This window comes from Triturus cristatus, unplaced genomic scaffold, assembly GCF_964204655.1.
Source record: "Triturus cristatus unplaced genomic scaffold, aTriCri1.1 SCAFFOLD_639, whole genome shotgun sequence".
In the NCBI taxonomy this organism is placed as follows: Eukaryota; Metazoa; Chordata; class Amphibia; order Caudata; family Salamandridae; genus Triturus; species Triturus cristatus.
Genome location: NW_028188035.1, coordinates 20,054 through 92,142, shown reverse-complemented (window position 1 = coordinate 92,142; position 72,089 = coordinate 20,054). Strand labels below are relative to the sequence as shown.

The window sequence follows — 72,089 nt, the reverse complement described above, 5'->3', positions numbered from 1 at the left end:
CTCTGCTTCTTCTTCTTCTCCTTCAGACAGTGCCACATAAGACCATTCCGGTGATCTGTACTTTTGGTTGGGTTGTCTAATTCTCTTTATTCTTCCTTGTTCTTTCGATCCTTCTTGTTTCTCTACTTTTGTTCTGTTTTGACTCAACACTTCGTTTACCTGTTCAGCTTTTGACGAATCCACTTGTGTCAGTCTGTACCTCAGCCTCTTTATCTTGTTAGGCCAAATATCTCCTCGTACAACCTTTTTCGGTCTCACTTCTTTATTGTTTCTTTCTCCAATCCAAGTCCTTTTCCTCAGAACTCGACCCTCAGGTTTCTCATTCTCACTTTCATCCGATTCTGTTTCATCTGCCTTTTGTCCCTCAGCAATTCTTTTTTGCTCCACAGACTTCTTTTCCACCACTCGAGATTTCCCTATTCCTGTCCCTCCTCGGGTCTCCAACACGCAATCTTCTTGCTGTCTACTTGTCCCTTCACCTAGCTCATCAGAAATGTTCCCTACACCTCCTCGGGGGTCTTCCGCATTCTGTCCCTCTCTTTCTTCTTCTGACCCTGCTTCTTCAGGTGTAATCTCAAGTGGAATTTCAACCTCCTCATCTGATTCAGGAGTATTCCCTGTGGAATTGCTCTTTTCTCTCCTTTCTTCTCCACTGCTCGTTGGAACTTCAGGCTCTCTTACAGAATCTGATCTCTCCTCTGAAACTCTCAATGTTTGCCTTAAAGCTTCTTCTGGAAGGAAAGAATCACCTGATTCTCTTTCTCCTTCAGCTCTTTCAGGATTCTTTTCCCTTCTCACTGGCTCAGTTTGTTCATCATCACTCGAGTCTGACTCTTCAAAATACTCTTTACCAGTCCCTTCTCTTGGATTTGGAACTCTCAGAGTATGACTTGCATACATCCAGTTCTTCACACCGGCACACTTTACAGCAGTTGTCGTAGTCAGAATAACTTGCCTTGGTCTTCCCCACCTTGGAACCAAGCAATTTCTTCTCCTGTGCACCTTTATCCTCACCCAATCCCCTGGACTCAGATCATGGGCTTGCTTCCTTTCAAGTGTAGTGGCGTCTCCTCCAACCTGGTGAAACACAGAATGAACTGCGTCAGCCAGGCCTTTACAGTAATCCAAAATCATGTCATCAGTTATTGTCATCAACTTGTTGACAGGCACAAATGCATGTCTCATCGCACGTCCCATCAGGATTTCATGCGGACTCAAACCAGTAGTTCTATCTGGAGTAGACCTAATAGTCATCAACACTAGAGGCAAGTCATCAGGCCATTTCATTCCAGTAGCTAAACACATCTTACCAATTCTGTTCTTGATTGTGCCATTTATCTGTTCAACAACTCCAGAAGCCTCTGGTCTATATGCACAATGTAATTTCTGCTGTATGCTTAGTGCTTCACAAATTAAACTCATGAGCTCATTATAGAAGTGTCCACCTCTATCAGACTCAATCGTTACTGGAAACCCATATCTAGGAATCAGTTCTCTTAACAGTAACTTTGCCACTGTTATTCCATCATTTCTCCTAGTTGGATAAGCCTCCACCCATCTCGAAAACAAACAGACTACCACTAGAACATACCTCAATCTGTTCACTTGGGGCATTTCAATGAAATCTATTTGCATTCTTGTAAAAGGACCTCCTTCTCTGCCTATTGTTCCTAGGCTCACCACTGTCTTTTTCCCAGTGTTGAATTGCTGACAAATCAAACATCTTTGACAGATACTTTCTGCAATCAACCTGAACTTTGCATTATACCAGGTCTGTTTAAAAGACCTAATCATGGCATCCCTCCCCAGGTGTCCCTGGCCATGATACATTCTTGCCATTGTCGACAGCATGCTATTTGGCATGACTGGTCTTCCATCCTTACAGACCCAAACATGATCTGATTCTCTCGGAGCACAACCTGCCTTAATCCAATCTTTCTTCTCTTCCTTTCCTGCCTCATCCTGCAACAGTTTCACTTCATCCCACGTTTCTAGGACATTAGTAAACATCACAGAACAAAAAGACATTTCCTTTTCTCGTTCCCGATTAATTGATTGGTTATTCTTTGCACAATACTGTGCTATGTCATTGGCAAATCTATTACCAAGGGTAACAAAATCATCTCCTTGTCCATGAGCAGCACATTTCACAACTGCTAGTTCTTTAGGCAGCTGTATCGCCTCAAGCAACTTCCCAATCACTTCAGCATTCTTTATTGGAGTTCCACTCGACGTCAAGAAACCTCTCTGTAGCCACAATTGGCCAAAATCATGCACAACTCCAAAGCCATACTGACTATCAGTCATCACAGTCACTCTTAGATTCTTTCCAATCTTGCAAGCTTTCGTCAACGCCACCAATTCAGCAACTTTAGCAGATCTTACTCCTTTCAAAGAAGATGCCTCCATCACTTCTGAAACTTTACACACTGCATATGCTGCACTCAGCACACCATCGTCAGTCCTCAGACAAGATCCATCCACAAACAACACATGATCACTCACATGTAGAAGAAGATCTCTAATATCTGGTCTTGGTTTCGTACAATAGTCAAGTACATCCAAACAATCATGATCAACTTTATCCTTCACACCCACATTTTCAGCATCAGGCAACAATGTCGCTGGATTCACATTCACACATCTTTCAAGAGTCACATTTGATGCTCCCAGAATGATTTTCTCATATTTAGTCAGCTGACTATGTGACATATATTGAGTTCTGCTTCTTGTCAAAAGAATCTCCACATTATGAAGTACGAATACCCTTACAGGATATCCCATGATAATACCCTCACTCTGTTCCAAACTTCTGCACGTAGCAGCTACTGATTTCAAGCAACCTGGTACACCCACAGCCACTGGGTCAAGTGTCGATGAGAAGTACGCAATAGGCCTTCTCAGTTGTCCATGCTTTTGTATTAACACTGAAAGTGCACATCCATTTCTCTCACTGCAGTACAACTCAAACTCTTTCTCATAGTCAGGCATTCCCAAAGCAGGTGCTTCACACATTCTGCTCTTTAACTCTTCAAATGCTGCCATTTGTTCTCCATCCAGCTCCAATGGGTCTCTCACCTCACTTTTGGTCAATTTAATCAATGGCCTTGCTATCAGGGAAAAATTACTTATCCACTGACGACAATAACCCACCATCCCCAGAAACATCCTCACTTCTCTTTGGGTCCTCGGGGCTCTCATTCCTCTGATGATTCTGATTCTGTCATTAGTCACTTTTCTCAGACCTTTTTCAATATTGTGTCCAAGATAATGCACCTCTTTCTTGCAAAATTGCAATTTGGCTGGAGATACCTTTAACCCTCCATCTGCCAGATGATTCAGTAAAGCTATGGTATCTACTTTACAAGCTTCACGTGTCTTCGATGCCACAAGTAAGTCATCGATGTACTGCACTAGCACTGAGCTTTCAGGCATGATTAAACTCTCCAATTATTTTTTCAGCAACTGATTAAATATCGAAGGACTCTCTGTATACCCCTGTGGGATACGACACCATGCTAAAATACGCTGTCCAAACCTAAATGCAAAAATAGGCTGACTGTCATGATGCAATGGAATTGAAAAGAAAGCATGACATAAATCAATCACTGTGTACCACTCAGCATCATGAGGAATCTGATACAAAATCACTGACGGATTTGGTACAATGGGACAACATGCCACCACAATTTTGTTAACCTTTCTCAAATCCTGTACAATCCTGAACTTCCCATTAGGCTTTTTTAGCCCCATTATTGGTGAGTTACACGGACTACTCAGTAATTCTCTCAAAACTCCTTGCTGGATCATTTTCTCAATTATAGGCGTTATTCCCTCAATTATTTCTGGTGTCATTTTATACTGAGGAATATTAGGATAAGTAATTCCCTCTTTCACTGAAATTTTCACTGGATCTACATTATTCATCAATCCCACATCTTCTCCAGTAAAATCCCAAACTGCTGTTTTTACTGTGTCTCTTAATTCCTTAGGCAAGTCATCTGGATTAAAGACGGCATATGTACCCACAATTTCACTCTCTCTATTATCTAGAGTCATTCTGTACAAGAGATCCTCATCCGGTGTCTCAAATGCTATTCCATCCGGAGTACAGAAAATTGTACAATTCATCTTGCACAATAAATCCCTACCTAACAAGTTCACTGGACTGGTGTCACAGACCACAAATCTGTGCATGTCTGAAAATTTCCCTATTTTTACCCTTACTGGTTCAGTAAAACGAGTCTTAATCTGTGTGTTGGCTACACCCACTACTTGGATTGCTTCGTCCGAGAGAGGAAGATTTCTCACATCTGCTGACCTGACAGTTGATCTCGTTGCACCTGTGTCTACTAAAAAAGTAACACTTTCTTCATTTATTTTCCCATCCACAAATGGTCCTGCCTGGTCTATTTCTAGAGTTGCACCAAGTATGCACTCTTCCTCCTCTCCTCGGCACCGTCAATAATCACCCTCAGACTCACTCCCTTCATTCTTTAACCAGTACTGCTGTACCGAGTTCGAACGTCTCTGTTTGTTTACCTGCTCATCATTGTAGAATCCCGAATCCTGGCTGTACTTTTGGGACCCTCTATTCTGCGGCAAGGGCGGTTTTGGCTCTTGACTCTGCTGCTTAACACCCTTCTGCTGTTGCTGCTGATGATTACACCCCTCGTTCTGCACCTGTTGATTTAAAGATTTATTCTCATTACTTACTACTAATGGTGGATTTGTACATTCGGATCTCCAATGTCCCAGTTGACCACAATTGTGGCAAGGGAACTTTTTCTTGGCCTCCTCCAAGCTTCCCTTTCCTTTTCCTGCATATCTGGGCCTATTTCCTGGATTATTTGCCTGTTCCACCAACTGTGCTTCTTGTCTCTCTGCAACTTTCACCTGTGCCCACATTGCCTTCTCTTTCAGCTTCCTTTGTTTTGCTTCAATTTCATCACTGAAATACTTAGCATGTCTCAGGATTTCATCAATTTTCTTACTCTGCCAATCAACTGTATGCTCACGAATTCTTTCACTAATCTCAGGACTCAGGCCATATACAAATCTGTATACAAAATGACTCAAATCTTTGTCTCCCAGGTGTTCATCTCCACTGAACTGTTTAAAAGCTAGTATCAGCCTTTCATAGAAAGCATGAACTGATTATTTTGCTTCCTGATGTGTTCGATCTATTTTAACCCAGTCTGTCTCTTTTGGAGGTACCTTGCTTTTCAGAAACACATTAACCTGATCGTATTTCCTCATAACTTCTGGATCTGGAGCTCCTGTCTTTGGTTCTCTTGGGTATTCCTTAGCAGGCCAATCTATGACTATCTTACACTCACTTGCATTAGAACCGGACTGTTTATAAAGCAAGTTGACGTATAATGTACATTTTTAAGGGAGGGCGGGGCATATGTGTTAAAGCTCAAACTGATTTAAAATGATTGATACACTAGATGATCGCAGACGTATACTTGGCATTATGGAAGTTGCAGTTTAGGCGAATAACTATGTATAACCGTTGGATAACGTCATTGGCTAATTGAAGGGGAGGGGTTAGTAGAGTGCTGTTTAAATATGAGGACGTTAGAAGTTAAACATAACGCTGCACAGCACAAAGGGAAGCCTGCAATGACAAATATCAAGAGGAAGGAAGGATGAGAGTTGGGTACATTTTGTGATACAGGGGTGAATAATGAAGAAATTGGTTATCGAAATGTGATAGAATGTGTTTGTACGACATAGTGGCATAACAACGGTTGGGAACTTAGAGGGGAGCTTAGTTTAAGCACGTATAGCGGGAAAACGTCAATTAAAAGGTCCGAGTCACGAAACATGAGTAATTTGTTGAAATATGTAATACAGTTGGGATGTATAATCTAATAGTAATGTCTTTTTAAACTTTTAGTGAATCCCTGAAGAAGAGCTATAAATTAAGCTCGAAATGCATTGGAGAACAATCACTAAGGATATGAATATTGTATGACAGAAAGAAGCCTGTGGCACATCTGCCGTTTTAGAAGCTAACTATACGATTGATTACCGTGTAACTTGATGAATGAAGATTAACAGTTTGGAATACTTGGAATAAATGGATTTACCATTTGAACAATTTGGTGTATCTATGATATATTTGTCGGCCTTTAGCAGTGCGTCCGAAGTAGGAGTGCGCAATCGCTTCACTTTTCTCTTCATTAGGCCATGGTCGGGCTGCACGCTACCACCTTTGAATGAGGGTTACATTGTTGAAATTTCATCACCACGGAGTGCACTTGTTCAAACCTTTTTTCGCATGATATCTTACACTCAGCCCACAAGTCTGCCAGAACAATTATATCAAACAGACTATTCAGGTCAATCCACAGCACTTTTGACAATTTCACAAACCTGTCTACCTGCCTATACCACTCGACTGGCTTTTCTCTCAGTCGAGGGAAATCATTTGTAAATGACAGAATATCCTGTCTAGTCCATGGAACATGTACATATCCTCCTCCAGGTATTTCTCTCATAGGATAAGCATCCACTGTTTTCTCCTTTTCCCTCACTGGAAATGCTGAATAAGTCCTGTCCTCTGATTCTTGCCTTTCTTTGTACCACCTGTCCTTCCATCTTTCTACATCACCCCATTTCCGCAACAAGGAAATCATTTCCTTAATTTGCCCTGTTCTGCCAACATTATTCAAATTTTCTATATCCTTTTCAGAAAAATCCACTCGATAAGGCTTCTGCAAAGCCTTCACTTTATCCATGTCAACTCCCAATTCACTCGCTATTCCTCTTAACCTATCATGTGTACTTTTAGCCCTCCAGGTGATACTCTTGCACATATATAACAATTCACCATCATGATGATCTCTCAGTATTGCCATAGAAACTGTTCCTGCAATAAGCTCCTCCAATTCTATGCGCAACCTGGCTACATCAATTGCTTGAGATTTTTTCTCCTTCTTTTGAAGAACTTTCAACCAATCATTCAAATCCTCAGCTGTTATTTCCGTAGATCTTTTTACTGTGCTCACTGGTTCTGCCATCTTCTGTGGTTCCAATATTGGCATTCCTACACAACTGGTATTCATTCCTGAATTAGACTGTACATTTAACTCATCATCACCTAGGGTATGCCTCAACTGATTTTCTCTCGTCCTCATTCCTGACTCTCCCGAAGAACCAGCCAATCCATTCCCTATATATGGAACCGTTAAACCACTTTCACCCGTCCTCTGCTTATCAAAAACAGGCATAACCGGACCTATGGTTACAGGTACCGTAACAGCTTCTAGATTCTTCGTCAGCTCTCTGATCTTTTCAGTCAGCTCAGATGTTGGTCTAGCTAATTCTCTTGTTTTCTCATCACTAATTCGATCCTTTCTCTCTCGCTCTTTCTCTCTTTCCCTTTCCATGAAAGAGCTACCACCTTTCAAATCAGGAGACACAACTTCTGTCTCAATGATATGCAAAGTATCTCTTATTGGAGTAGCCACTGGCGTGTTTTCTTCTGATTCTGGTCTATATGGAGGTGGTCTCTTGTAAATCATGTCATCCAGGACCTCATCCTCATATTCATTAGCTCCAAACCTTTTCACTTCTGCATCAGGTACCCTCCCTGCTTCCTTCCTGTCCTCCTTTCCATCAACTGTCCTCATAGGATATAATCCCTCTGTCATACTCGCATCTCGCCATCTCCTCATTCGATCATGATGAGTTTCACGATCATATCTTCTCCCAAACATATACCTATACTGGCTCCCACTTCTCTGTTTCTCTCGCTCATGCACCTCATCTTCCCATTCTACCAATGCCTCAAACTGCGTCGGCCTTGGTCTCGGCTCAAGACACAACATCTTTTCCCGTAAATTTCTCAACACAGCCAAATTAAATGAACCATGTTCCGGGAAAGCTAAAACACCATCTTCTTTAGTTTACCTAACCCAATTGTCCAACCATATACAAGTATGATACCCATATTTCGCAACCATGAAGGATGCAGGTGTTTTCGTCGGAGGTAGCAATTCACCCTCTCTTGTTTTAATGTCCTTATCCTTGTCAAACCATTTCTTTATTTTACTGAACAAAGATTTCTTCTTTTTTCCCTCTTGGTAATACATTTCAGCGTCTACCAAAACTCTCTAGTCCCTTCCATACAGTCGCGGATCTTTTGTCCAATTACAGCGCGACTCACACCAATGCACCAATCCTGGAGCGTCTACGTCACTCTGTACTTCTTCCAATCCCTGCGCGGCTCACACTAACGCACCAATCCCAGCGCGAGCACTGTTCTGATTCACTATCCAATCAGAGCGCGGTCTTTCTGACGTCAGTAGTCGCTGCAGCCGCTTTGACTCCTGTCTCTTGTCACTCTACTACCCCTCCTTTACAAAGCCGTCTCTGTTGGCCTTGTCTCACAATTCTATAAAAATTCATTAGGTACAACATATATACATCTCCATTGTCTGCTTCGCTAACCACAGAATAGTAAAGAAAATCTTTCTCACAAGAATCCCGCTTCTCTCTAAAACAGCGCTTACCTCTGCTCCACCACGGAATTAATACTCTCGTTGACACAGTAGCACATCCCTCTACTCTGCCCTTCTAACACACATCCAGTAACTGCTTCCTCCCGGACTGTTCCTAGGAGCTTTCACAATTAACTAAATGCTCATACATTCACGCACTTTCACACAAGAAAATATAGCACATGCATACAGAATCCTGCCTTTCCCCAGAACAGCGAACAATCTGTCCCGCTAGAGAATTATAACACACGTTGACCAAGCAGCATTTACCTCTGCCCAGTCCTTCAAGCAAGCTCAGAGTATACCTATTACTTCTCCAGTGGTAAGCTTTAACGGCAAACCTTACGGATCCCTGGGACTTAAGACCAAAGTTTTACAGATAACCTTTGCTACCATACACACTCCTCTTATACACAGAAATATCTCTAGTAGTAACACACGACGATGTCACTAATTCCGAACCCAGACAATGTGACGCGCAACTTCATTTGTCACACGTTCTTCCTGCATACGTACAGGTAATTCCAACAATCCCGTCTTTCCCGAGAGCAGCACACACTTCCCTCTGCCCTACTACGGAACCGTCACCAGCTCCCAAGTTCCAGAAGCACTACATAAAACTCAACATGACGACTTCAACATATAGTATTAGTACATATATCAACATCAATAATCAATGAAACCGAAAGCCTATGTACAAGCAACTTATCAAATTAAGACATTAATCAAAACCATTTCTCTGCTACCAGGAAATTGCTGCAGATCAGAGCATATAAATTCTCCCTACTTCCACAGATAGAGTAATTTCACAGATACACGCACATACACTCTTCATTCACTAGGGCCCATCACACCAACATACGCTCTATTACTCTATCCGCACTGAACCTGAGAGGAAACTCCTTGAACACTCTGTATCTACACTAAGGCCGATGCGACCAAATTGATATTGCCTTGAGTCATGATTTAAACAATAATAGTCACAATAAGGAATTCAATAACTGACAAAGAAATAACCACCCGACACTGTAATTCAAACATAAGGTAATTCTATCTAAAATTAGTTCAAGTGAAAGTCAATCAATAGCAATGAAGCACTGTTGTCACATGTCCTCAGGTGATAAGCATGTGCTGCTCTACCTCCAGCAGGTATATCTCTAGATGGATATGAAGCACTGTCATCACATGTCCTCCGGTGAGAAGCATGTGCTGCTCTACCTCCAGCAGGTATATCTCCAGATGGATATGAAGCACTGTTGTCACATGTGCTCCAGTGATGAGAACCATGTGCTGCTCTACCTCCAGCAGGTATATCTCTAGATGAATATGAAGTACTTTTGTCACATGTCCTCCAGTGATAAGCATGTGCTGCTCTACCTCCAGCAGGTATATCTCCAGATGGATATGAAGCACTGTTGTCACATGTCCTCCAGTGATAAGCATGTGCTGCTCTACCTACAGCAGGTATATCCCCAGATGGATATGAAGCACTGTTGTCACATGTCCTCCGGTGATGAGCATGTGCTTCTCTACCTCCAGCAGGTACATCTCTAGATGGATATGAAGCACTGTTGTCACATGTCCTCAGGTGAGGATAAGCCTGTGCTGCTCTACCTCCAGCGGGTATATCTCTAGATGGATATGAAGCAGTGTTGTCACATGTGCTCCAGTGATGAGCATGTGCTGCTCGACCTCCAGCAGGTATGTCTCTAGATGGATATGAAGCACTGTTGTCACTTGTCCTCCAGTGATAAGCATGTGCTGCTCTAGCTCCAGCAGGTATATCTCCAGATGGATATGAAGCACTGTTGTCACATGTGCTCCAGTGATAACCATGTGCTGCTCTACCCCCAGCAGGTATATCTCTAGATGGGTATGAAGCACTGTTGTCACATGTTCTCCAGTGATGAGCATGTGCTGCTCTACCTCCAGCAGGTATATCTCTAGATGGATATGAAGCAGTGTTATCACATGTCCTCCAGTGATAAGCATGTGCTGCTCTACCTCCAGCGGGTATATCACTTGATGGATATGAAGCACTGTTGTCACATGTCCTCCAGTGATAAGCATGTGCTGCTCTACCTCCAGCAGGTATATCTCTAGATGGATATGAAGCACTGTTGTCACATGTGCTCCAGTGATAAGCATGTGCTGCTCTACCCCCAGCAGGTATATCTCTAGATGGGTATGAAGCACTGTTGTCACATGTTCTCCAGTGATGAGCATGTGCTGCTCTACCTCCAGCAGGTATATCTCTAGATGGATATGAAGCACTGTTGTCACATGTCCTCTAGTGATGAGCATGTGCTGCTCTACCTCCAACAGGTATACCTCTAGATGGATATGAAGCACGGTTGTCACATGTCCTCCAGTGATGAGCATGTGCTGCTCTGCCTCCAGCAGGTATACCTCTAGATGGATATGAAGCACGGTTGTCACATGTCCTCCAGTGATAAGCATGTGCTGCTCTACCTCCAGCAGGTGTATCTCTAGATGGATATGAAGCACTGTTGTCACATGTGCTCCAGTGATGAGCATGTGCTGCTCTACCTCCAGCAGGTATATCACTAGATGGATATGAAGCACGGTTGTCACATGTCCTCCAGTGATGAGCATGTGCTGCTCTACCTCCAGCAGGTATATCTCTAGATGGATATGAAGCACGGTTGTCACATGTCCTCCAGTGATAAGCATGTGCTGCTCTACCTCCAGCAGGTATATCTCTATATGGACATGAAGCACTGTTGTCATATGTCCTCCGGTGATGAGCATGTGCTGCTCTACCTCCAGCAGGTACATCCCTAGATGGATATGAAGCACTGTTGTCACATGTCCTCCAGTGATAAGCATGTGCTGCTCTATCTCCAGCAGGTATATCTCTAGATGGATATGAAGCACTGTTGTCACATGTGCTCCAGTGATACGCATGTGCTGCTCTACCCCCAGCAGGTATATCTCTAGATGGGTATGAAGCACTGTTGTCACATGTTCTCCAGTGATGAGCATGTGCTGCTCTACCTCCAGCAGGTATATCTCTAGATGGATATGAAGCACTGTTGTCACATGTCCTCTAGTGATGAGCATGTGCTGCTCTACCTCCAACAGGTATACCTCTAGATGGATATGAAGCACTGTTATCACGTGTCCTCCAGTGATGAGCATGTGCTGCTCTGCCTCCAGCAGGTATACCTCTAGATGTATATGAAGCACGGTTGTCACATGTCCTCCAGTGATAAGCATGTGCTGCTCTACCTCCAGCAGGTATATCTCTAGATGGATATGAAGCACTGTTGTCACATGTTCTCTAGTGATGAGCATGTGCTGCTCTACCTCCAGCAGGTATATCACTAGATGGATATGAAGCACGGTTGTCACATGTCCTCCAGTGATGAGCATGTGCTGCTCTACCTCCAGCAGGTATATCACTAGATGGATATGAAGCACGGTTGTCACATGTCCTCCAGTGATAAGCATGTGCTGCTCTACCTCCAGCAGGTATATCACTAGATGGATATGAAGCACAGTTATCACATGTCCTCCAGTGATAAGCATGTGCTGCTCTACCTCCAGCAGGTATATCTCTATATGGACATGAAGCACTGTTGTCACATGTCCTCCGGTGATGAGCATGTGCTGATCTACCTCCAGCAGGTACATCCCTAGATGGATATGAAGCACTGTCGTCACATGTCCTCCAGTGATGAGCATGTGCTGCTCTACCTCCAGCAGGTATATCTCTAGATGGATATGAAGCACTGTTGTCACATGTCCTCTAATGAGGAGCATGTGCTGCTCTACCTCCAACAGGTATACCTCTAGATGGATATGAAGCACGGTTGTCACATTACCTCCAGCAGGTATATCTCTAGATGGATATGAAGCACTGTTGTCACATGTCCTCCAGTGATGATAAGCATGTGCTGCTCTACCCCCAGCAGGTATATCTCTAGATGAATATGAAGCACTGTTGTCACATGTGCACCAGTGATGAGCATGCGCTGCTTTACCTCCAGCAGGTATACCACTAGATGGATATGAAGCACGGTTGTCACATGTCCTCCAGTGATAAGCATGTGCTGCTCTACCTCCAGCAGGTATATCACTAAATGGATATGAAGCACGGTTATCACATGTCCTCCAGTGATAAGCATGTGCTGCTCTACCTCCAGCAGGTATATCTCTATATGGACATGAAGCACTGTTGTCACATGTCCTCCGGTGATGAGCATGTGCTGCTCTACCTCCAGCAGGTATATCACTAGATGGATATGAAGCACGGTTGTCACATGTCCTCCAGTGATGAGCATGTGCTGCTCTACCTCCAGCAGGTATATCACTAGATGGATATGAAGCACGGTTGTCACATGTCCTCCAGTGATAAGCATGTGCTGCTCTACCTCCAGCAGGTATATCACTAGATGGATATGAAGCACGGTTATCACATGTCCTCCAGTGATAAGCATGTGCTGCTCTACCTCCAGCAGGTATATCTCTATATGGACATGAAGCACTGTTGTCACATGTCCTCCGGTGATGAGCATGTGCTGCTCTACCTCCAGCAGGTACATCCCTAGATGGATATGAAGCACTGTCGTCACATGTCCTCCAGTGATGAGCATGTGCTGCTCTACCTCCAGCAGGTATATCTCTAGATGGATATGAAGCACTGTTGTCACATGTCCTCTAATGAGGAGCATGTGCTGCTCTACCTCCAACAGGTATACCTCTAGATGGATATGAAGCACGGTTGTCACATTACCTCCAGCAGGTATATCTCTAGATGGATATGAAGCACTGTTGTCACATGTCCTCCAGTGATGATAAGCATGTGCTGCTCTACCCCCAGCAGGTATATCTCTAGATGAATATGAAGCACTGTTGTCACATGTGCTCCAGTGATGAGCATGCGCTGCTTTACCTCCAGCAGGTATACCACTAGATGGATATGAGGCACGGTTGTCACATGTCCTCCAGTGATAAGCATGTGCTGCTCTACCTCCAGCAGGTATATCACTAAATGGATATGAAGCACGGTTATCACATGTCCTCCAGTGATAAGCATGTGCTGCTCTACCTCCAAATCTCTATATGGACATGAAGCACTGTTGTCACATGTCCTCCGGTGATGAGCATGTGCTGCTCTACCTCCAGCAGGTACATCCCTAGATGGATATGAAGCACTGTTGTCACATGTCCTCCAGTGATAAGCATGTGCTGCTCTACCTCCAGCAGGTATAGCTCTAGATGGATATGAAGCACTGTTGTCACATGTGCTCCAGTGATAAGCATGTGCTGCTCTGCCCCCAGCAGGTATATCTCTAGATGGGTATGAAGCACTGTTGTCACATGTTCTCCAGTGATGAGCATGTGCTGCTCTACCTCCAGCAGGTAGATCTCTAGATGGATATGAAGCACTGTTGTCACATGTCCTCTAGTGATGAGCATGTGCTGCTCTACCTCCAACAGGTATACCTCTAGATGGATATGAAGCACGGTTGTCACATGTCCTCCAGTGATGAGCATGTGCTGCTCTGCCTCCAGCAGGTATACCTCTAGATGGATTTGAAGCACGGTTGTCACATGTCCTTCAGTGATAAGCATGTGCTGCTCTACCTCCAGCAGGTATATCTCTAGATGGATATGAAGCACTGTTGTCACATGTGCTCCAGTGATGAGCATGTGCTGCTCTACCTCCAGCAGGTATATCACTAGATGGATATGAAGCACGGTTGTCACATGTCCTCCAGTGATGAGCATGTGCTGCTCTACCTCCAGCAGGTATATCACTAGATGGATATAAAGCACGGTTGTCACATGTCCTCCGGTGATAAGCATGTGCTGCTCTACCGCCAGCAGGTATATCTCTAGACGGACATGAAGCACTGTTGTCACATGTCCTCCGGTGATGAGCATGTGCTGCTCTACCTCCAGCAGGTATATCTCTAGATGGATATGAAGCACGGTTGTCACATGTCCTCCAGTAATAAGCATGTGCTGCTCTACCTCCAGCAGGTATCTCACTAGATGGATATGAAGCATGGTTATCACATGTCCTCCAGTGATAAGCATGTGCTGCTCTACCTCCAGCAGGTATATCTCTATATGGACATGAAGCACTGTTGTCACATGTCCTCCGGTGATGAGCATGTGCTGCTCTACCTCCAGCAGGTACATCCCTAGATGGATATGAAGCACTGTCGTCACATGTCCTCCAGTGATGAGCATGTGCTGCTCTACCTCCAGCAGGTATATCTCTAGATGGATATGAAGCACTGTTGTCACATGTCCTCTAATGAGGAGCATGTGCTGCTCTACCTCCAAGAGGTATACCTCTAGATGGATATGAAGCACTGTTGTCATATGTCCTCCATGGATGAGAACGTGCTGCTCTACCTCCAGCAGGTATACCACTAGATGGATATGGAGCACGGTTGTCACATGTCCTCCAGTGATAAGCATGTGCTGCTCTACCTCCAGCAGGTATATCACTAGATGGATATGAAGCACGGTTGTCACATGTCCTCCTGTGATAAGCATGTGCTGCTCTACCTCCAGCAGGTATATTTCTAGATGGATATGAAACACTGTTGTCACATGTCCCACGGTGATGAGCATGTGCTGCTCCACCTCCAGCAGGTATATCTCTAGATGGCTATGAAGCACTGTTGTCACATGTCCTCCGGTGATAAGCATGTGCTGCTCTACCTCCAGCAGGTATATCTCTAGATGGATATGAAGCACTGTTGTCACATGTGCTCCAGTGATGAGCATGTGCTGCTCTACCTCCAGCAGGTATATCACTAGATGGATATGAAGCACGGTTGTCACATGTCCTCCAGTGATGAGCATGTGCTGCTCTACCTCCAGCAGGTATATCACTAGATGGATATAAAGCACGGTTGTCACATGTCCTCCGGTGATAAGCATGTGCTGCTCTACCGCCAGCAGGTATATCTCTAGACGGACATGAAGCACTGTTGTCACATGTCCTCCGGTGATGAGCATGTGCTGCTCTACCTCCAGCAGGTATATCTCTAGATGGATATGAAGCACGGTTGTCACATGTCCTCCAGTAATAAGCATGTGCTGCTCTACCTCCAGCAGGTATCTCACTAGATGGATATGAAGCATGGTTATCACATGTCCTCCAGTGATAAGCATGTGCTGCTCTACCTCCAGCAGGTATATCTCTATATGGACATGAAGCACTGTTGTCACATGTCCTCCGGTGATGAGCATGTGCTGCTCTACCTCCAGCAGGTACATCCCTAGATGGATATGAAGCACTGTCGTCACATGTCCTCCAGTGATGAGCATGTGCTGCTCTACCTCCAGCAGGTATATCTCTAGATGGATATGAAGCACTGTTGTCACATGTCCTCTAATGAGGAGCATGTGCTGCTCTACCTCCAAGAGGTATACCTCTAGATGGATATGAAGCACTGTTGTCATATGTCCTCCATGGATGAGAACGTGCTGCTCTACCTCCAGCAGGTATACCACTAGATGGATATGGAGCACGGTTGTCACATGTCCTCCTGTGATAAGCATGTGCTGCTCTACCTCCAGCAGGTATATTTCTAGATGGATATGAAACACTGTTGTCACATGTCCCACGGTGATGAGCATGTGCTGCTCCACCTCCAGCAGGTATATCTCTAGATGGCTATGAAGCACTGTTGTCACATGTCCTCCGGTGATAAGCATGTGCTGCTCTACCTCCAGCAGGTATATCTCCAGATGGATATGAAGCACTCTTGTCACATGTGCTCCAGTGATGATAAGCATGTGCTGCTCTACCCCCAGCAGGTATATCTCTAGATGAATACGAAGCACTGTTGTCACATGTCCTCCATGAATGAGCATGTGCTGCTCTACCTCCAGCAGGTATATCACTAGATGGATATGAAGCACGGTTATCACATGTCCTCCAGTGATAAGCATGTGCTGCTCTACCTCCAGCAGGTATATCTCTATATGGACATGAAGCACTGTTGTCACATGTCCTCCGGTGATGAGCATGTGCTGCTCTACCTCCAGCAGGTACATCCCTAGATGGATATGAAGCACTGTTGTCACATGTCCTCCAGTGATAAGCATGTGCTGCTCTACCTCCAGCAGGTATATCTCCAGATGGATATGAAGCACTGTTGTCACATGTGCTCCAGTGATACGCATGTGCTGCTCTACCCCCAGCAGGTATATCTCTAGATGGGTATGAAGCACTGTTGTCACATGTTCTCCAGTGATGAGCATGTGCTGCTCTACCTCCAGCAGGTATATCTCTAGATGGATATGAAGCACTGTTGTCACATGTCCTCTAGTGATGAGTATGTGCTGCTCTACCTCCAACAGGTATACCTCTAGATGGATATGAAGCACTGTTATCACGTGTCCTCCAGTGATGAGCATGTGCTGCTCTGCCTCCAGCAGGTATACCTCTAGATGTATATGAAGCACGGTTGTCACATGTCCTCCAGTGATAAGCATGTGCTGCTCTACCTCCAGCAGGTATCTCACTAGATGGATATGAAGCACTGTTGTCACATGTTCTCTAGTGATGAGCATGTGCTGCTCTACCTCCAGCAGGTATATCACTAGATGGATATGAAGCACGGTTGTCACATGTCCTCCAGTGATGAGCATGTGCTGCTCTACCTCCAGCAGGTATATCACTAGATGGATATGAAGCACGGTTGTCACATGTCCTCCAGTGATAAGCATGTGCTGCTCTACCTCCAGCAGGTATATCACTAGATGGATATGAAGCACGGTTATCACATGTCGTCCAGTGATAAGCATGTGCTGCTCTACCTCCAGCAGGTATATCTCTATATGGACATGAAGCACTGTTGTCACATGTCCTCCGGTGATGAGCATGTGCTGCTCTACCTCCAGCAGGTACATCCCTAGATGGATATGAAGCACTGTCGTCACATGTCCTCCAGTGATGAGCATGTGCTGCTCTACCTCCAGCAGGTATATCTCTAGATGGATATGAAGCACTGTTGTCACATGTCCTCTAATGAGGAGCATGTGCTGCTCTACCTCCAACAGGTATACCTCTAGATGGATATGAAGCACGGTTGTCACATTACCTCCAGCAGGTATATCTCTAGATGGATATGAAGCACTGTTGTCACATGTCCTCCAGTGATGATAAGCATGTGCTGCTCTACCCCCAGCAGGTATATCTCTAGATGAATATGAAGCACTGTTGTCTCATGTGCTCCAGTGATGAGCATGTGCTGCTCTACCTCCAGCAGGTATATCACTAGATGGATATGAAGCACGGTTGTCACATGTCCTCCAGTGATGAGCATGTGCTGCTCTACCTCCAGCAGGTATATCACTAGATGGATATGAAGCACGGTTGTCACATGTCCTCCAGTGATAAGCATGTGCTGCTCTACCTCCAGCAGGTATATCACTAGATGGATATGAAGCACGGTTATCACATGTCCTCCAGTGATAAGCATGTGCTGCTCTACCTCCAGCAGGTATATCTCTATATGGACATGAAGCACTGTTGTCACATGTCCTCCGGTGATGAGCATGTGCTGCTCTACCTCCATCAGGTACATCCCTAGATGGATATGAAGCACTGTCGTCACATGTCCTCCAGTGATGAGCATGTGCTGCTCTACCTCCAGCAGGTATATCTCTAGATGGATATGAAGCACTGTTGTCACATGTCCTCTAATGAGGAGCATGTGCTGCTCTACCTCCAACAGGTATACCTCTAGATGGATATGAAGCACGGTTGTCACATTACCTCCAGCAGGTATATCTCTAGATGGATATGAAGCACTGTTGTCACATGTCCTCCAGTGATGATAAGCATGTGCTGCTCTACCCCCAGCAGGTATATCTCTAGATGAATATGAAGCACTGTTGTCACATGTGCTCCAGTGATGAGCATGCGCTGCTTTACCTCCAGCAGGTATACCACTAGATGGATATGAGGCACGGTTGTCACATGTCCTCCAGTGATAAGCATGTGCTGCTCTACCTCCAGCAGGTATATCACTAAATGGATATGAAGCACGGTTATCACATGTCCTCCAGTGATAAGCATGTGCTGCTCTACCTCCAGCAGGTATATCTCTATATGGACATGAAGCACTGTTGTCACATGTCCTCCGGTGATGAGCATGTGCTGCTCTACCTCCAGCAGGTACATCCCTAGATGGATATGAAGCACTGTTGTCACATGTCCTCCAGTGATAAGCATGTGCTGCTCTACCTCCAGCAGGTATATCTCTAGATGGATATGAAGCACTGTTGTCACATGTGCTGCAATGATAAGCATGTGCTGCTCTACCCCCAGCAGGTATATCTCTAGATGGGTATGAAGCACTGTTGTCACATGTTCTCCAGTGATGAGCATGTGCTGCTCTACCTCCAGCAGGTAGATCTCTAGATGGATATGAAGCACTGTTGTCACATGTCCTCTAGTGATGAGCATGTGCTGCTCTACCTCCAACAGGTATACCTCTAGATGGATATGAAGCACGGTTGTCACATGTCCTCCAGTGATGAGCATGTGCTCCTCTGCCTCCAGCAGGTATACCTCTAGATGGATTTGAAGCACGGTTGTCACATGTCCTTCAGTGATAAGCATGTGCTGCTCTACCTCCAGCAGGTATATCTCTAGATGGATATGAAGCACTGTTGTCACATGTGCTCCAGTGATGAGCATGTGCTGCTCTACCTCCAGCAGGTATATCACTAGATGGATATGAAGCACGGTTGTCACATGTCCTCCAGTGATGAGCATGTGCTGCTCTACCTCCAGCAGGTATATCACTAGATGGATATGAAGCACGGTTGTCACATGTCCTCCAGTGATAAGCATGTGCTGCTCTACCTCCAGCAGGTATATCACTAGATGGATATAAAGCACGGTTGTCACATGTCCTCCGGTGATAAGCATGTGCTGCTCTACCGCCAGCAGGTATATCTCTAGACGGACATGAAGCACTGTTGTCACATGTCCTCCGGTGATGAGCATGCGCTGCTCTACCTCCAGCAGGTATATCTCTAGATGGATATGAAGCACGGTTGTCACATGTCCTCCAGTAATAAGCATGTGCTGCTCTACCTCCAGCAGGTATATCACTAGATGGATATGAAGCACGGTTATCACATGTCCTCCAGTGATAAGCATGTGCTGCTCTACCTCCAGCAGGTATATCTCTATATGGACATGAAGCACTGTTGTCACATGTCCTCCGGTGATGAGCATGTGCTGCTCTACCTCCAGCAGGTACATCCCTAGATGGATATGAAGCACTGTCGTCACATGTCCTCCAGTGATGAGCATGTGCTGCTCTACCTCCAGCAGGTATATCTCTAGATGGATATGAAGCACTGTTGTCACATGTCCTCTTATGAGGAGCATGTGCTGCTCTACCTCCAACAGGTATACCTCTAGATGGATATGAAGCACGGTTGTCACATTACCTCCAGCAGGTATATCTCTAGATGGATATGAAGCACTGTTGTCACATGTCCTCCAGTGATGATAAGCATGTGCTGCTCTACCCCCAGCAGGTATATCTCTAGATGAATATGAAGCACTGTTGTCTCATGTGCTCCAGTGATGAGCATGCGCTGCTTTACCTCCAGCAGGTATACCACTAGATGGATATGAAGCACGGTTGTCACATGTCCTCCAGTGATAAGCATGTGCTGCTCTACCCCCAGCAGGTATATCTCTAGATGAATATGAAGCACTGTTGTCACATGTCCTCCATGGATGAGCATGTGCTGCTCTACCTCCAGCAGGTATACCACTAGATGGATATGGAGCACGGTTGTCACATGTCCTCCAGTGATAAGTATGTGCTGCTCTACCTCCAGCAGGTATATCACTAGATGGATATGAAGCACGGTTGTCACATGTCCTCCTGTGATAAGCATGTGCTGCTCTACCTCCAGCAGGTATATTTCTAGATGGATATGAAACACTGTTGTCACATGTCCCACGGTGCTGAGCATGTGCTGCTCTACCTCCAGCAGGTATATCTCTAGATGGATATGAAGCACGGTTGTCACATGTCCTCCAGTGATGAGCATGTGCTGCTCTACCTCCAGCAGGTATATCACTAGATGGATATGAAGCACGGTTGTCACATGTCCTCCAGTGATAAGCATGTGCTGCTCTACCTCCAGCAGGTACATCCCTAGATGGATATGAAGCACTGTCGTCACATGTCCTCCAGTGATAAGCATGTGCTGCTCTACCTCCAGCAGGTATATCTCTTTATGGACATGAAGCACTGTTGTCACATGTCCTCCGGTGATGAGCATGTGCTGCTCTACCTCCAGCAGGTACATCCCTAGATGGATATGAAGCACTGTCGTCACATGTCCTCCAGTGATGAGCATGTGCTGCTCTACCTCCAGCAGGTATATCTCTAGATGGATATGAAGAACTGTTGTCACATGTCCTCTAATGAGGAGCATGTGCTGCTCTACCTCCAACAGGTATACCTCTAGATGGATATGAAGCACGGTTGTCACATTACCTCCAGCAGGTATATCTCTAGATGGATATGAAGCACTGTTGTCACATGTCCTCCAGTGATGATAAGCATGTGCTGCTCTACCCCCAGCAGGTATATCTCTAGATGAATATGAAGCACTGTTGTCACATGTGCTCCTGTGATGAGCATGCGCTGCTTTACCTCCAGCAGGTATACCACTAGATGGATATGAGGCACGGTTGTCACATGTCCTCCAGTGATAAGCATGTGCTGCTCTACCTCCAGCAGGTAAATCACTAAATGGATATGAAGCACGGTTATCACATGTCCTCCAGTGATAAGCATGTGCTGCTCTACCTCCAGCAGGTATATCTCTATATGGACATGAAGCACTGTTGTCACATGTCCTCCGGTGATGAGCATGTGCTGCTCTACCTCCAGCAGGTACATCCCTAGATGGATATGAAGCACTGTTGTCACATGTCCTCCAGTGATAAGCATGTGCTGCTCTACCTCCAGCAGGTATATCTCTAGATGGATATGAAGCACTGTTGTCACATGTGCTCCAATGATAAGCATGTGCTGCTCTACCCCCAGCAGGTATATCTCTAGATGGGTATGAAGCACTGTTGTCACATGTTCTCCAGTGATGAGCATGTGCTGCTCTACCTCCAGCAGGTAGATCTCTAGATGGATATGAAGCACTGTTGTCACATGTCCTCTAGTGATGAGCATGTGCTGCTCTACCTCCAACAGGTATACCTCTAGATGGATATGAAGCACGGTTGTCACATGTCCTCCAGTGATGAGCATGTGCTGCTCTGCCTCCAGCAGGTATACCTCTAGATGGATTTGAAGCACGGTTGTCACATGTCCTTCAGTGATAAGCATGTGCTGCTCTACCTCCAGCAGGTATATCTCTAGATGGATATGAAGCACTGTTGTCACATGTGCTCCAGTGATGAGCATGTGCTGCTCTACCTCCAGCAGGTATATCACTAGATGGATATGAAGCACGGTTGTCACATGTCCTCCAGTGATGAGCATGTGCTGCTCTACCTCCAGCAGGTATATCACTAGATGGATATGAAGCACGGTTGTCACATGTCCTCCAGTGATAAGCATGTGCTGCTCTACCTCCAGCAGGTATATCACTAGATGGATATAAAGCACGGTTGTCACATGTCCTCCGGTGATAAGCATGTGCTGCTCTACCGCCAGCAGGTATATCTCTGGACGGACATGAAGCACTGTTGTCACATGTCCTCCGGTGATGAGCATGCGCTGCTCTACCTCCAGCAGGTATATCTCTAGATGGATATGAAGCACGGTTGTCACATGTCCTCCAGTAATAAGCATGTGCTGCTCTACCTCCAGCAGGTATATCACTAGATGGATATGAAGCACGGTTATCACATGTCCTCCAGTGATAAGCATGTGCTGCTCTACCTCCAGCAGGTATATCTCTATATGGACATGAAGCACTGTTGTCACATGTCCTCCGGTGATGAGCATGTGCTGCTCTACCTCCAGCAGGTACATCCCTAGATGGATATGAAGCACTGTCGTCACATGTCCTCCAGTGATGAGCATGTGCTGCTCTACCTCCAGCAGGTATATCTCTAGATGGATATGAAGCACTGCTGTCACATGTCCTCTAATGAGGAGCATGTGCTGCTCTACCTCCAAGAGGTATACCTCTAGATGGATATGAAGCACTGTTGTCATATGTCCTCCATGGATGAGCACGTGCTGCTCTACCTCCAGCAGGTATACCACTAGATGGATATGGAGCACGGTTGTCACATGTCCTCCAGTGATAAGCATGTGCTGCTCTACCTCCAGCAGGTATATCACTAGATGGATATGAAGCACGGTTGTCACATGTCCTCCTGTGATAAGCATGTGCTGCTCTACCTCCAGCAGGTATATTTCTAGATGGATATGAAACACTGTTGTCACATGTCCCACGGTGATGAGCATGTGCTGCTCTACCTCCAGCAGGTATATCTCTAGATGGCTATGAAGCACTGTTGTCACATGTCGTCCGGTGATAAGCATGTGCTGCTCTACCTCCAGCAGGTATATCTCCAGATGGATATGAAGCACTCTTGTCACATGTGCTCCAGTGATGATAAGCATGTGCTGCTCTACCCCCAGCAGGTATATCTCTAGATGAATATGAAGCACTGTTGTCACATGTCCTCCATGAATGAGCATGTGCTGCTCTACCTCCAGCAGGTATACCACTAGATGGATATGGAGCACGGTTGTCACATGTCCTCCAGTGATAAGTATGTGCTGCTCTACCTCCAGCAGGTATATCACTAGATGGATATGAAGCACGGTTGTCACATGTCCTCCTGTGATAAGCATGTGCTGCTCTACCTCCAGCAGGTATATTTCTAGATGGATATGAAACACTGTTGTCACATGTCCCACGGTGCTGAGCATGTGCTGCTCTACCTCCAGCAGGTATATCTCTAGATGGCTATGAAGCACTGTTGTCACATGTCCTCCGGTGATAAGCATGTGCTGCTCTACCTCCAGCAGGTATATCTCCAGATGGATATGAAGCACTCTTGTCACATGTGCTCCAGTGATGATAACCATGTGCTGCTCTACCTCCAGCAGGTATATCTCTAGATCAATATGAAGTACTTTTGTCACATGTCCTCCGGTGATGAGCATGTGCTTCTCTACCTCCAGTAGGTACATCTCTAGATGGATATGAAGCACTGTTGTCAAATGTCCTCAGGTGAGGATAAGCATGTGCTGCTCTACCTCCAGCAGGTATATCTCTAGATGGATATGAAGCAGTGTTGTCACATGTGCTCCAGTGATGAGCATGTGCTGCTCTACCTCCAGCAGGTATATTTCTAGATGGATATGAAGCACTGTTGTCACTTGTCCTCCAGTGATAAGCATGTGCTGCTCTAGCTCCAGCAGGTATATCTCCAGATGGATATGAAGCACTGTTGTCACATGTGCTCCAGTGATAACCATGTGCTGCTCTACCCCCAGCAGGTATATCTCTAGATGGGTATGAAGCACTGTTGTCACATGTTCTCCAGTGATGAGCATGTGCTGCTCTACCTCCAGCAGGTACATCTCTAGATGGATACGAAGCACTGTTGTCACATGTCCTCAGGTGAGGATAAGCATGTGCTGCTCTACCTCCAGCAGGTATATCTCTAGATGGATATGAAGCAGTGTTATCACATGTCCTCCAGTGATAAGCATGTGCTGCTCTACCTCCAGTGGGTATATCACTTGATGGATATGAAGCACTGTTGTCACATGTCCTCCAGTGATAAGCATGTGCTGCTCTACCTCCAGCAGGTATATCTCTAGATGGATATGAAGCACTGTTGTCACATGTGCTCCAGTGATAAGCATGTGCTGCTCTACCCCCAGCAGGTATATCTCTAGATGGGTATGAAGCACTGTTGTCACATGTTCTCCAGTGATGAGCATGTGCTGCTCTACCTCCAGCAGGTATATCTCTAGATGGATATGAAGCATTGTTGTCACATGTCCTCTAGTGATGAGCATGTGCTGCTCTACCTCCAACAGGTATACCTCTAGATGGATATGAAGCACGGTTCTCACATGTCCTCCAGTGATGAGCATGTGCTGCTCTGCCTCCAGCAGGTATACCTCTAGATGGATATGAAGCACGGTTGTCACATGTCCTCCAGTGATAAGCATGTGCTGCTCTACCTCCAGCAGGTGTATCTCTAGATGGATATGAAGCACTGTTGTCACATGTGCTCCAGTGATGAGCATGTGCTGCTCTACCTCCAGCAGGTATATCACTAGATGGATATGAAGCACGGTTGTCACATGTCCTCCAGTGATGAGCATGTGCTGCTCTACCTCCAGCAGGTATATCACTAGATGGATATGAAGCACGGTTGTCACATGTCCTCCAGTGATAAGCATGTGCTGCTCTACCTCCAGCAGGTATATCACTAGATGGATATGAAGCACGGTTGTCACATGTCCTCCGGTGATGAGCATGTGCTGCTCTTCCTCCAGCAGGTATATCTCTAGATGGACATGAAGCACTGTTGTCACATGTCCTCCGGTGATGAGCATGTGCTGCTCTACCTCCAGCAGGTATATCTCTAGATGGATATGAAGCACGGTTGTCACATGTCCTCCAGTGATAAGCATGTGCTGCTCTACCTCCAGCAGGTATATCACTAGATGGATATGAAGCACGGTTATCACATGTCCTCCGGTGATAAGCATGTGCTGCTCTACCTCCAGCAGGTATATCTCTATATTGACATGAAGCACTGGTGTCACATGTCCTCCGGTGATGAGCATGTGCTGCTCTACCTCCAGCAGGTACATCCCTAGATGGATATGAAGCACTGTTGTCACATGTCCTCCAGTGATAAGCATGTGCTGCTCTACCTCCAGCAGGTATATCTCTAGATGGATATGAAGCACTGTTGTCACATGTGCTCCAGTGATAAGCATGTGCTGCTCTACCCCCAGCAGGTATATCTCTAGATGGGTATGAAGCACTGTTGTCACATGTTCTCCAGTGATGAGCATGTGCTGCTCTACCTCCAGCAGGTATATCTCTAGATGGATATGAAGCACTGTTGTCACATGTCCTCTAGTGATGAGCATGTGCTGCTCTACCTCCAACAGGTATACCTCTAGATGGATATGAAGCACGGTTTTCACATGTCCTCCAGTGATGAGCATGTGCTGCTCTGCCTCCAGCAGGTATACCTCTAGATGGATATGAAGCACGGTTGTCACATGTCCTCCAGTGATAAGCATGTGCTGCTCTACCTCCAGCAGGTATATCTCTAGATGGATATGAAGCACTGTTGTCACATGTGCTCCAGTGATGAGCATGTGCTGCTCTACCTCCAGCAGTTATATCTCTAGATGGATATGAAGCAGTGTTGTCACATGTGCTCCAGTGATGAGCATGTGCTGCTCTACCTCCAGCAGGTATATCTCTAGATGGACATGAAGCACTGTTGTCACATGTCCTCCGCTGATGAGCATGTGCTGCTCTACCTCCAGCAGGTATATCTCTAGATGGATATGAAGCACGGTTGTCACATGTCCTCCGGTGATGAGCATGTGCTGCTCTACCTCCAGCAGGTACATCCCTAGATGGATATGAAGCACTGTCGTCACATGTCCTCCAGTGATGAGCATGTGCTGCTCTACCTCCAGCAGGTATATCTCTAGATGGATATGAAGCACTGTTCTCACATGTCCTCTAATGAGGAGCATGTGCTGCTCTACCTCCAACAGGTATACCTCTACATGGATATGAAGCACGGTTGTCACATTACCTCCAGCAGGTATATCTCTAGATGGATATGAAGCACTGTTGTCACATGTCCTCCAGTGATGATAAGCATGTGCTGCTCTACCCCCAGCAGGTATATCTCTAGATGAATATGAAGCACTGTTGTCACATGTGCTCCAGTGATGAGCATGCGCTGCTTTACCTCCAGCAGGGATATCACTAGATGGATATAAAGCACGGTTGTCACATGTCCTCCATGGATGAGCATGTGCTGCTCTACCTCCAGCAGGTATACCACTAGATGGATATGAAGCGCGGTTGTCACATGTCCTCCAGTGATAAGCATGTGCTGCTCTACCTCCAGCAGGTATATCACTAGATGGATATGAAGCACGATTGTCACATGTCCTCCTGTGATAAGCATGTGCTGCTCTACCTCCAGCAGGTATATTTCTAGATGGATATGAAGCACTGTGGTCACATGTCCCACGGTGATGAGCATGTGCTGCTCTACCTCCAGCAGGTATATCTCTAGATGGCTATGAAGCACTGTTGTCACATGTCCTCAGTTGATAAGCATGTGCTGCTCTACCTCCAGCAGGTATATCTCCAGATGGATATGAAGCACTGTTGTCACATGTGCTCCAGTGATGAGAACCATGTGCTGCTCTACCTCCAGCAGGTATATCTCTAGATGAATATGAAGTACTTTTGTCACATGTCCTCCAGTGATAAGCATGTGCTGCTCTACCTCCAGCAGGTATATCTCCAGATGGATATGAAGCACTGTTGTCACATGTCCTCCAGTGATAAGCATGTGCTGCTCTACCTCCAGCAGGTATATCCCCAGATGGATATGAAGCACTGTTGTCACATGTCCTCCAGTGATGAGCATGTGCTTCTCTACCTCCAGCAGGTACATCTCTAGATGGATATGAAGCACTGTTGTCACATGTCCTCAGGCGAGGATAAGCATGTGCTGCTCTACCTCCAGCAGTTATATCTCTAGATGGATATGAAGCAGTGTTGTCACATGTGCTCCAGTGATGAGCATGTGCTGCTCTACCTCCAGCAGGTATATCTCTAGATGGATATGAAGCACTGTTGTCACTTGTCCTCCAGTGATAAGCATGTGCTGCTCTAGCTCCAGCAGGTATATCTCCAGATCGATATGAAGCACTGTTGTCACATGTGCTCCAGTGATAACCATGTGCTGCTCTACCCCCAGCAGGTATATCTCTAGATGGGTATGAAGCACTGTTGTCACATGTGCTCCAGTGATGAGCATGTGCTGCTCTACCTCCAGCAGGTACATCTCTAGATGGATATGAAGCACTGTTGTCACATGTCCTCAGGTGAGGATAAGCATGTGCTGCTCTACCTCCAGCAGGTATATCTCTAGATGGATATGAAGCAGTGTTATCACATGTCCTCCAGTGATAAGCATGTGCTGCTCTACCTCCAGCGGGTATATCACTTGCTGGATATGAAGCACGGTTGTCACACGTCCTCCAGTGATGAGCATGTGCTGCTCTGCCTCCAGCAGGTATACCTCTAGATGGATATGAAGCACGGTTGTCACATGTCCTCCAGTGATAAGCATGTGCTGCTCTACCTCCAGCAGGTGTATCTCTAGATGGATATGAAGCACTGTTGTCACATGTGCTCCAGTGATGAGCATGTGCTGCTCTACCTCCAGCAGGTATATCACTAGATGGATATGAAGCACAGTTGTCACATGTCCTCCAGTGATGAGCATGTGCTGCTCTACCTCCAGCAGGTATTTCACTAGATGAATATGAAGCACGGTTGTCACATGTCCTCCAGTGATAAGCATGTGCTGCTCTACCTCCAAGGTATATCACTAGATGGATATGAAGCACGGTTGTCACATGTCCTCCAGTGATAAGCATGTGCTGCTCTACCTCCAGCAGGTATATCTCTAGATGGACATGAAGCACTGTTGTCACATGTCCTCCGGTGATGAGCATGTGCTGCTCTACCTCCAGCAGGTATATCTCTAGATGGATATGAAGCACGGTTGTCACATGTCCTCCAGTGATAAGCATGTGCTGCTCTACCTCCAGCAGGTATATCACTAGATGGATATGAAGCACGGTTATCACATGTCCTCCAGTGATAAGCATGTGCTGCTCTACCTCCAGCAGGTATATCACTAGATGGATATGAAGCACTGTTGTCACACGTCCTCCAGTGATGAGCATGTGCTGCTCCACCTCCAGCAGGTATATCTCTAGATGGATATGAAGCACTGTTGTCACATGTCCTCCAGTGATGATGAGCATGTGCTGCTCTACCTCTAGCAGGTATATCTCCAGGTGGATATGAAGCACTGTTGTCACATGTCCTCCAGTGATGAGCATGTGCTGCTCTACCTCCAGCAGGTATATCTCTAGATGGATATGAAGCACTGTTGTCACATGTCCTCTAATGAGGAGCATGTGCTGCTCTACCTCCAACAGGTATACCTCTAGATGGCTATGAAGCACGGTTGTCACATTACCTCCAGCAGGTATATCTCTAGATGGATATGAAGCACTGTTGTCACATGTCCTCCAGTGATGATAAGCATGTGCTGCTCAACCCCCAGCAGGTATATCTCTAGATGAATATGAAGCACTGTTGTCACATGTGCTCCAGTGATGAGCATGCGCTGCTTTACCTCCAGCAGGTATATCACTAGATGGATATGAAGCACGGTTGTCACATGTCCTCCATGGATGAGCATGTGCTGCTCTACCTCCAGCAGGTATACCACTAGACGGATGTGAAGCACGGTTGTCACATGTCCTCCAGTGATAAGCATGTGCCGCTCTACCTCCAGCAGGTATATCACTAGATGGATATGAAGCACGGTTGTCACATGTCCTCCTGTGATAAGCATGTGCTGCTCTACCTCCAGCAGGTATATTTCTAGATGGATATGAAGCACTGTTGTCACATGTCCCACTGTGAGGAGCATGTGCTGCTCTACCTCCAGCAGGTATATCTCTAGATGGCTATGAAGCACTGTTGTCACATGTCCTCAGGTGAAAAGCATGTGCTGCTCTACCTCCAGCAGGTATATCTCTAGATGGATATGAAGCACTGTCATCACATGTCCTCCGGTGAGAAGCATGTGCTGCTCTACCTCCAGCAGGTATATCTCCAGATGGATATGAAGCACTGTTGTCACGTGCTCCAGTGATGATAACCATGTGCTGCTCTACCTCCAGCAGGTATATCTCTAGATGAATATGAAGTACTTTTGTCACATGTCCTCCAGTGATAAGCATGTGCTGCTCTACCTCCAGCAGGTATATCTCCAGATGGATATGAAGCACTGTTGTCACATGTCCTCCAGTGATAAGCATGTGCTGCTCTACCTCCAGCAGGTATATCCCCAGATGGATATGAAGCACTGTTGTCACATGTCCTCCGGTGATGAGCATGTGCTTCTCTACCTCCAGCAGGTACATCTCTAGATGGATATGAAGCACTGTTGTCACATGTCCTCAGGTGAGGATAAGCATGTGCTGCTCTACCTCCAGCAGGTATATCTCTAGATGGATATGAAGCAGTGTTGTCACATGTGCTCCAGTGATGAGCATGTGCTGCTCTACCTCCAGCAGGTATATCTCTAGATGGATATGAAGCACTGTGGTCACTTGTCCTACAGTGATAAGCATGTGCTGTTCTACCTCCAGCAGGTATATCTCCAGATGGATATGAAGCACTGTTGTCACATGTCCTCCGGTGATGAGCATGTGCTTCTCCACCTCCAGCAGGTACATCTCTAGATGGATATGAAGCACTGTTGTCACATGTCCTCAGGTGAGGATAAGCATGTGCTGCGCTACCTCCAGCAGGTATATCTAAAGATGGACATGAAGCACTATTGTCACATGTCCTCCGGTGATGAGCATGTGCTGCTCTACCTCCAGCAGATATATCTCTAGATGGATATGAAGCACGGTTGTCACATGTCCTCCAGTGATAAGCATGTGCTGCTCTACCTCCAGAAGGTATATCACTAGATGGATATGAAGCACGGTTGTCACATGTCCTCCAGTGATAAGTAAGGGTGGGCGCAGTTCGCGAAGTAGCACTTCGCGAAGCTACGCAAAGTGCAGTTCGCACTACGCGAGCTACGCGTAGCACTTCGCGAACTGCGTAGTACCTTGTTCGCACTGTGCCAGATGTCGGTTTCAATGATTGCACAGTGCGGACAAGCAACCGGCACTGTGCAATCATTGAAAATGGCATCTTGCACAGTGCGAGCTGTAGTTTTCTGCTGCTCGAGTAGATTTTTACTCGAGCGGCAGCTTTCTCAACGCGAACTGGTAGTTTCTCATCGCGAGCGGTCGCGAGCATACGCGACCCCTCGCAATGAGAAACCTGACCTCCTCGCGCTGGGAATCTCGCCGGGAGGTTTATTTTCCATGCTCGCGATCGCCAACTTGATGTTGCTGATCGCGAACAAGGAAAAAGTCTCGCCGGGATGTCATTTTGCTTGCTCACGGTCGCCAACTTGACGTTGAGGACCGCGAGCAAGCAAAAAATGACCGCAGCACTACGCAGCACTACACTACGCGTATTCACACTGTGCTACGTGCAACCTACGCAGGCGTAGCGTAGTGCTTTGCCCAGGCTTAGTGATAAGCATGTGCTGCTCTACCTCCAGCAGGTATATCTCTATATGGACATGAAGCACTGTTGTCACATGTCCTCCGGTGATAAGCATGTGCTGCTCTACCTCCAGCAGGTATATCACTAGATGGATATGAAGCACGGTTGTCACATGTCCTCCAGTGATGAGCATGTGCTGCTCTACCTCCGGCAGGTATATCTCTATATGGACATGAAGCACTGTTGTCACATGTCCTCGGGTGATGAGCATGTGCTGCTCTACCTCCAGCAGGTACATCTCTAGATGGATATGAAGCACTGTCGTCACATGTCCTCCAGTGATGAGCATGTGCTGCTCTACCTCCAGCAGGTATATCACTAGATGGATACGAAGCACTGTTGTCACATGTGCTCCAGTGATGATAAGCATGTGCTGCTCTACCTCCAGCAGGTATATCTCTAGATGGATATGAAGCACTGTTGTCACTTGTCCTCCGGTGATGATAAGCATGTGCTGCTCTACCTCCAGCAGGTATATCTCTATATGGATATGAAGCACTGTTGTCACATGTGCTCCAGTGATGATAAGCATGTGCTGCTCTACCTCCAGCAGGTACATCTCTAGATGGATATGAAGCACTGTCGTCACATGTCCTCCAGTGATGATAAGCATGTGCTGCTCTACCTCCAGCAGGTATATCTCCAGGTGGATATGAAGCACTGTTGTCACATGTCCTCCAGTGATGATAAGCAGGTGCTGCTCTACCTCCAGCAGGTATATCACTAGATGGATATGAAGCACTGTTGTCACACGTCCTCCAGTGATGAGCATGTGCTGCTCCACCTCCAGCAGGTATATCTCTAGATGGATATGAAGCACTGTTGTCACGTGTCCTCCAGTGATGATAAGCATGTGCTGCTCTACCTCCAGCAGGTATATCTCCAGGTGGATATGAAGCATTGTTGTCACATGTCCTCCAGTGATGATGAGCATGTGCTGCTCTACCTCTAGCAGGTATATCTCCAGGTGGATATGAAGCACTGTTGTCACATGTCCTCCAGTGATGAGCATGTGCTGCTCTACCTCCAGCAGGTATATCTCTAGATGGATATGAAGCACAGTTGTCACATGTGCTCCAGTGATGAGCATGTGCTGCTCTGCCTCCAGCAGGTATATCACTAGATGGATATGAAGCACGGTTGTCACATGTCCTCCAGTGATAAGCATGTGCTGCTCTACCTCCAGCAGGTATATCTCTAGATGGATATGAAGCACTGTTGTCACACGTCCTCCAGTGATAAGCATGTGCTCTACAACTGCTTCCTCATCTGAAAATTCAGGAAACAAACCTCCACTACTAAGACCAGTGTGACGACAGATCATTAGAAGAAAGAAGACACAGCATAGTTAGAGAAATGTTTTCGAACTCTTTGCTACCAGAACATCAAACCATTGTTTGAATTCAGAAAGGTTTATTGAATACTAATTTCACAAAAGTAGAGATTTACATTTTCTGTTCAAGACAGAGATGAGACCCCCCAAAAAGAACCTTATGACAGTGAATAGCGCCACTTCCCAGCCGTAAATGTACTACACATAGGACATTTATGATGCGTACAATTGGCGTAAGTTATTAGATGTTGGTAACAGGTGATTCTCTTATTCTTCATCTGAACAACCTTTCGCTGGTCAATAGTACGTAAGAGAGATCTATGGTATCTTCTTGTTCATCATGTGTATCGTCTCGTTTACTTGGATACGTGACGTGCTGGTGAAGTGTCCATCAGTGCAATGAAGGATCCAGAACATTCTTTGGTCATTTTTGCAGAGTTGCAAATGGCCATTTTAAAGCAGGATTGTGAGCATGCGGGGTTGGATTATGAAAGGAGAAGGTGTCCCTCCTCCGGGGTTGTGCATCTTGTTGAAGGATTCCTTGTAGACAAGCATGGCATAGGTAGAGGCTCAGATGCTGGCTACAGTTTCTGCTCACTTTGTTTCTCCTCCTGCGAAACCACTTTGCCGTCAACCACGTTCTGGATGATGGTCTTTACAACGCGGCTTCTGACGCTGTCTGGGGCTAAAACGAAGAAGAAACATGGAGGTGAAATATGGAACACAGGAAGGGTGCCTCTGAAGAACAAATGCTGAGGAGGGAAGCAAAGAGGGCCATGAGCATGTGAAATGGAGTGTGGAATTCTGCATCAAACCATGAATCAGGATTGTCATTTTTCCCTCACATATCCATTCATTTGTGTATCTACATTCAATCATTTCATTTGTAAAGCGCTCTACTTACGCTTGAGGGTCTCAAGGCGCTGAGGGGTGGGGAGTGCCGTTACTGTTCATTGAACGTAGATAGGTAAGTCGGCTTCTGAATCGGCCAGAGAAGCATTTCATTTGAAACCAGGAAGTGCTCCAAATGAAACGGGTCAATGAAAATCCTACATTCTCCTCAAGTAGGCTTTGTTCCCAGGGCACTTGTTCCCTGTGAATATGTTAATGTTTATGCCCGATAATCATGGAGACATGATGTGCCTCCTGTTGAGATCCCTTTGGATGCTTGTACTTCCCTGGGCTATCCCAGTGGGTGCTTGTGTCTCATGTAAATATTATATTTGTAAGTGTGGGATGCTCTTGTTGGTTCATGTCCCACATAGAAATATTATTATTATTTTGATAGCCCTTTATCTGAAAATAGTGTTATTGGTGTAGGTCATGTCAAGATGTTAACATTGGTGAATGTCCATCGGTAGACTTTTTTTAACATTCAGGCATGTGCTTTATTAGCACATTCTATATGGTGCATATGGGTCACATGAAGCATCTACTTTTGCACGTGTCCCATTGGCGTATCCTAGTTGGTGCATCGCCTCGTGTGATCATTTTGTTCAGTACCTGGGCTACATGGAAATGTTCTCATTTTTTTCAGCCGTTCACTTGAATGTGCTAATAACAGTGCATCATCTCAATGCAAACATGCTAACCCTGGTGCATAGGTGTTTTCTAATACAGTGCTTCAAGTGAACATTATAATTGGTATATGTTCCTGATGGTGTTAACTGGTGCATATGCCTTATGAGCAAATTCTCATTGGATGACATGGCCCTTGAGATCATTCTATGTGTGTGCATATGTGTATCGTGACAATGACATCTTTTAGAATGTGTATCATGTGAAGATCCGTGTAGGGTGTGAGCCTTGTGGGAACGTTCCAGCTGGTGCAGGTGCCACCTGGGATCATTGTATTTTTACTGCCCATCTTTCATGTCAATATGCTGTTATTGGCGCAGGTGAACATGTGAATGTTGGTGCACGTGCCCCATGAGAATACACCTGGGAATGGACTCAATTTGAAGAGTCTAAATGGTGCACGTGCATCAGACAAACATTATAGTTGGAGCATGCGCATTCGGATCGATATGGTGCATGCAAATTTATGCGAATATCATGGTAATATTTGTAGACACTCGTGAATATTTTAATGGGAATGCATGTGTCCTCCATGCAAACATTCTTTTGTCATGTGACCATCCTAACATCTCTGACAAATATGCCTAGACGGAGACGACCATCGTGTACCCGGACCATCAGGCCCTCTCCAGTGTCCACTGGCTTTCTTTCGGGATTCATAGGTAGTTTTTATTTGTGATGGTCAGCTCCACATCCATCCTATAATTAAGAAACTCTCCATGGTAAAACAGAATGAGTGTGTGCTTGAGGGGGCGGCACCTTATTGTATGGTAAATGAGTGAGAGAGTGAGGGACTCCCAGGGCATCAGATCCTTTGGGACCAGAGCTTCGGACCATTGTGTGTGTTTCACTGCACACATTTGGAAGATGGAAGTGAATGAATTAATTTATGAAGAAAAACAAGACACATTGTAGGCAGAGAGATCCCTGTCAGACAGTCTTGGATTTCAAGTAAGAGTGATCAGGCTTAGAGAGACATGACCAGATCTTCATGTGCCAGCAGTCAGTCTGCATGTAACACCAGGCTGAGAGGGCTAGGTGATGTGTAGGATTTCCAAGATGAGAAGTTACATAGACCAGCATCAATAGCACAGGAGGGTTTCATGTTTTGAGGGAGCCTGGGAAAAGCTGTACTCTCGCTGCATGTGAGTTGAAGTGTGTTTGCAGGTTCATAGTCTTGTCCAAAATAAAGCCCAGGCACTGGTCAGATTCGCCAATGGAGGGGTGGCAGCTCAGCACGGAGCTGAAGTTCAGCACGGCTTGTGTTGGGATGGCGGAGTTAGCAGAAGAGCTGAGGAGGGACTCAGATCTGTGCAATAGTGGTAGTTGGGAAGTGTGAGGCCAGCTTCCAATGCTGCTCACACTCCTGGACAGCCAGAAGGCATGGGTGGGATAACCATTAATTTAACCTCACCATCTTCTGATGGACTGGGCTGCCTTGAGGATGGGGATGTTCTTGTTCAAGGAGGTGTCTCTCAGACGTTAAGTTTCTTTACTAAATTCAGTAAAATGTGGTCCCTCCTCCCCGTTTATCAGGCATCTTTCTAGCTTCTTCCGCTGGTTCAAATAGTAAAGCAATGCTGGCCCTTCATGGGCACCTATAAAAAGATCATGTTTAGGGATGTGCAAAATGTGTGTTGTTTCCTTTTATGAAGTTATGCAAAGTTCCACAAAAATGTACGAGAAATGAGGTGAAATCTAAAAGCAGCATTCAGCACTTTCATTGTCTGGATGGGCTTCCTTGGGCCCTTTTGGACACACATTACACTAAAAAACAGGGAAAAAATCACCAGTGCCATGAACAATAGTCGCTCGCGTTCTGGTGATTTGTGCTGTTTATGTGCTCCCATGCTAATCTGTGTCACGTGCTGGAATGGCCTAATTTCGGGAATTTTGCGTAACAAGTGAAACAAAAAATTCTTGGAATGGCGCAAGATTATGCCAGCAAGGGAAGGTTCACCCAGGCCTATTGATGTTCACATCAGGCAGAGCTGCCTGATGGACATTCAGCCCCGGTCACTTGAGGGCCATCAAGAGCGAGCAACTCAAAGCTTCTCATTTCAACCCCGCCCGCAGGCTCTCATCACATCCTCTCGGCTCCCCCCCCATCACCATTAATGGGGTGTCCCTGGAGACAGTATGAATGAGCCTGTGACAGAGGAGGTGGCTGTGTGAGTGAAAGTGTGCTGACAGCAGAGGAGATGTGATGCTTTGATGGGGCAGATGTTTGCTTCCTGGGAGCCTTTGGTGGTCTGTAGCACTCCAGCGCTACAACAAGTGTCTTTATGAAGCAAGAAACAGGCCATTGTGAAGGCATGGACATGGAGCAAAGACAAAAGAGAGACACTCACCTTTTCTTGCCTGAGAGCTGTGACCACTGAAAGCAAACAAAAAGAGACACGCATGACTGAGTGTATTCTACTGGGTCAATTTCCAAGCACTTAGAAGCTGCAAAGTGGGAATGATCCTGGCTCTGAGTGTTCATACCTGTCCTCGCCCTCCAGCAGGCGCCGGTAGGTCTCGATCTCCTTCTCCAGCCTGGTCTTGATGTCCAAGAGTTCCTCATACTCTGCCATCTGCTGCTCCATATCGCCTCTGAGATCTGCCAGCTGCTCCTCCACCATGCTGATTTTGACTTGAAGTTGTGCCAGCTGGGCGCAGTAGTTTCCTTCTGTTTCTGCTAAGTTGCTTTCTAGGGAATTTTTCTGCCAGAGAGAAAGGCAAGGGAGGGGGCTTTGAAACATTGTGATAAAGCATAAGGAAGGTTGTACGTATAGGAACACTGGACAGCGCACTTATTAGCACTTGCTTTGGCTATGGTGGAAACATTTCCGTCTATCTGTTTTCACATGTTCTCATTGTTTGGAGAAAAGCTAGAAATATAAGAAAATGAAATAGAGAGATGAAGGAGAAAAGTGAAAGTAGAGAGAGGAAGAACTGACAGGGGGAGTTAATTGAGGGCAAGAGGAAAGAATGGAGAGGGAGGCTAAAGGAAGTGGAGAAATTGGGTGGTAAAACTGATAGAGAAAGTAATGAAGTTGAGAGAAGGCGAAATAAATGAGCATAGGAGGAGAGTGTTGAAATGAAGGGGATAACGGAGGATGGGGAGGCAGTAGAGTACAGTAGAATGAGTAGAGAGAGAAGGGATATCACTTTGGTATAGTGCAGGAATATCAGGTTTTGAATATTGTGCTAAACAAATATGGCTGCCAGAATAAACGTACCCGGACTATATGTAAATGACACATTGAGAAATGAACGGGCAGGAGACAGAAGAAGTGCAAAGAGGTAATGAGAATAGCATAGCAAGAAAGGTGAAGTAGAGAGAGAAGGGTGGTAAAGATAAAGATCAGGCAGGCCAGCTGGTGAAGTAGGGTGAGATGTATGGTAAAGAGACAAAGGTGAGCTAGTCTGAATGAAAGCTACAAAGAGGTGGAGCAAGGAAGGGGAGGATAAAAAGAGAGAGAAAGAGGCAGAGAGATAATACGGGTTTAGAGATAGAAAAATCTAGATATGGGGATAAGGACATTCACCACAATGTTCAAGGGTGGAGTTCACAGAGAGATGAGGTAGAGTGAGAGGGAAGGTAGAAAGAGATGTGAGGCAGATAGAGATATTTGAGGGGTTAGGTAGTCAGGGAAGAATAGAGATGTGCGGTAGGGTAGTAAGAGGCGTGGAAGGAAGGGAGATGTAAAAAGAGGTCAGGTAAAGAGATTAGTGAGTCAGAGAGAAAGGTGGATAGAGGGATGATGGGCAAAAACAGCTGAGCTATAGGTAAAAGGTGAAGTAGAGAGACAAAGGTGAAGCAGAGAAACAGCGGTGAGGTATAGAGACAGTATGAGGCTTAGCAAATGTTTTGAGGTACAGAGATGGATAAGTTGAGTAGATGAAAGAATGCGAGGTAAAGAGGATGAGTTGAAACAGAAAAGGTACAGAGAAACATCGCAAGGGAGAGAAGGTGAAGGCATTCAAAGAGGAGCATGGCAGTTAGACCGGTGATTTACAGGGAACAGAGCTAGTAAAAGAGCAGAGATAAGGTAGTGAATGAAATGTGAGATATCCTGAGAGGTGAGGGAAAGATGAGGATTAGAAAGATGAGAGTTACATAGCGAAACAACATAGAGATGTGTGATGAAAAGAGTGTTGAGTTTGGGAAAGCAGTGAGAGAAAGGCAGAGAGAAGTAGATCGGAAGAAAGACATAGGGGCATATTATCAAGAAACGGCATTAAAATTATCGCCGCTTTAGTGGCAAAAAACTGCCGCTAAAGCGGCGATAATGGGCTTGATGATATGCCCTTGAGAATTCCCATAGAAGCCCATGTCCTGGTGTCAACATGGGCTTCTATTGGAATTCTCTGCGGCATATTATCAAGCCCATTATCGCCGCTTTAGCTGTAGTTTTCTGCCGCTAAAGCGGGGATAATTTTAACGCCGTGTTTGATAATATGCCCCATAGATAGGTGAGGGTAAGAGAGATATGAGCTTTGAGAGAGGTGGGGTAGGTGGAAGAGAAGAGACAGGGGTGAGATTGAAACAGAGCAGACAGCTGCAGAAAGAGGGGCGAGGCATAGAGAACGTTGAGGTAGAGAGAGCTTAGAGAGGTAGAGGTACAGAGGTAGGCACAGGGTGGTAAAGAAGAGGTGAGGTTGTGAGAGGTTGAAAGGTGGGACAGAGAGAGGAATATTTGAGAGTGATAGGTGAGGTACACGCGGGTGAGCTAGAGCTTCGGTAGCAAAAGAGCGAGTTGTTACATGGAAATGGAGAGGTAGGTAGAGAGAAAGGGAAAGAGAGACAGTGAGGTAGAAGATGTGAGGTGAAATACAGAGGGAGGAATGGGATAGAAGGAGAGGTGAGTCAGAAAAATAAAAGTATAGTGTGGTGAAGGTGACATAGAGGTAGTATGAGAGAGAGGCAGATAGAGAAATGAGGACAAGAAAACGGTGCGTATTTAGTGATTGGTGAAATAGAGACACATATGGTATGGGCAGAGTTGAAGCAGAAAAAAGTGATACTAGGAAGAGGTGGAGAGGTAGAAGAAGAGGCAAAGTAGACAGAAGGAGGTGAGGTAAAGAATACGTCTGATTAGAGTCGGAAGAGAGGCAAAGAGATAAACAGTTAAGTCTAGGTAGAACCAAGGATAAGTAGAAGGAGACAGTCAGAGAAGAAAGAGAATATGAAGTAGAAAAAGAGACAGAGGTGAGAAAGAGAGAGATATGTAACTGTAATACAAGGGCTTAGAAGGGGAAGGACTTGAAAACTGTGCAATTTGCCTGTGCCTAAAACTGTTACTGGTTTTGGTCAGCGACAGCTTTGCGCAAATTACCTCTTCTTTCGTTAGTTTATAACTAAGGAGAGAAGCTTAGTCTGAAAAATATACTACAGCCCAAATGTCACATGTTTGAAGAGTGATGTTTTGTAACTCTAAGAAACAACAAAAGTCACCAAAATGAACCTGTGCTTAACCCTCTGGTAGCGTGGCTCAAAAGCAGTCAGGCCTACCTTAGAGTCAATGTGTAAAGTGTTTGAGCAGCAGGAGGTTCCTGCCATTGAGTACACAATGAGCACACACAAACCATGCTAAAGAGCACAATAATGATCATAACAAAAAATGTTCTGTTGCTATTGTTCTGTGTCCCTATTGATTGGCATCACACCAACCAACATGAGACCTCACAACAATAGTGTGTTGGCTGCAGAGATCTGTATGTGGCCTGGAGGTCACATGCCAAACATCTAGCGAGGCGACTTACTCTTTCTTCCATCTAGTGTTAACAAAAGAGCTATCACTCTCTTGGGCAATAACATTTCTGAATAAATAACTCATACTATGTAAGTTTGGCTCTTATAGTTGAAATATGTGGAGGTTGGTCACAACTGAAGAAAGGATTTATAGTCTAGTGTTGTGTCTTTATATTGAAAAAGAATAGCTGTTGCCACCTACCATCGCCAGAGCGGACTGCAGCTCAATCTCCAAGGACTGCAGGGAGCGCCTCAGCTCGGAGATCTCGCTCTTGCTTGACTGCATCTGTTCAGCCCCGGTGGAAATCTCCTGCTTGAGGTGTTTGCTCTAAGAGAGAACATAGGCAGGAGTGACCACTTGACATTTAGTGTAGGCCCATCCCCAACCCAAGGGATCAGAGTGGAATGATCTGTGAGGTCTCTGTATGGCTATTGGACACTGGGCAGAGGGCGACATGTTGGACAGAGCCTACCATGGGACTGATATTGGCATTACAGAGGGGATTAACGTTTGGAGAAATGTCTAGGTTTGCCGATCAACCATCCATCTTATTACATAGCCCGGATGAATTTCACTGTGATGATTCCCTCTCCTACTCACCGCCTCCAGGAACTTTGCTTCTGCATCCTGGCGGTTCTTCTCGGCCATCGCCTCGTATTGACCTCGCATGTCATTGAGGATCTTCATCAGGTCAGTGCCTGGGGCAGCATTCATCTCAACGCTGAGCTCTCCTTGGGCCCCCTGGAATCCTTTCATTTCCTATAGGAGAGGAGCGCATTTGAGTGCTGGAAATGGACCAGTCTATAAGAATTTGGACCTGAACTAGAGCCTGGATGATGATATAAATACACTGATTCTGGTGCATGTGGTAACTGTGCTATCAGTGGAATCACAATTGGCAGAATTGCTACCAACATTTTGCAGTTTGCCAGTGGTAAGTCCACCTGCGGTAATTTACTGCTTGCACTAGTAAATGGTGAATTTTACATTACCACAACTGTCTAAACCAGTTTCTTCGTCATCTTTGATTTTTAATTTACAGTTATTTTCCTGTACAAAGGACTGTACATATGTCTAAATTTAAATATGAAGGCTTCATACGGGATCCATGCTTTTCAGAAAAGCTTGATATTACAAAATTAGTTTTGTATCCACTGGCTCATCAAACAGAAGAGAATCAAAATTCCCACAAATTCACCAAGACTATACAAAAGGACAGACACACACCCAGGGATCCTTTAGCTGAGTTGCAAAAGTTTCTCAGGGCTTATAATAGAATCTTCTCTATGACAAAAGTTCATACCTTCATGCCCACATCCAAATACCCAGAATTAAAGTTTTAACTCTGTCCCTGCACGACTACCACATAGTACCAGTGCAGATGTACAACTTTCTAAAATTTGTAAAGCTTTCCAGAAGTACACCTTGAAAGCAGAGATATTAATATGTTTACTAGTATACATTAGGAAGACATTTTTAATTCCCATTATATATGTTATACAGTTATACATGTAAAACGCCATTGCTTTAGTGCCATGATGAAATTCATTTTTTCAAGAAAAAAATTCCCTATGGGAAAACACCTTTTCCGATGGATAAACCCCTTGCCCTCCACCCGCACCAGTTTTAAGGGGTGTTTACTCCTGCCCTTGGCAGGACTAGGGGGCTCATTTAGAGTTTGGTGAGTAGACCGCTATCCGCCAGGGTGGCCAAGCTCATAATTACCTTTCCCACCTTGATGGATCATCACCCTTCATGTTAAGAGATCTCCGCTAGCTTGCAAAGATCTCTGTGCCTTCTGAAGGCTCAGATAGTTTGCTAACTGGCCTCGGTGTTTAATGGGGCTGCTTAGCGTAGGTTTTTTTTACCCAAAAGCAGGAGGTTTTTTTGTAAAGCAAAATACTACTACCCCTGACAATCTGACTCCCAAGTTGTGGGAATCATTTTTGTTTTTTTCTACCAGATTTTCCATTGTGATCCCAAGCAGAAAAAAATCAGTTTTTTTGTCAGTCTGCTCTACATAGTGCAGCTGCTGTGATGTGCTTGCACTTACAGCTCGAGTGCACCGAGCAGTTAAAGTGAAGTTTCTGCTGGGAGAGCCAGTGGAGTTACCGCCAACAAAACATGGCGGTGTGCCTGGCTCTAAATAGTGCAGTGAACTATCAGTTTGTGAGAGAGGGTTCTCCATCACATTTCTGCCCCCATTTTAAATGATGCCTTAATTCTCCAATCATTTTAAGGTGAGGAGGAGTCTGGGATTTCCTACAAACTTTCAAGTTCCAATGTGAGCCCCAACTTTCAATGCGAACTTCCGCGTGGCGCTCCCACTTGCCTTTTCTTGATTGGGATTTTCTCACATCATTACTCCATTCTAGGGGTAATATTACACATGAACATTGCTATGTTTTCTATTGAATTTCCTGACATTGCTATCACTCTATATAATCAAAGCACCACTATAATGTGAGTTCTTCGCAATTTGCAAATCTGAGGTTGATAGAAAGGGCCTCGCAGATGCCATGCCATCCTATTAAATGCAAGAGTTCACCACTAACCTTGGTTATGAATGCCTCTATAGTTTGCCATTTCCTTTGTCTAGCTTTAGAATCAAAACTTACCTGTTCATGGTTCTTTTTTAGGGAAGCCAGCTCCTCTTGCAGGCTCTCGACTTGTCCCTCAAGGTCCGACTTGGACGAGGTCAACTCGTCCAGCACCTTCCGCAGTCCAGTGGTATCGGCCACCACGCTCTGGCGCATATGTAACTCGTTCTCATACCTGGGCAAAAATGACGAGATTTATGCGGCTGTCAACGATGGTCAGTGAAGTGTTTGTGAACATTTGCCTTATGGTGCAATGTCAAGTAGCCACAAGGAGGCACCATACTGCAACAAAGGACCTTGAAAATGGCTTTGTTCTCTGGGCACTCATCCTCCCCAGATGCAAATTGCCAACTTTGCCTTAGCTGTGTGTCAGACCTGTGGTCAATGTACCCACCTCCTGTTTTAACAGCGTAATAGGACTGTTTTATTACATTCAGCATCAGAAACAGTATTTAGACATATTTGTAAAACATGTCTGAGCCTGGAGGTAGCAGAGAGCTGCACATACAGCATTACTTAACATCACAGCACTAAGATACCTCACAAAAAGTGCAAGAGGATACCCCTATAGCCATAAACAAAATATTGAAAAATTGCAGAAATAAATAAGTGTTTATTTTTTCACCCACCTGGTGACATTTTCATACATGTTATAGAAATCGGTGCGAAAACAGCTAGTCACGGCTTCATATTATGGCTGGAAATTGCCACATGTGTATAGTTGCCTGAAATAACTGCTAATCTTGCCCACATTGATGTTATTCATTTTATTGGCTAGAGAGTGATGGAAGGCTGAGTCATCCTTGACTGAGTTCCAGCCTGTGAATTTTAGGTCCCACATTGGTCTGTGCAGTTGGAACCTTATCCCACCAGTGTGTGTCTGTCAGTTATAAGTTATCCACAGATGCCTAGTGGCAGAACAGAACCTAAATGTGTTGTTGAGGTAAATAGGGGAAGCTTGAGATATTTGAAAGAAACTCTTTTAACCACTGGTAACCATTACAGTCAAGAATAGCTGAGGCAGAAGAAGAACTAGGCAGACTCAGCAATTTTAGCAGCCGTGTTTTGAATACGCTTGAGCTTCTTCAAGACATTTTTGGAAGCTCCTAAAAAGGAAGATTTGCAGTAGGCAAGGCCGCTGCGAACAGTGGCATGAACCACGATGTGGCTAGCCAGAGGGGAGCCGAGGAACTATTCTGGAGGTTTATTACTTTCCCCATGCAATTTCAGATGGAATTTTTAGACAGCACTTCAGCCAAAATGCTGAACAGATTTCTACCAAATTTGGGGAGGGGGCGGTGAGGGGTAGATTATTTCTGAGAAAGCAAGTTTATTCTGATTTAGTATAAATCCATTCATCAGTTTTTGAGAAGTTAAGGTTACACATTTATAGATATCTTGATAGTTGGACTGAAAGTTAAAAAAATCAAGCCATCGGCTTGGCAAAGGGGACTTTCTTAAAGTGAGCGCTCTGATTGGCTGGCCGCAACATGAACAAAAACATTGCGGCAGCCGTTACAGGACTTGTCCTGTAAATATTATACAAAAACGATTTAGGGGGGCAGGGTAGGGATACCATGACCCCCCCAAGCGCTTTTATGGAGTTGAGGAAAGATTTTTTCGACAAATGTTTTTGGGGGTTTTGTGATCCGCATAACTACTGTGGGATCAGCCATAAACCTTTTTTTTAGTATTGCACAGGTTGTACTGGCTTACAGTGTAAATTGAATAAGAGATTAGTGGATGATGTCACCAAGTGATGCCATCAATTATGTCAATGAACATGTTATGAGTGATATAATTGAATAATATTAATACAAAGTGGGTCAAAGCAATATATAAATATGTATGACACGCTCAGTTTCTGGACAGTGAAAACATGAAGGGGCGGTCGAGAGCACATCAGTGTGAACCGTTGCATCATAATGCAAACCCTCCCCTGGAACTCCAAAGTAAAGATGTAGTTCAGGGGGATGCTGTCTGGCACTAGATGACGTAGCATCAATTTAATAATAGAAGAAGGTGGCAATAAAATAGAATGATACCACCACAACGCGCGTCAGCGACCCCTGTCTGTGTGGTCCACAGCGCGTGATTCATTTGTGTCACAGTGATGCAGAATATAAACCGCTCCCAGCAGGTTAGAATGGGCATATTGACCTGTTCTGATTTTTAATGACTGCTGGAGGTATGCAATAAAATAGAATGATACCACCACAACGCGCGTCAGCGACTCCTGTCTGTGTGGTCCACAGAGAGTGATTCATTTGTGTCGCAGTAATGCAGAATATAAACCGCTCCCAGCAGGTTAGAATGGGCATATTGACCTGTTCTGATTTTTAATGACTGCTGGAGGTATGCAATAAAATAGAATGATACCACAACGCGCGTCAGCGACCCCTGTCTGTGTAGTCCACGGAGCATGATTCATTTGTGTTGCAGTAATGCAGAATATAAACTGCTCTCGGCAGGTTATTAAGGGCATATTGACCTGTTCTGATTTTTAATGAATGCTGGAGGTATGCAATAAAATAGAATGATACCACAACACGCGTCAGCGACCCCTGTCTATTTGGTCCATGGAGCGTGATTCATTTGTGTCGCAGTGATGCAGAATATAAACTGCTCCCAGCAGGTTAAAATGGGCATATTGACCTGTTCTGATTTTTAATGAATGCTGGAGGTATGCAATAAAATAGAGTGATACCACCACAACGCGCGTCAGCGACCCCTGTCTGTGTGATCCACAGCGCGTGATTCATTTGTGTCGCAGTGACGCAGAATATAAACTGCTCCCAGCAGGTTACAATGGGCATATTGACCTGTTCTGATTTTTAATGAATGCTGGAGGTATGCAATAAAATAGAATGGTACCACCACAACGCGCGTCAGCGACCCCTGTCTGTGTGATCCACAGGGCGTGATTCATTTGTGTCGCAGTGATGCAGAATATAAACTGCTCCCAGCAGGTTACAATGGGCATATTGACCTGTTCTGATTTTTAATGAATGCTGGAGGTATGCAATAAAATAGAATGGTACCACCACAACGCGCGTCAGCGACCCCTGTCTGTGTGATCCACAGGGCGTGATTCATTTGTGTCACAGTGATGCAGAATATAAACTGCTCCCAGCAGGTTACAATGGGCATATTGACCTGTTCTGATTTTTAATGAATGCTGGCGGTATGCAATAAAATAGAATAATACCACAGCGCGCGTCAGCGACCCCTGTCTGTGTGATCCACAGAGCGTGATTCATTTGTGTCGCAGTAATGCAGAATATAAACTGCTCCCAGCAGGTTACAATGGGCATATTGACCTGTTCTGATTTTTAATGACTGCTGGAGGTATGCAATAAAATAGAATGATACCACAGCGCGCGTCAGCGACCCCTGTCTGTGTGATCCACAGGGCGTGATTCATTTGTGTCACAGTGATGCAGAATATAAACTGCTCCCAGCAGGTTACAATGGGCATATTGACCTGTTCTGATTTTTAATGAATGCTGGAGGTATGCAATAAAATAAAATGATACCACAGCGCGCGTCAGCGACCCCTGTCTGTGTGATCCACAGGGCGTGATTCATTTGTGTCGCAGTGATGCAGAATATAAACTGCTCCCAGCAGGTTACAATGGGCATATTGACCTGTTCTGATTTTTAATGAATGCTGGAGGTATGCAATAAAATAGAATGGTACCACCACAACGCGCGTCAGCGACCCCTGTCTGTGTGATCCACAGGGCGTGATTCATTTGTGTCACAGTGATGCAGAATATAAACTGCTCCCAGCAGGTTACAATGGGCATATTTACCTGTTCTGATTTTTAATGAATGCTGGCGGTATGCAATAAAATAGAATAATACCACAGCGCGCGTCAGCGACCCCTGTCTGTGTGATCCACAGAGCGTGATTCATTTGTGTCGCAGTAATGCAGAATATAAACTGCTCCCAGCAGGTTACAATGGGCATATTGACCTGTTCTGATTTTTAATGACTGCTGGAGGTATGCAATAAAATAGAATGATACCACAGCGCGCGTCAGCGACCCCTGTCTGTGTGATCCACAGGGCGTGATTCATTTGTGTCACAGTGATGCAGAATATAAACTGCTCCCAGCAGGTTACAATGGGCATATTGACCTGTTCTGATTTTTAATGAATGCTGAAGGTATGCAATAAAATAGAATGGTACCACCACAACGCGCGTCAGCGACCCCTGTCTGTGTGGTCCACAGCGCGTGATTCATTTGTGTCGCAGTGATGCAGAATATAAACTGCTCCCAGCAGGTTACAATGGGCATATTGACCTGTTCTGATTTTTAATGAATGCTGGAGGTATGCAATAAAATAAAATGATACCACAGCGCGCGTCAGCGACCCCTGTCTGTGTGATCCACAGGGCGTGATTCATTTGTGTCGCAGTGATGCAGAATATAAACTGCTCCCAGCAGGTTAGAATGGGCATATTGCGCAGTTCTGATTTTTAATGAATGCTGGAGGTATGCAATAAAATAGAATGATACCACAGCGCGCGTCAGCGACCCCTGTCTGTGTGATCCACAGAGCGTGATTCATTTGTGTCGCAGTGATGCAGAATATAAACTGCTCCCAGCAGGTTAGAATGGGCATATTGCGCAGTTCAGATTTTTAATGAATGCTGGAGGTATGCATGGGGTTATGACTGAGGTGTGAGTGATATAAGGTTATGGGGCTCATGGTAATATCTCAGTTGAATAATGTAAAATAATTTTTTTAAGTTTTTACTTGTTATGAATTTTGTAAAGAGATTTTGATATTGCTTTTTCGTATGAATAATAAAAAGTGTTATTTTTGATAAACTTTGAGTTATTTGTCATAGTTGGCAGGTGGTTTTGTTGCTTAGAAGTGATAAAGGTTGAGCAGGAGTCCTTGAGACATATTTATTATCTAATTGCCCTTCTCCTGACCTAAAATCGTTTTTCTGGGATTACCCTTTGTGGTGCCAATTCTCAGATGGCAGCTGTGGCATCAGCACTTTGACCTAAGCACTGGTTTGGCATTGCCTACGTCGTGGACATGTTGGGATGGCCTATGCAGCTTCGAGGGTGGTAGGATCTAGGCTAAGAAGTCCATGATTATCGTTGGGCGGGGCGCGCAAACACCTCGTCAGCATCAGCCACGCAAGGAGGACTGTTAGTCAGCCGCACTTCTTCTGGTGTTAACAGATGCCTATTTGAGATGTTGTGTTGACAGGGCATCCAAATATAATCTTGTAAACATTAACATGTGCCAGCAAGATGTATATGATTGCAATGCAAACCTATCTATGGGTTATGTATGTGTTTAGGTGGGCACCTGGGTGGAGGGAAGTCCGGGTAGAGTACAATTGGCCCATTGCCTCACCCAGAGCCCCTCATCATTCTTGTATAAGTTTGGAACATGGAGGAGGCTCAAGGCTTGGTAAGTAAATGGGCTTTCTTGAGCCCTCTTTGTTTTCTGGTCATGCCCAATGTTTTGACTGCCTCGGACACACCAGGAAATGCAGCGCTTAACAAATCAGGTATGGCAGCTTCCATCCCTGGCTAGCCCCTAATGCTCCTCGGTTACTATTTGCACCACTTGAGCACTTTGTACAATCCAATCCTGATTGAGATGGAGTTAGTGGTATGTATTTCCTGTTGCGGAAAAACGGTAGCCAAACATTTATAGGCAGAACAAGCAAAAATAATTTCTGTCTTTTGACATCCAATCAATCTCCTTTCAAATGAATGACCTGGCCTCTGTTTCTTGTGCTATGTGTTATTGAGAGTTAGAGGTATCTCGCTCTTTGCGACCGCAGCACGCATTACGTAGATCTTCTGACTCACTTAAGTTTGAAGTCCTCAGCTGCCAGTCTGGCATTGTCAATCTGCAGGACAATCTTGGCGTTGTCGCTGGTGGCAGCAATAATCTGGAGGCGGCAAAAGACCGAGAGATGGGGTTAGGGTACACCTGCTGGTGTGGACAGTCACGAAATGACAAATATACAGTGACTTATTAAAATCTGTGAATTACAAAACACAACAACAATGCTACCGCTCTCAGGAGCTCGCAGATGATTGCCCACCGGCCCTCTTCATGCCTTAACATCTACTTACCTGCCATACTCCACAAGATAATTTAAGGGTGTGGATATAATATCTAGGGCTTTGTAAGACTAGATTCAGGATAGCTTTTGAGGATATCCAGGGACGATTCATTTACGAATAAGCATCTGCATGGAACTCACTCGCATAGTCAGAGGTTATAAGAACTCACCTAGACATGCACCGGAGACCCCTGCTATAGAGTGACTGTATGGCACCGGATCACAAGCACCCTGAGGCTCCAGTTTGAGCATTTATTTTATAAACTCTTGTAATTAGGGACATTACTCCTTGTGATTCAATTGAAACAAGCCAAAACTACAACTCCCACAATGCATTCATTTGAAAAGAAACAGCGTCCTAGTCACATGGGGTCAACCTCTAATTCTAAATAACACCTAGACGAATGGCTAAAAAAACAAGCATTGGCATAGCCAATAGGTCTCGCCTTTGGGACCTTATAAGTGTTTAGCCATGCAGCACATTATCCTGGGTGCTGTGCCACTAGATTGGCATGGTAAATGACAATGCCTTTTATTTATGTTTTTAAAATATAAATAAAAGGCATAGTCATTTTCAAAGGCCAGCCCGTTTAGATACTGTGACATCCCTCAGAAATACATTGGGGGGTGGGAGGTGTAGGGAATGGCCGGCGGCCGACAGAAAGGTAGAAATGCATCGACGACGGAAGAGGGACCTTAGCATGTGCAGCACACAGTGTAACCTCTCTGTGTGTCATCTGCGGTTTGGGAGGCACAAAGAACAGGTTATTGCAACAACAATGTATACATCCCTGATTGTTTCACCTGTGTCTTCCTGTGGTTTAATAAACCAAATATTTTATCTTAAAGCGGCATAGCATAGACCGTCTGAGGAGAAACCAACATCAGCACTGGCAAAGGTGCTCAAACCACCCCCGACCTGCAGGAGGCCGTGGCTTGGATGGAGTCGCGAGGGCACGGACAGGTCAAGCAGGGTCTAGCCTGCTCTGAAAGCGCCCCAGACCAGTGCGGCCCTGACCAAATTGTGAAGAGCAAAAACAGGACATGCACTAAAGACATAAAAGCGGGACTACAACTGTGTAGCAACTATGAAGAACAGAATGACTTAAACGACTGAACTAACATAGAAAACGACATATTCGCGAAATCACATGCAACTTTGACGCTTGGTATCATCTGTGCCTCTTGCATTGCGTCCTCGTGAGTCTTGCTACGCAGCTCTGCACCGGCACACAAAAAGACTGCCTCACACTGCCCAGTCGACCCTCTTTGAAAACTAGGACATGTAGCTTATTTACAGAAATTTGCCAGACAGGGAGTTTTCCTATAAATATCACGCTAGACTGTATTCCGATCCCGAGCTTACTCGGCAGCTAAAAATTAGAACATATTTTAATATTCGGAATTCTCTAAAACAGCTAGCACTGGAAACGCCAGCAGTTATAAGATGGCAACACCGCAGCACTCTCAAAGCCTGCCTGCTTTGCAGCAAAGCTCAATACCATTGGCAGAAATTTTAAATTGTATTTATAAAGTGCTTACTACCCCTGCTGAGGCCCCTATTCACTTTGCGGCGAGGAGCACGCCAGAAATAAGCTGCAAAGAAGACAAGCATTGGCCGCACGCGAGCGGCCGGAGACGCAATATGTGGTGGGGGAGGGGGAGAAGCGGGAGTTGTGTGTGCGCGTGCATTATCGTGATCGCGATCGCTCTGAAAGCGAAAGTGATCGCGATCGCGATGCCGCACGAGTTTGCAAAGTGCTGCTGGCGGCCGGCGGCGAGCGTGCACGATCGCGTGAACGCAAGCATTAGGCCAGCCAGCAGCACTTTGAAAATCCCACATACAAAATGACTCTCCGAGCCAGCGCATGCGCTGGGCTCAGCGACACCTAAAAAGAGCAAAAGGCTACAATAGTGAATAGTATCTACTGAGAAGTACTTAGTTTCCAGCCATGCCAAATGTCCAGATTTGTTAAGAGATTTCGCTTACATTGCGAACACATTTTCCAATTGTACCTATGGAATTCTCCCAAGTTACTGTGTATGTTTTCGTGAGTGACCCTGAGTTAACATTGCATAAATTCTTCACTCATTCATCGCCCAATGATAATCTCTAAGTGTAGATGTTGAAGCTTTGCACTTCACTCGAGAATGCTCTACTTTGCCAATTGTAGACCAGGTCTTTCTTCACTCTCTGCGCTTCTCCGCTGAAAGAGCGGAAGTTTCAAACTACGACCCCTGAACGTCACTCGTCTTAAATAGGAAGCCATAGCATCGCCGTGCTGCTGGGAAAGTGCGCGTTGCTGATAGAAATAAACTGTAATGTATGTTTAGACCTTTTGTTAGTGGGAATGTATGAATGTGGATTGTTTTCCGCGGTATTTGTCATTTTTTCTACATTTCAATAGATTTCTTTCTTTCTTATTTTGATGAAAAAGTGGGGACAAGAATGAAACAGGGCGTTACCCGACTTTTGTATCCGAAGAGGGGGGAAGAGTGAAGGTGAAGACATAGGGGACAAGAGTGCCCTTCCACACAAGCAACACAAACCGAGAATAGGCACTTTAGGGCATGAAGTCCGTATGTTTGTTTTTCCGCTGTACGAGGGAACAATGATCCATCTGATCCTGGAACAAAAGCTCTTTTGCATTTTATATTTTACCTGAAGGTGCTGGCAAGGATGAATGTGAAATCTTGGGAGTGCAACTCATGTAGGAGGAAGTGGACTCAATCTGGCAGAGACTGGCATGGGAATAGATATGTTTCTTATCTAAAATGCATTCCAACACCTTTAAATATGCATCTCGTACCCCAAATCCAACACACACATTCTCTCAGGGCATGATTTGTGTTCAGTGATAATAGATGGATTTCTTACCTGTTTTTGGAGCTCTGCAATTATCGAAAAATATTTACTATAGTCCTGAGCTCCTGCGGAACCTCCTTTATGGTGCTTCGCATACCAGTCCTTGATTTTATTTTCAAGCTCCAGGTTGGCACTTTCCAGTTCTTTGACTTTGTCCAGATAGGTCGCCAGGCGATTGTTTAAGTTCTGCATAGTCTGCTTCTCACCACCAGAGAGAAGGCCCTCGCTGCCACTGATGCTCCCCCCAGCCCCGCCACCAAATGCCCCGCCACCAAATGCCCCACCAGCTTGGCTGCCACCAAAACCACCACCGCCAAAGGCATCTCCTCCTGCACCACCACCATATCCACCACCACCAAAGCCACCAGTACCACCTGCACCACCAAAGCCTCCACCAACATGGCCGCCACCGTAACTACCACCACCACCACCAAAGCTACCTCCTGCTGCACCACCACCATACCCACTGCCAAAGCCTCCACTAACCTGGCTGCCACCAAAACTACCACCACCACCAACGCCACCTCCTCCTACACTACCAGCATATCCACCACCAACAAAGCCGCCAGCACCATCTGCACCACCACCTGCTCCACTGCTGCCTTGTAAGCCACCAAAGCTGGCTCCACCACCACCTACTGAAACCCGGGTAGAGCCACTACTGCGTTGCAAAGACATGATGACGGGGAAGAATTGTTTTCCAGCAATGTGAAATCAAAGAAGGCGACTGGCTGTGCTGGCAATGCAGTTGGGTTTCTGAGCCTTTATATACAATTTTAACTGGGTGTTCCACTTCTAAAAGTAAATTGTTAACTTGCAGCATTATGTTCTCCCTCCCTGTAAGTAGTAATGTAATTAGTTAATGGTCTAGCCTTATTTGGCTTACTCATTTCTCATCAGTTTGCAGAAAGCCTGAGGATGGCTTCCTGTCATCCCTCGGGAGGTAACGCGGGTGGAGCAACCCTAAGCATTAATTTTAATTACTGTAATCTTATAATCATATTTGATGAAAGTATGACCCCTGTGTTTGAAAACAAATCCCTGCTTTAATGTGCTTTTTACTGTTTGCAAAATGAACAATATGCGTTTAACAAACCGTCAGCAAATATATCAGTGAACAGACTACACACAGTTGGGCATTCCCCACAATTGTTATGCAAAAGATTTGCAAACCTTTCAAAAAATTGTATACACTATTTGTATTTTATCTAATCATACCTGAATGTAGTGCTTTATTTAGGCGAGCTGTTGGAGGTGGGGCCACTCATTTTTAGGGGCTTACTTTTCCTCTCCAGATATTTACCGAGTGCAAGGGAGGGAAACACAAGCAAAGTGGAAAGACAGAAGAAGAGACAGGTGGAGAAAACTGTCCCAAAGGGGGAAAGCAGGAACCTGAAAGAGCGGAATAAAGAGGCGGGGAGTGTCTGATGGTGGATTTCAGAGACATGAGCTAGATGTAAGACCACACAGTCTTGGTATTCCATGCCAACATTTAATTGCACTAGCCACAGGCTTCTGAGCAGAGCTTTGGGTACCATCACTCATTCCTAAACTAAACACTTTCCTAACCCATCATACGTCATATATATCATAGTTCATAAGTATTATAAATATGCACATACATATTCATTTCACAACTATGCCAGTATGATCAGACACTCCTCATGCAACCCAGCAAAACCTGAATAACCTAAGACTATTCAAAACACTGTAATTCATATACATACTAGAAGCGCAACACGTGTCTTGTTCTTAACATAAAATCATAGAAGCCTAGTTGCAACAACACGGTTGCATAGTGCTGTGCTATTAAAAAGTGTGACTTGGATTCCGCAGGCTTCTATGTTGCCGGAAAAGTACCATGCAGCGCACAGTTGCACGCCTCATAAGCATTTATCATCATATCAGGATTTACGACCCTTAAATCATTCCTATGGGCTGTAACCTGCAATAGAGAGGTTTGAGCATTTCCTTTTTTTAGGTCTCGCTGAGACACCGAACGCTGTCTCTTTGAGACATTTTGTAAGTGGGCTTTCAAAAGTGCTACCCACATGGTTTTGCTGGCCTAGGGCTTGAGTGCACGATGGCGTGCACGTGCACAGCTGCTCCTCTGCTCCTTGCATTCCCCCCTCCCTTCTCACCCAGCCCTTTGATGCTCTGCTCGATTACTTTCACTTTCGCCGCTTTGACCCTTGCATTCCCCCCTCCCTTCTCACCCAGCCCTTTGATGCTCTGCTCGATTACTTTCACTTTCGCCGCTTTGATCGCAAACGCGATCACTTCCGCTTGGCATAGCCTGTACTTGTTCTCTTTTTCCTCACATATGCTCTTCCCTCTATGTTTTTCTCTCTGGTCTCACATGTGCTATTCCCTCTGTATTTTCACTCTGCCCTCACATGTGCTTTTCCCTCTCTATTTTTCTCTTTCCTCACACATGCTATTCCCTCTGTATTTGTCTCTCTTCCCTCACATGTACTCTTCCCTCTGCATTTTTTCTCTATGCTCTCACATGTGCACTTCGCTCTGTATTTTTTTCTCTGCCCTCGCATGTGTTCTTCTCTCTATATTTTTCTCACTGCTCTCACTTGCTCTCTTCCCTCTATGTTTTTATCTCCGGTCTAACATGCGCCCTACCCTCTGTATTTTTCGCTTTGCTCTCGCATGAGCTCTTCCCTCTCTATTTTTCTCTCCTCCCTCACATGGACTCTTCCCTCTGTATTTTTCTCTCTGCCCTAACGTGCTTTTCCCTCTGTATTTTTCTCTCTGCCCTCACATACTCTTCCCTGTATGTTTTCCTCTTTCCTCTTTGCCCTCAAGTGCACTCTTCCCTCTGATCACATGCATACACAACTATGCACACATACAAACACACACATGCATTTACACACACATATGAACATATACAAACACACACACATGCATAAACATATGCATATACATGCACACCAACACACCAACCCCACATACACATATAAACAAGCACGCACACCAACATACTCAAACACATATACATCCACACAAACATGCATACACAGACATAGGTATACACACAAACATATGTGTACACATCCATGAAGACAAATGAACACAATGACACACCCATACTTGCACACCAACACACACATGCATACACAAACATATACACATACAAACACACACATACATACACACACAGATATATACATATAGACACACACACTATGCACACACACGCATCTCCCGTACTGTCTCAGGGGAAGAGACGGTGTCAGCTGTCTCCTAGAGACGTGTTTCTCCTTCACGGCAAGGCCAATCAGTACGTTTTGTTTAACCGTGTGGTCATGAATCCTTTAATTGCATAAGTGAGCGGGTATGGATGTAAACAAAAATGTAACACTAATACTACATTTTCTGTCACTCTTGTGAACAGGTTTGCTGTGAATGTATGAATGAGAATGGCGTTTTAGAATATGTTGCATGGAAAAGGGTCAACATGGTGTATACGTGTTTTTGGTGTTTTTTTTTTTTTTTTTTTTTAATTTATCTTTTATTGCATGGTTAACGTCATGATATACCGGATTCGGATGCTTCATTGGAGATCAGTTGTTTGGCCCGTGGTTATTTACGAGTTTGGAAAATACTTTTTTATTGTTTCGATTCTTTTTGTCTCTGCCCTATCTCTTGGCTGCGTCCTTACTCTCTCCCATCTTCTCTCTCCACCTCTTTGCTACATGTTCTCTCGTAATGTTTTAATTTTCCCCAACTCTCCTATTTACTCTCTCTAATTCTTTTTTTGCTCCTTTTCTGTCTCTGTCCCTTCTCTCCTCTTTCCCTCCCCACCTGTCCCTTCTCTAACCCCACTCCTCTTCCTCTGCCCGCCCCCCATCCCTCTCTCTCTCGCAGTACTGCAGCATAGGCAGCACCAGGTCTCTGATGCCTTCTCAGTGTTGGCCCTGGGGGTGGAGGAGGTAAGTCAGCCCCCCAAGTGAATCCCATTATTAACAGATAGTGAACCTCTATTTACCAACAAGTACGGAGCGGTCTCGGGTGACGGCTGATGCGAACAGTGATCTGCTCTCGGCCCCGGCATGGCCTGTGGGGTGGGGGCGTTACCTTACACTAGGAGAGGAAGTAAAAGTGATATCCTCCCCTCCCCCCCACTCCACCACTGTCTCTCCTCACACTCCACCTCTCTCTCTCCTCCACTTCTGATTCCCTTCCAACTCGGTCTCTCCATACCCTCCACCTCGGTCTCTCCTTACCCTCCACCTCGGTCTCTCCTTACCCTCCACCTCGGTCTCTCCTCACCCTCCACCTCGGTCTCTCCTCCCTCTCCACCTCGGTCTCTCCTCACTCTCCACCTCGGTCTCTCCTCACCCTCCACCTCGGTCTCTCCTCACCCTCAACCTCGGTCTCTCCTCACCCTCCACCTCACCCTCCTCACCCTCCACGTCTCTCCTCACCCTCCACGTGTCTCTCCTCACCCTCCACACGTGTCTCTCCTCGCCCTCCACGTGTCTCTCCTCGCCCTCCACACGTCTCTCCTCACCCTCCACACGTGTCTCTCCTCACCCTCCACACGTGTCTCTCCTCACCCTCCACACGTGTCTCTCCTCACCCTCCACACGTGTCTCTGCTCACCCTCCACATGTGTCTCTGCTCACCCTCCATGTGTCTCTCCTCACCCTCCACACGTCTCTCCTCACCCTCCACACGTCTCTCCTCACCCTCCACAGATCTCTCTCCTCACCCTCCACCTCACCCTCCACACGTGTCTCTCCTCACCCTCCGTGTCTCTCCTCACCCTCCGTGTGTCTCTCCTCACCCTCCACGTGTCTCTCCTCACCCTCCACGTGTCTCTCCTCACCCTCCACATGTCTCTCCTCACCCTCCATGTCTCTCCTCACCCTCCACGTGTCTCTCCTCACCCTCCACACGTGTCTCTCCTCGCCCTCCACGTGTCTCTCCTCGCCCTCCACACGTCTCTCCTCACCCTCCACACGTGTCTCTCCTCACCCTCCACACATGTCTCTCCTCACCCTCCACACGTGTCTCTCCTCACCCTCCACACGTGTCCCTGCTCACCCTCCACACGTGTCTCTGCTCACCCTCCACATATGTCTCTGCTCACCCTCCACGTGTCTCTCCTCACCCTCCACACGTCTCTGCTCACCCTCCACACGTCTCTCCTCACCCTCCACACATCTCTCTCCTAACCCTCCACCTCACCCTCCACACGTGTCTCTCCTCACCCTCCGTGTCTCTCCTCACCCTCCACGTGTCTCTCCTCACCCTCCACGTGTCTCTCCTCACCCTCCACGTGTCTCTCCTCACCCTCCACGTGTCTCTCCTCACCCTCCACATGTCTCTCCTCACCCTCCATGTCTCTCCTCACCCTTCACACGTCTCTCCTCACCCTCCTCACCCTCCTCAGTGCGTTCTTGTATCCGTTGAAGAGAACCTTGGGAAATGCATTTCAGTTTAGGTGGATCTTTCAACTGGTTTACGAGTTTCCCCATAGTCTCAGGAAAATTCGCCAAGTCGGGGCCCAATTCATTTTGATCTCCTCGCATTGTCCAAGATTGGTGTGGTATGCTGACCTCCTGCGTCAAACCTTCTCTCCCAGTCGAGGGAAATGGTTCTCCACTCCGGTTTCCAATGCCTCCACCTATCAATCAATCAATCAATCGGAGTTCCTATAGAGCGCATGTTGCAGGGATTCTGCTTATGCACAGAACTATGCGCAGGAAACCAGGACCTCAGTGAATTGTTGTGTACCAAAAACTCCCCTCAGAACCCAGAACCCCTTATCTGACTAGCTTAGTGTCCCATTCGTTATCCGAGTTTTATCTCGGCGGTCCCAATGTATAGACAACCCAGAACAAGCGACTTAGGGTATTGTCAGGAATGGTGGGATTCAGAAATACCTGTTCGTAATTATTCTCATATCAGTCCACAACAAAATAAACAGAGACACTGTAAAGTGTAAAGAGTTTATTTTATAAACCTCGTCTCCTAAGATGCAGTACTTTGGCTAACATAAGCAGACAAATGATTAAGATTAAAACCATCAGCATTGTTACAATACCATAGAAAATGAAAGGAGTAATCATAATAAAATGACAGTGGAAATCAGCCACCTTCCTTTCGCTAGTAAACTAATAGTATTATTATTAGACTAATAAAAGGTCTCTAGGCTTGATTGTGGGACCCCATACCGTAAAGATCAGCTTAGTGGAATCACATCACAGGATCAGCTTAGACTCTGCTCCTAGGAAAGCTCTTCTTCCGAATGAATCTAAAACATGCTGCACTGCAATATTAAAAAGCACTCGTCTTTCAGGAATCTGCAGCTGCGTGCGTGTTATGGCTAAATAGTGGGCCGATCAACCTGTACCCAACAACATGCACCGTCTAGCGACCCAGACTGTTTCTTTACACAATGTACAGACCAAGGTCGCTGCTCACTGCTAGGGATGTGAACAACAGACAGTTCTCATGTGAAGCCAAGCCGAGTAAGCATTTCTCAATTAATAACATGTAACTACAGTGTCGTGTGCAAAAGCGGCAAGATGGCTTTCTAACATCTAACACGGTTCTGCTAACTTAGCATTGTACATATGTAGATAGTAATCTTCACTTCACGCAACTACTCACCCGTAAGGGTCTCATGGTGCAGGGGGGAGGGTCTGCAGTTCAGTCAAATAGCCAGGTCTTGAAGTCCTTCCTGAATTGAGGCAGAAACGAGGATTGTCTGAGGTTCAGAGGTAGGGAGTTCCAGGACTTCGCAGTGACGTAGGAGAAGGATCTTCCTCCAGCCAATGTCTTGCAGATCTGTGGGATAGTGGGTGGAGCGGAGGTGTCTGGTCTGAGTGCAGAAGGAGAGGCGGTGGTTGAGGTATTCAGGGCGGTGTTGTGTAGGGCTTTGTAGGCGTGTGTGAGGAGCTTGAGGGTGATTCTTTTGTTGATCTTGAGCCAGTGGAGGTCTCTCAGGTGACCGGAGATGTGGTTTCGGTGAGGGATGGCCAGGATCTATCAACATGCTTGGAGATGGAGTGGGAACGCCTGAGTTCCTTTCAGTGGCAACCAGAGGTGCGTAATGCCAATGGAGCAAGGTTTAGGCTGATTTGCATATGGCTGGGTCCACATTGAGATGGCATTGTGTGCAAGATAGCGATGGACTGAGATCCCAAGTAATTACCAGTGACTGACATTAATTCAAGCATTCCGTGCATCACTTTTTTGTACACTTGAGTGTGATGTCATAAATGGGACAGGCATGCCTAGAAGTGGTTTCTGTGCTCACTGTGCCACTGGAATTAAGCTGTACCTGGCTGATGAGCCATGAAAAGGGCAAAATCGGCCTCTGGTTGCTTGTGTTCCTGTTCAGAGAGGACCTGGCCTGGCAGCTCGAGCTGGATGGTTCCCACTGCAGCAGGATCCAGACTGATTTACATATACGGCTGGGTCCAAACTGAGGTGGTAATGTGTGCAAGATAACAATGGACTGGGGTGCGGTCTGAGTAATTATCAATGGCTGAGATTAATTTTAGCATTCCATTGTAGGGAGGCAGAATCTTTCCAGCATGGTTACCCCCACTTTGTGTCTGGTGTCAGTGTGTTTTAAACTAGTCTGACTGGCATCCTTCTAATCAGGACCCCAGTCACTGTGCTTTCTCAATAATTTTGACCATGGTAAGTATTTCTGTACCTCCACAATTGGTTACTGGTGTACCACTATATGTCCCAGGTATATGGTACTGAGGTACTTAAGGAATAGATACACCAGGGGTCTCCCATGGGCTGCAGCATGTATTGTGCCCCCCCTGAGAGACCACTCAAACAGTGACTACAGGCCTGCCATTGCAGCCTGTGTAAGCTGGTGCTAGAACCACTCATGACACATATACATTTGCATATGTCTGAGGTCACTACACTTAAAACCTATAAGCCCCACCCAAGAGAGGCCTTTCAATCCTGAAGGCAGGGTGCTGGGTTATAGGTGGGTGGGTGGGTGCCCCTGCAAGAGCAAGACACCCCTACAAACCCCAGAGTCAATTCTCCAGGCTTTGTAAGTGCGGCCAGCCATTTGTACACATATAAAGGCAATCTGTCATTGCGTGATGGCTAACTATATGGACTGCGCTGAAGGGCACATTTTGGTGCCCTACTTGCATACTTTGGTTTGAGCCACTTCAGGGAGCCCTTGACTCTCGCTCTGGCACGAAACTAGACAAAGTACATGGGAGTCTCCTCCCTTCTGTCTAGCCTCTCCTTTGGGAGGGACCCCTGAGTCATTCCAACCCTTTCTTAGGGTACTTCGGTCGCTGTCCGCATTCCACTTTTTAAGTATATGGTTTAGTCTTCCCTAGAAATCACTGTATTTTTTGCTTGCTTACCTATCGCAATTTAAGTATTATTGTGTATTTGTGTCTATATGTCCGGGTAGGAGATAAACCAATGTGTTAGTGAGTTTTGTGTAATAAATATAACAATTTTTATGTATGCGCTTTGTGGTTCTTTATCATTTAACTTACACTACAAGATTAGATCAGGCAAAACAAGCTGCTTAACAACACTCCTTCGAGATAAGCCTGAAGGCTTCTCTCTCCTGCTACCACTTTCACAGCTTTCTACGGCTGTCTCGGACCACTAAAATTACAGTAAGGGTTGTCTGGATTAGTGCAAGGTGCTTCACTAGATAAGTTTGCACCATATACCAAGCCAGCCTCCTACATCCATCCTTCACTTTTGTCAAACAAACTGAAGGCCAGCAACTGATGTATCATCAGAGCTTTTGCACTTTTTTAGCTTTTTTGCATGGAGAATGCATTTGCTCTAAAATAGTATGTAATGGCAGAATAGCATTTTGTGTAATAACTTGTGATTTCACATATTTTATGTGCATGTATGCAAATTACTCAAATTTCACCCAGGTCTCATCCTAGGAAAGGAGGATCTGCTTTCATGCTTACCCTCACTCTTTGCCTTGTGTCAGTGTGTTTTTGGCCCAGTCTGATGGGATCCTGCTAATGAGGACCCCAGCATCTGTACTCTCTCCCCTAAATTGGTTCTGTAAGTACTTTGGTACCTCCACAATTAGCTACTGGTCCCCCCTTGTAAGTCCTTAGAGTATGGTACTGAGGTCCCCAGGGCATAGGTACACCAGGGGTCTCCCATGGGCTGAAGCATGTATTGTGCCACCCATGGGAATCCACTTAACCTGTGACTAAGGGCCTGCCATTGTACCCTGTGTGAATTGCTTCTTGCACATCTCACGGAAGATATAAGTTTCCTTATAGCTGAGGTCACTGCACTTAAAACCTATATGTCACCCCTATGGCAGGCTCTTTAGTCCTGAGGACAGGGTGCTTGGTTATAAGTGTGAGGGTTCCCCCGTGTGAGCAGGACACTCCTATAAAACCCCCAGAGATGATTCTCCAGGCTTTGTAAGTTCACTCAATCATTTTAAGACATATAGGGCCACATGCATCAAATTGTGTAATTGCGATGCCTAAATTGCGATTTTTAAGAAAACGCAATTTAGGAATCGCAATTGCTTATGCATGTAGGAATTGCCCAACAAATTGTGATTCCTACACATTCCTTAATTGCGACTCGCAAATTGCGAATCGCAATTAAGGAAATGCTTCGCATTCATTCCTACGGGCCTAGAGGCCCATAGGAATGAATGGGAATTGCATGCGCAATATGCGAGTACCAAATAGGTACTTGCAAATTGCGCATGCAATTTCAAGGGTGCAAGGGTGCCAAAAGGACACCCTGATACACTCCCTGAAATTGCAATGTTACCACATGTTGCACACACACATGCTCCAAGGGCATGTATGTGTGCAACATGGAACTTTGAAAAATGCACTTTTGTGCATTTTTCAAAGTACTCGCAAATTATCATCAGCTTTGAATTGATGGTAGTTTGTGTTTCGTTTTTGCAAAATCACTAATTTATTATGGGTCAATGCATTGCATTTAGGCAATCACAATTTGCGATTCCCTAAATGCAATCGCAATTTAAGTAATCACAAATTTTGTGATTACTTAAATTGCGATTTGTGCATTTGGAAGGATGCATCCCAAATGCAAATTTACCTGTCGCAAAGGGGCAGATTCTGATAATCTACCCATTTGCGACTGGTATTTTGAATGGTGCATGTGGCCCCAAGTGAACATCGGTCATATTGTCTAACTATATAATAGCTGCACCGAACCCGGTCATATTTGGTATAAAAAATGTGTTGAAATTATGATCCCATGTACTGGGGGACCCTTAGGGGATCCCCCTGTAGTCCCGTTAACAGCCTTTCAGGGTCTGCCAGCAAGCTAGTGCTGCTGTCAACCACAACATGATTCCGAAGCCAAACTCAAGCAGGGGAAGGTAGAACAATAGATTTCCTGTCACAGGGAGGTTTAACCCCCTCCCAGACAGGTCTTAGTGTTTTGGGCTGGGGTGAGGGCACGTACCAGTGCCATCAGACTGCTTTGAAGGGCATAGATGGTGCCCTTCTTGCATCCTCCAGCTTGAGCCAGTTCAGGAAGCGTTGGTTCCCACTCTGGAGCAAAACTGGACAAAGGACAGGATAGTATCCTCCCATCTGTTAAACCCCTCCACTGTGAGGGACACACCGACCCTTTCCTTAGCATATTTAAGGGCTGCCCTGTCAGTGGCTTTTCAAATTTGTCATGGGACCAGACTCAACCCTGAAACTACGTCGCTCTTCAATCGTCTGGACACATAGACTTTGTGGGATTTTGACTGGAATCAAGACTGCACCAAGGAAGACTCCTGCTGCTCCTGGTCTCTCTGCTCTTCAAGTTTTCTGCGTCGTCTGTGTCTGTGCTTCATCCAGATTCTCCAAAAGACCTGTGGGCATCAAGAACACCCAAAGAATTCTCCCTTAGAGTGAAGGAGTCACTCCCTTGCATGAGCAGGCACCGTACCGAAGCTAACCAGTCTGCTGCTCCTGACGCCCCACAGATATCCCGAGGCTCAGCAACACAGGTGGTGGTTCTGTGGCTACCTAGAGGCCTGTTAATAATCAAAGTGAATGAATCACATAAGTCGTTTTTCCAGAGTCTTAAAGAAAATTGTGATAGAGACCCTCAACCACACTAGCGTAATGGCGGTATATCTTGATTCTCCGCTGGTGTGGTTAGGTGGATTGCATCATCATTGGGTCTTAACACCTGAGTGTCCAGTTCTCTAGGTGCTCTGTTATCCTCTACCTGGTTCACGACAGTCATGAATGAATTACTGGAATAAAATTATCTACTCTACTGTGTGTTGTGTCTTTATTGTTGCAGAAGAGGGATTTGATTGAAAACTGCGAAGGTAGGTTTCTTGTATGGATGCTTTATTGGTTCATTGCACCTAGTGAAAGGTCGACAAGTTTCAGCCTAGTTTTGCTCATACGTGTCAGTTGGCTTTCATCAGGACCAAAGGAAAGCCGTCTCTATTATGAGGAGGCTGTGTGAGCATATAGGTAAGTATGCCGGTAAGAAGAGTCACTCACCTATCTTCGTCAGCAAATTTATTGGTTACCGGGCTTACAAAGTGTCATATTCGCCATCTTGGACTATAACTGTGGAGGATAAATGATACTGGGTTAACAAACATGTATCAGTATCTGAAGCGTTGCCCAATGTGAGAGTTCTATATAGCATTGACATTGCAAGATGCGGGATTGTAGGTCCTGTTAATCATAAGTGCGTGGAGCAATACTTTTAAAGTGTTGCGAAAGTGTAAAGCATAGATTGTTTTCCAGGCATCTGTGATTATGAGGGGTAAGGAACAAACTGATGTTGAGTACCCACAATCCCTGGTGTGTTGTCATTTACTCACAGGCTTTGCATCGTCTAGGATGTGGTGCGTACTTCCTGGGGATGCAAGTTCTGCTGTGATACTTAATTGGGCCTGTCCCTATGTTACATGGTGTTCTCGGAAACGGGAGGAAATTAAGACTCAGTTGTGTTATTCCGCGTGATGAGAGTGGGCCACATGGCTCCAAGCATCTAATGCGGAGTGGAGCTCTGACCTGTCTTCCCTGCAATCTGGAGGACAATATCCCTCGTCGGGGCTGCTGGGACTGAACCCCTGTGCACCACATCAACTTGCCGAGGCTTGTTGGCTCTGCACTCCAGAGATTTTCGGGCTACAAGAAACTCCAGACTCCAGCACCTCACTTCCTGTTGAAAAGAGTCCTCCCTGCATTGTGGGCCTCCGAATTTGGTGAGCTGCTTAAGGTTCTCTTGCGACTCCTGTGCCTCCGGCTTGAGGGTTCTCTTGAGGGACTTCCTGTGCTTCAGTGGGCTCCACTGCTTGCTCGGGGCCTCCTCTGACTCTCCTGCACTTGGGGGAGTCCTTTAGACCTTGCTGGTCCCAACGTTTTCTCCTTTTTGTTCTTCACGCTAATTGTGGCTACCAAGGCTTGTTGGTGATGCCGCCGGACACCGACCACCTAGACACCAACATCCAAGGTTCGACAACTCGTGCACAGCTCCTTGTCTTCCTTAGCGATGCCTAGTCCTCACAGCTGCGTTGTGGACGTCATGAGCGGTGTCCTCGGCTCTGGTGCAGGCAGTGGCCTTGGTGATGGCTTCGGAGTTGATGCGGCACAGCGTCAGCAGGCGTCGGGCCTAAGGTTCTAGTCCGGGCGGTGCGTCGAGCTCTTCATTGAGCGGTGCCCACGGCTTCGGTGCAGGTTACTTCTTCGCTCGCCGGCGTCAGTGTTGCGATTTCCTTCTGTGGCAGCTGAAACTTTATTTCCAGATGCAGAAAGACAGAAGAAATTAATTCTTTGTGTCCCTGGGACTTCAGAACAGGAGGCAAGCTCTCTTTCAAGCCCTTGGAGATCTTCCTCAAGCAGGGGACACAGCAAACAGCAAAGTCCATCTCCTTTCTTTGGCAGCAAGTAGCCACTGCAGCCCAACCCCAGACAGCAAAACAGCACGGGGCAGTATTCCTCCTCAGCTTCTCCAGCTCTTCTCATAGGCAAAGGTTCCTCTTGATTCCCTGAATGATCTAAAGTTCTCGGCCCCAATATTTATATTACAAAATCCTTTGTTCTCTGGGGGCAGAAAAGCCCTGGGCTCAGTCAAAACTAAGCTCGGGCGGAGTTTGCATAGCCGAGCTACGCGAAGCTCCAAGAAGTGGTAAAAAAACTGCAACGCTACGAGAAGTTCCGCGAGCATGCGGAGTTGCTTGTTCCCCATTCTCGCGCATGCTCGCGAGACGTTTCTGACATGCAGCAACGCGGATTGCGTGTTCGGGGGTAAATATCGCACAAGCTTCACCACGCGGTCGCCAATGGGCGACGCCATCTTGTTTTTCTACTCTTTGTATGGTTCTGGGGCCTGTTTTTGAAGCCTGTGAAATCACTCCTTTATTTCTAAAACTTTTTTTCTGATCTTTTTTATTTATTATCTATCCCTCTCTCTTCCTAAGTGTATATTTTGGATTTATTTCTACTTTTACTGCGTTTTATGTGGTGTTTTTCAATTACTTGCTTTTTATTTATTTTTCGCTTCCCTACTTCTTCTCCTGACTTTATATTTTACTTGTACATCTTCTTTTACGCCCCCCCCCCCCCCCCAGAACCATGGTTAAGGGTAGTGCAACCAGGAGACCCCTTCCTTGTGGAAGACGGCACCCGGAAGGGGTTCAGAGACCCGGGCCTTGTTCTCAGAGGTGGAAGTGACCTCCCTCATTTTTTTCGTGCAGCACCACCTCCCTTTAACCTTGGCAGCAGGTGGCAGGCCTAGTTCTGACCATGGGACCCAGGAGCGTCACCGCCAGTGGGCGAGGGTGCGCTGAGCGGTGTTTCGCTGCTCTGAGGTCCGGTGCACTCACACCGGCTGACTCACCGATGGTCCGACATCCTGGCCTGGGAGCAGGACCTGCTAGGTGTTGAGGTCGTGGGGCTTAGTGAGTAGCTAATTATATTTATATTACTATTGTGTGTTCTGTGATATTGCGAATATTATTTTTTTCCCAAATAGCAAGAATGCTGCTGCTGCTGCTTACATGCAGGTAAGTTACGTTTACAAATGTAAGAGAGGTTGGAGAACTTAAGTTAGGTAATGTTAGAGAGACTCCTTTCCTTTGTCCTGTCACTAAGATATTGGTGTTAGGTAGGTAGTTATTATAGGTAGTTACTTAGTATTAGTTGGTAATTTTTTAGCGGTCCGTGTGATGCGTCCTCTGTCACGTGCTGCTGACTCCAGTCCTTAGTACACAGCTTTCCAAACTTTTCATGTTGGTGACACTTTTTGGAGATGCATCATTTTGGGACACAGTAAGGCAGTGTAGCAAGCGAGCGTAGCAAGCAAGCCCGAACCACTTAGGAGGGGTCCTCCCCCCAGAAGAAAATTTGGAAATAAAAGTGGGCAAATGGTGCATTTTCAAGCAAATTTGAGACCATGAGGTTGAACACAGGCCCCTGCAGCGGATGCCTTCGTCTACTGAGCCACAAGACCCGGCATACACACCTCTCTCTCTCTCTCTCTCTCTCTCTCTCTCTCTCTCGCTCTCTCTCTCTCTCTCTCTCTCTCTCTCTCTCTCTCTCTCTCTCTCTCTCTCTCTCTCTCTCTCTCTCTCTCTCTCTCCTCCCTCTCTCTCTGTCTCCCTCCCTCTCTCTCTCTCTCTCCCTCCCTCTCTCTATCTCTCTCTCTTTCTCTCCCTCCCTCTCTCCCTCTCCCCCTCTCTCTGTCTCCCTCTGCCTCACTCACTCTGTCTCCCTCTCTCTCTCTCTGTCTCCCTCTCTCTGTCTCCCTCCTTCCCTGTTTCCCTCTCTCTCCCTCTCTCTCCCTCTGTCTCCCTTCCTCTGTCTCCCTCTGTCTCTCTACCTCCCTCTGTCGCCCTCCTCCCTCTGTCTGTCTCCCTCTGTCTGTTTCCCTCCCTCTGTCTCCCTCCCTCTGTCTCCCTCCCTCTGTCTGTTGCCCTCTGTCTCCAGCCCTCTCTTTCCGTCCTTCTGTCTCCCTCCCTCCCCTCTGTCTCCCTCCCTCTCCCTCTCTCTCTGACTCTGTCTCCCTCTTGCTCTCCTTATTTCTCCCTCTGTCTGTCTCCCTATGTCTCTCTCCCTCTGTCTGTCTCCATCTGGCTCTCTCCCTCTGCCTACCTCCCTCTGTCTCCCTCTCTCTCTGTCCCCCTCTGTCTCCCTCTCTTTGTCTCCCTCCCTCCCCCTCCCTCTCTCTCCCTCCCTCTATCACCCTCTCTCTCTCTCTCCCTCTGTCTCCCTCTCTCTGTCTCCCTCTCCGTCTCCCTCTCTGTCTCATTATCTGCCTCTATCTGTCTGTCCCTACCTCTATCTGTCTGTCTGTCCCTGTATGTCGCTGTCTCCCTCCCTCTGTCTCTATGTCTCTGTCTGTCTCAGCCTCTATCTGTCTGCCCCTGTCCCTGTCTCTGTCTCTGCCTCTATCTGTCTCTGCCTGTCCCTGTCTCAGTCTGTCTCTGTCTCTATCTCGGTCTGTCTGTCTCCCTCCCTCTCTCTGTCTCTCTCTCTCTCTCTGTCTCCCTCCCCCCTCTCTCTGTCTCCCTCCCTCTCCCTCTCTCTCTCCCTCTGTCTCCCTCTCCCTCTTTCTCCCTCTATCTGTCTCCCTCTGTCTGTTTCCCTCTGTCTGTTTCCCTCTGTCTCTCTCCCTCTGTCTCTCTCCCTCTGTCTCTCTCCCTCTGTCTCCCTCACTCTGTCTCCCTCTCTGTCTCCCTCGCTGACTCCCTCTCTCTCTGTCTCCCTCTCTCTCTGTCTCCCTCTCTTTCCCTCCCTCTGTCTCCCTCCCTCTGTCTCCCTCCCTCTCCTTCCCTCTGTCTCCACCTGACTCCCTCCCTCTGTCTCCCTCTGCCTCCTCCCTCTGTCTACCTCTCCCTCTGTCTCCCTCTCTCTGTCTCCCTCCGTCTCCCTCTCCGCCTCCCTCTCTGCCTCTCTCTGTCTCTCTGCCTCTCTCTGTCTCAGTCTCAGTCTCTGCCTCTAACTGTCTGTCTGTCCCTATCTCTGTCTGTCGCTGTATGTCGCTGTCTCACTCCCTCTGTCTCTGTCCGTCTCTGCCTATATCTGTCTGCCCCTGTTCCTCTCTCTGCCTCTGTCTCTGTCTGTCCCTGCATGTCTGTCTCTGTTTCTATCGCTGTCTGTCTGTCTCCCTCGCTCTCTCTGTCTCTCTCTCTCTGTCTCTCTCTCCTTCTCTCTCTGTCTCCCTCCCTCTGTCTATCTCTCTCACCCTCTCCCGCTCTCTCTCTCTGTCTCCCTTCCTCTGTCTGTCTCCCTCTCTCTCTGTCTCCCTCTCTCTCTGTCTCCCTTCCTCTCTCTCTCTCTCTGTCTCCCTCCCACTCTTTCCCTCTGTCTCCCTCCCTCTGTCTGTCTCCGTCTGGTCTGTCTCCGTCTGGTCTGTCTCCCTCTTGTCTGTCTCCCTCCATCTGTCTCCCTCCATCTGTTTCCCTCCATCTGTCTCCCTCTATCTGTCTCCCTTATCTGTCTCCCTCCCTCTGTCTCCATCCCTCTGTCACCCTCCTCCCTCTGTCTGTCTCCCTCTGTATGTCTCCCTCTGTCTGTCTCCCTCCCTCTGTCTTCCTCTCTCTGTCTTCCTCTCTCTGTCTCCTACCCTCTGTCTCCGTCCCTCTGTCTCCCTCCCTCTGTCTCCCTCTCTCTCTCTCTCCCTCTCTCTCTGTCTCCCTCTCTCGCTGTCTCCCTCTATTTGTCTCCCTCTCTCTGTCTCCCTCTCCCTCCCTCTGTCTACCCCGGACTCCCTCCCTCTGTCTCCCTCCCTCAGTCTCCCTTTGTCTCCCATGTTTTCCCTCTCGGTCTCCCTCCCTCTGTCACCCTCTCTCTCTGTCTGTCTCCCTCCCTCTGTCGCCCTCCTCCCTCTGTCTCCCTCTGTCTGTTGCCCTCTGTCTCCGTCCCTCTGCCTCCCTCCCTCTGTCTCCCTCTCTCTCTGTCTCCCTCTGTCTCCCTCTCTCTGTCTCCCTCCCTCTCCCTCCCTCTGTCACCCTCTCTCTCTCTCTCCCTCTGTCACTCTCCGCCTCCCTCTCCCTCTCCCTCTCCGCCTCCCTCTCTGTCTCTCTGCCTCTCTCTGTCTCAGTCTCTGCCTCTATCTGTCTGTCCCTGTCCATGTCTCTGCCACTATCTGTCTGTCTGTCCCTGTCTCTGTATGTCGCTGTCTCACTCCCTCTGTCTCCCTCTCCGTCTCTCTGTCTCTGTCCGTCTCTGCCTCTATCTGTCTGCCCCTTTCCCTGTCTCTGCCTCTATCTGTCTCTGTCTGTCCCTGTATGTCTGTCTCTGTCTCTATCTCTGTCTGTCTGTCTCCCTCCCTCTCTGTGTCTCCCTCTGTCTCCCTCCCTCTCTCTATCTCTCTCTCTCTTGCTCCCTCTCTCTCCCGCTCTCTCTCTCTCTGTCTCCCTCTCTCTCTCCCTCCCTCTCTCTCTCCCTCCCTCTCTCTCTCTGTCTCCCTCCCTCTCTTTCCCTCTGTTTCCCTCCCTCTGTCTGTCTCCCTCTTGTCGGTCTTCCTCTTGTCGGTCTCCCTCTTGTCTGTCTCCCTCTTGTCTGTCTGTCTCCCTCCCTCTGTCTCCCTCCCTCTGTCTCCCTTCCTCTGTCTCCCTCCCTCTGTCTCTCTCCCTCTGTCTCCCTCCATCTGTCTCCCTCTATCTGTCTCCCTCCCTCTGTCTCCATCCCTCTGTCACCCTCCTCCCTCTGTCTGTCTCCCACTGTCTGTCTCCCTCCCTCTGTCTCCCTCCCTCTGTCTCCCTCCCTCTGTCTCCCTCCCTCTGTCTCCCTCCCTCTGTCTCCCTCTCTCTGTCTCCTTCTCTCTCTGTCTCCCTCTCTCTCTGTCTCCCTCTCTCTCTGTCTCCCTCTATTTGTCTCCCTGTATTTGTCTCCCTCTCTCTGTCTCCCTCTCCCTCCCTCTGTCTACCTCTGTCTCCCATGTTTTCCCTCTCTATCTGTCTCCCTCTGTCTGTCTCCCTCCCTCTATCTCCCTCTATCTGTCTCCCTCCCTCCCTCTGTCTCCCTCCCTCTGTCGCCCTCCTCCCTCTGTCTCCCTCTGTCTGTTGCACTCTGTCTCCCTCTGTCTCCGTCCCTCTGTCTCCGTCCCTCTCTCCCTCCCTCTCTCCCTCTCTGCCTGTCTCCCTCTGTCACCCTCTGTCACCTCACTCCAGCTTCCCGGGCAGACACACAGCCGCACCCAAGTACTTCGCAGGTCTTTAAAAGACCATTTACTGGGAGACATTATGCAATAGATGAGGCATAGTGAGAACAAAGCTTTCAAAGGAATGCCTCTTAATTAGCAGCAGTTATGTGCTAAGTGCCTGTTAATACCAGTGTCATCCCGCGACACACCCACCATTTGCAGGCGACACAGTACTGTGTCGGGTAACACAGTTTGGAAAGCTCTGCCTTAGTAGAACCTTTTGTAGTTTGGTGTATGCAATATGCATGCGTACATCTATGCATTTTTGAGGACTAAAATAAATGGAAATGCAGACATAGTGGAAAATTTGCCCCGTTGATTCATTGATGATTGCAAATGAGATCGGAACTTAGAAGAAGCAAATATAATTTTTGGAAACTCATTCCGATTGTCTTTGGAATTGGCGGGCTAGGTTGTACTTAGGTTTGGATTCTGGAATCGGAATGGAACACTGGATTAATAAATAAAATAACTAGACGGTCGCGATCACAATACTACTAGCCGATCAGATTAGATAGGTCAATTTTATTGCAATTGTCGTTTCTTGTTCAAAAAATCTTTTTAGAGCGTTTTTTAAAATATTTATTATTTGTTTCACACCAATCAATTTTTGTCTCTTTATTATGTCTTACATGATCAGCATAAAGGGGCAAGAAGAAGACACCTGGGTCTGAGGCGGGAGCTGGAGATGCGCCCAGGGCCAGGATTGCTCCTCTACAGATGGCTCTGCTGCTGGCCCCAGTAGGTGCTCCTTTTGTTTTTATTAATAAGTATATTGCCCTAACTTATAATGCAACTTATTTTTTTTAACTATTATTTTTGTTTCCTAATTCTATTTTTTACCAAATCTACTTCGATCTATCTGTTTCTAAATTCTTCTTATCCCCGCATTACCTACCTACTTAGTTATTATAATTATAGTGTCTTTTTTTTTTACATCAATCTAACTGTCATTTTCAACCATGTCAGCCTGCCATCGGTGACCTATCGGCTGCATGATTGGTTACACAAACAATCAATAGTACCTCACGTCGTCCCTTATATAATCAATGATCATTCGGATCAGATATCATCTGTCTTGTAGTAGTCAGGGTGAAAGTGAAATTGAGAAGTTGCCATTGATGTAACAGAGTATGGCCATAATAGAAAAATAAGATAATTGTGTAGTTGTAGACTACAGCTGCCCTACCTGCAGACAGTGGTAAATAAAAATAACGTGAGTCTGCGACACGAGTATGTCTGTCTAGGGCACAAGCTGACTGAGCTGGCAAGGTTAATTTAGCTAAACAAGAGAGAGAGAAGAATAAGACTTGTCTACTCCATAGTGCCTAGCAGTAATGCCTGAAACTCCAACTGATGTTAGAGGCCGAGGAAGTGGGAGGATACAGCAAATGTTATGTACTGTGCTTGCTAGTGCTGTGCCACTATCATTTTATTTGTATAATTAATTTTGTGTTACTGTTTTGCTAAGAGTATTGGCTACAATTGTGTTTTTTCTTTCTTGATATAGCTACTCCTTCCCAAACAAACCCACCACCAAACGGAAAGGAATTAGCAGACATGGCCTGGCAATGGAAGCTGAAGGCCATCCGTACCGAATATCGGAGGCTTGTAGTTCTGGCACGGGAGGAGGAGGAGGCGGCAGCAGCTGCAGCCTCCTCCAATGTCCCGGGCCCCAGCCAGGCCCCCCCCCCAGTGCCTCCAGTGGTACAGCACCGTGGTCTGGCAACCTCCCGCCGCACTTCTTTGATCACTGCTGCCCACACCTGTGCATGCAACTGTAAGGCATTTAAGCTCCGCATGCTCCTCCGGGTGGTGCGCCTAGAGGGGCGGATAAAGGCCATGGAGAGTAACCGGCGAGCCCACCGCTAGAACTCCGTCGCCTTGCCCCTTTTCTTATCTTATCTTTTTTCGGGTGGGTGGGAATTGGGCATTGGGGAAAAGTTGGGGTTTATTCATGGATAATGGAATGGACATTGGACTCTTATGGACATTGGTTGAGGTTAGGAAAAGGGGTGGGTCCGGTGTTGTGTTTTTTTTCATTAGTTTATTTGTTAGGGGAATACATTATTTATAGTTTATATATGATGTATATGTTTTGTGGGGGGGGTTCATCTTTTACTTCACACGGTTTCCTTTGCTGCTGCTGGGCCGCAGCCAGTTTTTGATTTGAATAATCTGCCGATAGTAAAACACACCAACAGATAGATGCAGTAGCCTCACTTGTGACTTGTCCTACTAGTACTGTCAGTCTCTCCTCCTAGTCTATGCAGTCTGCAACTAAAACCCCTATGGACTCGGAAGGGTGTGGGTGTGTGAATGAATGAATTAATTTCCATATTGTTAATTATGCCTCCCCAAACTTCTTCTCTTACTTGTGATTGATGTTTATTTATACTTAGGCGAATTGATGGCTGCATGGCGATGGTTTGGTTTCCCAAAATGCCATGGTGGTGATAGTAGTAGACACTGACAGTAGCATGTGCAAAAAAAAAATGAGACAGTCAGTCACCTGAGGGAGAATCGGGAATGAGTATAGTACACAAAAGGAAGTAGCATCTCTGTCAGGCATTTAACGAGGCCCATTGGTACATCTCAGTGATCATGCCTTTCACAGTAACATCCCCTCTTTGTATGGCATATTAATTGATTGGTCTTTACTGTTCAAACTGACGGTCAAGCATGTAATAAGTTGAGTTCAAACGTGTTGG

General features: G+C 46.3%; 1 protein-coding gene across 2 annotated transcripts; it reads right to left on the bottom strand.

The window, feature by feature from the left end:
- Positions 1–32,376: 32,376 nt before the first annotated feature.
- Positions 32,377–51,975, bottom strand: LOC146770418 (keratin, type I cytoskeletal 12-like). Of its 2 annotated transcripts, XM_085640475.1 has the most exons (9): positions 51,633–51,975; positions 51,223–51,584; positions 48,085–48,167; positions 42,254–42,410; positions 40,236–40,394; positions 39,837–39,962; positions 36,382–36,599; positions 36,246–36,271; positions 32,377–33,001 (listed from the first exon to the last, which is right to left on the bottom strand). In XM_085640475.1, the coding sequence occupies exons 1-9, from the start codon at positions 51,886–51,888 to the stop codon at positions 32,898–32,900; spliced, it is 1,491 nt and encodes a 496-aa protein (XP_085496601.1). In that variant the 5' UTR covers positions 51,889–51,975; the 3' UTR covers positions 32,377–32,897. The 2 variants fall into 2 exon arrangements, with proteins under 2 accessions (XP_085496601.1, XP_085496600.1); XM_085640474.1 differs by having other exon boundaries at positions 51,223–51,975.
- Between the last annotated feature and the right edge of the window lie 20,114 nt (positions 51,976–72,089).

Excerpts from the sequence above, each read along its gene's own strand:
- LOC146770418 (XM_085640474.1), bottom strand. The coding sequence starts at position 51,888 with ATGTCTTTGCAACGCAGTAGTGGCTCTACCCGGGTTTCAGTAGGTGGT. Across the intron at positions 36,600-39,836 it reads TGCAGTCCGCTCTGGCGATG|AAAAATTCCCTAGAAAGCAA; the intron begins GTAGGTGGCAAC and ends TCTCTCTGGCAG. Across the intron at positions 36,272-36,381 it reads CTGCTGGAGGGCGAGGACAG|TGGTCACAGCTCTCAGGCAA; the intron begins GTATGAACACTC and ends GTTTGCTTTCAG.